This window comes from Pseudophryne corroboree, chromosome 5 (assembly GCF_028390025.1).
Source record: "Pseudophryne corroboree isolate aPseCor3 chromosome 5, aPseCor3.hap2, whole genome shotgun sequence".
Classification (NCBI taxonomy): domain Eukaryota; kingdom Metazoa; phylum Chordata; class Amphibia; order Anura; family Myobatrachidae; genus Pseudophryne; species Pseudophryne corroboree.
Window position 1 is genome coordinate 380,236,247 of NC_086448.1, and position 72,089 is coordinate 380,308,335.

Consider the following 72,089-nt stretch of genomic DNA (forward strand, 5'->3'; position numbering starts at 1 on the left):
CCCAAGCATTTTGGATAAGGGATACTCAACCTGTATATACAAATGTGTGCATGTGTGTGTATAGAAACCCCCCCAAAGTAAATCCTTCGTTTTCCCCTGGCATTCAGTCAAGGTAGCTTTTTATAGCATCAGAGACATGCCAAATGTCCTGGGTGCTATTGACTGCACACACATTGGACTGAGACCACTTAGGGCTAGGACTCATGTTTATTTAAATTGTCACCATGCCAATTATACCAATGTACAGTTGGTTTGTGATGCAAAACTTAAAATCATAAGTGTTGCGGTTGGCCACCCTGGCTTATGTGACAATGCTTTTACCCTCAGTCAGTTATCCTTTCAGGTCAAATTTGAGGCTGGATTAATGCCAGAGGGATGGCTGCTGGGTAAGTACACATTTCAATGTGCCTTCAAAGTAACATCTCTACATGCTACTTGTTTGACCATAATCTACGTTATATATACCATTCTAGGTGATTATGGCTATGGCTGTTACTTCTGGCTTCTGACTCTGTTGTCACTTTCGGATTCCTCTGCTAAGCATAAGTATAATATTGCATATAAGAGCACAGTAATAGAACGTTGTTTTGAGCTATTAAAAACTAGTAGACTGGTAGAATTTTGTTGCACTCACCAAGTAAGATCTCAGACATTGTGCTCAGCTGCTGCTTATTACATCAATTTTGTTTGCAGCAGCCACTCCCAGCTGATTATGAAGTTAACAGTGAGCAGGTAGTGGAGTTTGTTAGTTTGGGTGACAGTCTGAGCACAGAAAGTGGGAGGCAGGTCAGAGATGACTTAATCAGATAGCATTTCTCAAGTAAGTATAATTTACAACATACAGTATTGCTTTGTCAAAAATTACACATTTTTCATTTTGTCACACCTTTTTTAAGTTAATAAAATGATTCTAGTTGTCTTTAATAAAATGATTCTAGTTGTCTTTCATAAAGTTTATAGTTCATATAGTGCATAATAGCTTATTTGTGCCCTACCAAACTGGGCCATAAAATGTAAAAAATGCCAATAGCACTGCACCAATTGATTCAAAATAACCAATTATATTTTCACAATATAAAATCAACCATTAATCGATATAATTTTGCATAGTAAATATGTTATAAAGTTTTTTTTTTTTTTGCTAATGTAAAAGCTCCTATTAATTTTGAATTAAACAACCATATATGTAAATATTAGATATAACTTTTTTAACTGTATATTCAAAGGCCCATTTTTTTGGGAGGTGTAGAGAAATGTAAAGGTGTTTTGACATGATCGTAATTTTGAGATTGAAACACAAATATATTGTTCATGTATACTTTCATTGTTAATTTTCTAAACTGGTTTTATATTCAAGAACACAAATTTCTTCAAATTACAAATTTATTTTAACGTAAACCTTACCTTTATAAGAGTCAAACTTGCATGAAAAGGTTGCACTTTGCAAAAAACAATGTTATTGCACTTTAGTAACAAAGTAAATAATGGTGTACGAAAATTGACAATCACAATAAACCATTTGAAGAGAAATATATAACTGACAAAAGTAACTTTGTTGTTTTATCAATAGATTAAGCATGTCACTGTGGGCTTGATTCAGGTTTGTAAGCAAAGCAAAAAAGCACACAACTGGGCAAAAATAAGATTTTACTCACCGGTAAATCTATTTCTCGTAGTCCGTAGTGGATGCTGGGACTCCGTAAGGACCATGGGGAATAGCGGCTCCGCAGGAGACTGGGCACAACTAAGAAAGCTTTAGGACTAACTGGTGTGCACTGGCTCCTCCCACTATGACCCTCCTCCAGACCTCAGTTAGGATACTGTGCCCGGAAGAGCTGACACAATAAGGAAGGATTTTGAATCCCGGGTAAGACTCATACCAGCCACACCAATCACACCGTATAACTCGTGATATTATACCCAGTTAACAGTATGAACATAACAGAGCCTCTCAACAGATGGCTCAACAATAACCCTTTAGTTAACAATAACTATATACAAGCATTGCAGACAGTCCGCACTTGGGACGGGCGCCCAGCATCCACTACGGACTACGAGAAATAGATTTACCGGTGAGTAAAATCTTATTTTCTCTAACGTCCTAAGTGGATGCTGGGACTCCGTAAGGACCATGGGGATTATACCAAAGCTCCCAAACGGGCGGGAGAGTGCGGATGAATCTGCAGCACCGAATGAGAGAACTCAAGGTCCTCCTCAGCCAGGGTATCAAATTTGTAGAATTTTGCAAACGTGTTTGCCCCTGACCAAGTAGCTGCTCGGCAAAGTTGTAAAGCCGAGACCCCTCGGGCAGCTGCCCAAGAAGAGCCCACCTTCCTCGTGGAATGGGCTTTTACAGATTTAGGCTGCGGCAGTCCTGCCGCAGAATGCGCAAGCTGAATTGAGCAACAAATCCAGCGAGCAATAGTCTGCTTCGAAGCAGGAGCACCCAGTTTGTTGGGTGCATACAGGATAAATAGCGAGTCAGTCTTCCTGACTCCAGCCGTCCTGGAAACATAAATTTTCAAGGCCCTGACTACGTCCAGTAACTTGGAGTCCTCCAAGTCCCTAGTAGCCGCAGGCACAACAATAGGTTGGTTCAAGTGAAAAGCTGATACCACCTAAGGGAGAAACTGGGGACGAGTCCTCAATTCTGCCCTATTCATATGGAAAATCAGATAAGGGCTTTTACATGACAAAGCCGCCAATTCTGATACACGCCTGGCCGAAGCCAAGGCCAACAACATGACCACTTTCCACGTGAGATATTTCAAATCCACGGTCTTGAGTGGCTCAAACCAATGTGACTTTAGGAAATTCAACACCACGTTGAGATCCCAAGGTGCCACTGGAGGCACAAAAGGGGGCTGGATATGCAGCACTCCCTAAACAAACGTTTGAACTTCAGGTAGGGAAGCCAGTTCTCTCTGGAAGAAAATCGATAGAGCCGAAATCTGGACCTTAATGGAACCCAATTTTAGGCCCATAGTCACCCCTGACTGTAGAAAGTGCAGGAAACGACCCAGCTGAAATTCTTCCGTTGGGGCCTTCCTGGCCTCACACCATGCAACATATTTCCGCCATATGCGGTGATAATGGTTTGCGGTTACTTCTTTCCTAGCTTTAATCAGCGTAGGAATGACTTCCTCCGGAATGCCCTTTTCCTTCAGGATCCGGTGTTCAACCGCCATGCCATCAAACGCAGCCGCGGTAAGTCTTGGAACAGACAGGGCCCCTGCTGTAGCAGGTCCTGTCTGAGCGGCAGAGGCCATGGGTCCTCTAAGATCATTTCTTGAAGTTCCGGGTACCAAGCCCTTCTTGGCCAATCCGGAACAATGAGTATGGTTCTTACTCCTCTTCTCCTTATTATCCTCAGTACCTTTGGTATGAGAGGAAGAGGAGGGAACACATAAACCGACCGGTACACCCACGGTGTCACTAGAGCGTCCACAGCTATCGCCTGCGGGTCTCTTGACCTGGCGCAATACTTTTCTAGCTTTTTGTTTAGGTGGGACGCCATCATGTCCACCTGTGGCCTTTCCCAACGGTTTACAATCATTTGGAAGACTTCTGGATGAAGTCCCCACTCTCCCGGGTGGAGGTCGTGCCTGCTGAGGAAGTCTGCTTCCCAGTTGTCCACTCCCGGAATGAACACTGCTGACAGTGCTAACACGTGATTTTCCGCCCATCGGAGAATCCTTGTGGCTTCCGCCATCGCCGTCCTGCTTCTCGTGCCGCCCTGTTGGTTTACATGGGCGACCGCCGTGATGTTGTCTGACTGGATCAGTACCGGCTGGTTTTGAAGCAGGGGTTTTGCCTGACTTATTGCATTGTAAATTGCCCTTAGTTCCAGAACATTTATGTGTAGGGAAGTCTCCTGACTTGACCATAGTCCTTGGAAGTTTCTTCCCTGTGTGACTGCCCCCCAGCCTCGAAGGATGGCATCCGTGGTCACCAGGTCCCAGTCCTGTATGCCGAATCTGCGGCCCTCTCTGAGATGAGCACTCTGCAGCCACCACAGCAGAGACACCCTGGTCCGTGGAGACAGGGTTATCAGCCGATGCATTTGAAGATGCGATCCGGACCATTGGTCCAACAGGTCCCACTGAAAGGTTCTGGCATGGAACCTGCCGAATGGAATTGCTTCGTAGGAAGCTACCATCTTTCCCAGGACTCGCGTGCAGTGATGCACCGACACCTGTTTTGGTTTCAGGAGGCCTCTGACTAGAGATGACAGCTCCTTGGCTTTTTCCTCTGGGAGAAACACTTTTTTCTGGACTGTGTCCAGAATCATCCCCAGGAACAGTAAACGTGTCGCAGGAACCAGCTGTGACTTTGGAATGTTTAGAATCCAGCCGTGCTGTTGTAGCACTTCCCGAGATAGTGCTACCCCGACCAACAACTGCTCTCTGGACCTCGCCTTTATCAGGAGATCGTCCAAGTATGGGATAATTAAAACTCCCTTTTTTCGAAGGAGTATCATCATTTCGGCCATTACCTTGGTAAATACCCTTGGTGCCGTGGACAGGCCGAACGGCAGCGTCTGGAATTGGTAATGACAATCCTGTACCACAAATCTGAGGTACTCCTGGTGAGGATGGTAAATGGGGACATGCAGATAAGCATCCTTGATGTCCAGTGATACCATGTAATCCCCCTCTTCCAGGCTTGCAATAACCACCCTGAGCGATTCCATCTTGAACTTGAATTTTTTTATATATGTGTTCAAGGATTTCAAATTTAAAATGGGTCTCACCGAACCGTCCGGTTTCGGTACCACAAACATTGTGGAATAGTAACCCCGTCCTTGTTGAAGTAGGGGCACCTTGACTATCACCTGCTGGGAATACAGCTTGTGAATTGCCTCTAACCCTGCCTGAGGGAGTTGTTGGCAAGGCAGATTTGAGGAAATGGCGGGGGGGTAAATGTCTCGAATTCCAGCCTGTACCCCTGAGATACCACTTGAAGGATCCAGGGATCTACTTGTGAGCGAGCCCACTGATTGCTGAATTTTTTGAGACGGGCCCCCACCGTACCTGGCTCCGCCTGTTGAGCCCCAGCGTCATGCGGCGGACTTAGAAGAAGAAGCGGGGGAGGACTTTTGTTCCTGGGAACTGGCTGTATGCTGCAGCTTTTTTCCCCTACCTCTGCCTCTGGGCAGAAAGGATGCGCCTCTACCCAGCCTGCTCTTTTGGGGACGAAAGGACTGTACCTGATAATACGGTACTTTCTTTGGTTGTGAGAGGACATGTGGTAAAAATGCTGACTTCCCAGCCGTTGCTGTGGACACTAGGTCTGAAAGACCATCCCCGAACAACTCCTCACCCTTATAAGGCAAAACTTCCATGTGCCTTTTAGAATCTGCATCACCTGTCCACTGCCGAGTCCATAACCCTCTCCTGGCAGAAATGGACAGTGCACTTATTTTAGATGCCAGCCGGCAAATATCCCTCTGTGCATCTCTCATGTATAAGACAGCGTCTTTAATATGCTCTACGTTCAGCAATAAGTCCATCCACTCAGGTGTCTGCCCCGCAGGGGTTGACAACACATTTACAGGCATTTGCTCCGCCTCCACATAAGTCTCCTCATCAAACATGTCGACACAGCCGTACCGACACACCGCACACACACAGGGAATGCTCTGACAGGAGACAGGACCCCACAAAGCCCTTTGGGGAGACAGAGAGAGAGTATGCCAGCACACACCAGAGCGCTATATAATACAGGGATTAACTAAATTATATCCCCTTATAGCTGCTATATGTATATTGCGCCTAAATTTAGTGCCCCCCCTCTCTTTTTTTACCCTTTCTGTAGTGTAGACTGCAGGGGAGAGCCAGGGAGCTTCCTTCCAGAGGAGCTGTGAGGGAGAAATGGCGCCAGTGTGCTGAGGGAGATAGCTCCGCCCCTTTTTTGGCTGACTTTTCTCCCGCTTTTTAATGAATTCTGGCAGGGGTATTTATCACATATATAGCCTCTGGGGCTATAAATTGTGATATATTTGCCAGCCAAGGTGTTTTTATTGCTGCTCAGGGCGCCCCCCCCCCCCCCCAGCGCCCTGCACCCTCAGTGACCGGAGTGTGAAGTGTGTATGAGGAGCAATGGCGCACAGCTGCAGTGCTGTGCGCTACCTTGGTGAAGACTGATGTCTTCTGCCGCCGATTTTCCGGACTCTTCTTGCTTCTGGCTCTGTAAGGGGGCCGGCGGCGCGGCTCCGGGACCGAACATCAATGGCCGGTTCCATGCGGTCGATCCCTCTGGAGCTAATGGTGTCCAGTAGCCTAAGAAGCCCAAGCTACCACCAGTTAGGTAGGTTCGCTTCTTCTCCCCTTAGTCCCTCGCTGCAGTGAGTCTGTTGCCAGCAGATCTCACTGTAAAATAAAAAACCTAAAATATACTTTCTCTCTAGGAGCTCAGGAGAGCCCCTAGTGTGCATCTAGCTCAGCCGGGCACAAGATTCTAACTGAGGTCTGGAGGAGGGTCATAGTGGGAGGAGCCAGTGCACACCAGTTAGTCCTAAAGCTTTCTTAGTTGTGCCCAGTCTCCTGCGGAGCCGCTATTCCCCATGGTCCTTACGGAGTCCCAGCATCCACTTAGGACGTTAGAGAAACCATGATGCGCTGCAGGTGGGGCAAATGTAACATGTGCAGAGAGATTTAGATATGGGTGTGGTGTGTTCAAACTGAAATCTAAATTGCAGTGTAAAAATAAAGCTGTGTAACATGTGGGCTATATGCAAAAGCAGCTAGTATTTACCCTGCACAGAAACAATTTAACCCACCCAAATATATTTTTCGGTCATTCGCTCATGCACAATAGAGATCCCTCCGGGAATGCACCATGGGAGCCATGTTCCCGGAGATCTGCACATACACAATAGACTCTATCACAATGCCAGAGTCTGCTGCACCGTGGGAGAGGAAGGGGTCCAATCTAAGGATGCACACGGGCCCCCTCCTCTCTTAGAGCACCGCTGATCAGAACCTACAGTATGATAGACGTGTGTACAGTATGCCTTCTTTTCACAGACTCGGCTTCAAGAGGTGGGGAGCATGGCCCAGTAGTCTCCTCCTGTGAGGGCAAACAGATGCATCTTGGAGGCTGCCTATGTGTCTTGATTTTGGAACAGTGGATGGACGTGAAAGCATTAAAATGTTTTAATTTTGATGTCACTATATTACTGCTTTTTTTTTTTTTATTACACATCAAATTAAATTTGAAATTGTTGAGCTTACACTGTAACCAACACTGTACTCTCACCTGCATTTCAGCAAATATACTCCCCTTATAGCCACCACTCCTATTCCCAGTTTTACACCTCTTATTTACTCCACGCTATGTCCTGTTTTTTTTTCCAACTCCTCCATCACTCATTGTCTACCTAATACTGTATCTTGCCCCCTGTTCCCACCTCTATCCTTACCCCTAGTCTCCCACACCTCCTTCTCTCTCCCTTTCTCTGTCTCCATCCACTCCTCTGCTTTCCTTCCTCTCCTCTCCTGTTACCTCAGTTTCATTCTCCTCTGCCTCGTCATGGTCCTACTATCCCACCACTTAGCCCTGCTCCCTCCATCCTCTCACAACACCTCCATCTACAGTACATCACACTAAACCCCCCTCCCCTGCCCACCTCCTGCAGTATCCCTTTCCGAGCTCAGATGCCTGCACCACTTCTAGTCTCTCATCATTTCTGCTCTTAAACTCAATGCGTTAAACTCCTCAATACTACAGCAACACTGAATTTATCATTCACCTCTCTCCACAAACTCTTTTACTCTCTCCTATGCCCTCCGGAATACCAGATTGGTCTGTAACAAATTCGTCCCCACCCATAACCTCTTCATCTCCAACTCCCTGAATATCCTAGCCAATACAGAAACCTGGGTTTCAACTCTGAAACCACTTCTCCCGCTGCTCACTCTGCTGGAGGCCTCACATTAACACACATACCGGCCCAGGGGTTGAAGTGGTGGTTGAGTTGAGGTCCTTCTATCCTCCGGTTACTCAAACAAAATCATAACCCCAGAACCTTCCCTCACATTCTCTACATTTGAGGTCCATGCCGTACGCCTCTTCCAACCTGTTCACCTTTAAGGAGTTGTCATTTACTGTCCCTCTGGCATTCCAATCAAATTCCTCAATAACTTTGCTTCCTGGCTCACTCACTTCCTCTATTCAGATATTCCCTCCATTATCTTAGGTGACTTCAACATCCCAATTGACATCCCTACAGAATCCTCTTCCTCTAAACTTCTTAAGCTCACATCATCGCTTGGTCTCTCCCAGTGGACCTCCTCACCCTCCCATGTAAATGGGCACTCACTTGATCTGGTCTTCACTCACCATTATGACATTTCTGACTTCTCCAACTCTCCATTTCTCCTATCAGACCATCATCTTTTCTCTTTTAACTTATCCTTCTCTGCTTCTCCATCTCTGGGGTAAATTTACTAAGATGGGAGTTCTATTTAAGATGGGATGTTGCCCATAGCAACCAATCAGATTCTACTTCTCATTTAGCTAGCACCTTCAAGAAGGTAATACCTGGAATCTGGTTGCTATGGGCAACATCCCATCCTAAATAGAACTCCCATCTTGGTAAATTGACCCTTCTGCCTCCTAAGGCTACTATCACAAAATGTGACATTAAGGCCATCGACACAGTTTCCTTATCCTCCCTGCTTGACTAACTTCTCTCTCCTATTCTCTCTCTCTCCTGAACAAGGCCTTCCTTTCTTCTGCTCTTGATTCTATTGCTCCAGTGACAACTATTCACTCATTGTGATCAATACTTCAACCATGGCATTTGAAATTCAGCAGATATCTTAAAAAAATGTTCACATACTGCTGAGCGACAGTGGAGGAAATAACGCACTAAAGCAGACTTCCTCCATTTTAAATGTATGTTCTCATCCTACAGTGCTATCCTTTCCATCTATAAACAGTCATACTTCAGGACCCTCATTTCAATTTTTGAACCCCTGGTGTCTATTTGACACTGTCAAGTCCCTCCTCTACCCACCTTCACCTCAACTCCTTTCTCTGCCCTTGACTTTGCCCTCTACTTCAAATCCAAAAATGACTCCATACATCAGGACATCACATCCCAACAGACCCTCAACAACCTGCCCCTCCTTTCCCTGCAACTACGCTCTGCTTACTCTCCTTGATCTCTCTGCTGCTTTTGACACTGTGGTGCTCCCTCTCTCCAACAAATCCTTCACTCCATTGTGTGACAGGGTCTGATACTGCCCTGTCCTGGCTGTCCTCCTACCTCTCTGACTGCACCTTCTCTGTCTCCTCTCATGACTGCACCTACCCCCACTTCCACTAACAGTAGGTGTCCCCCAAGATTCTGTTTTGGGACCCCTACTTTTCTCTCTCTATGTCCTCTTTAGGTGAGCTCATGCGCTCTTTCGACTTACAATATCATCTCTATGCTGATGATACTCCAGTCTACCTTTTCTCCCCTAAATTCTTCCCACTCATATTTCCATCTGTCTCTCTGCTATCTCTTCTTGGATATCCCAGCATTTTCTTAAACAGTGTGAGCATACCTCATTAAACTTAACCAGCTTAACATATATATTTTGATACAAGCTGGGATAATTTTGCTTAGTAAATGCTCACAGCGGTTAATTTAATACTTGTTCAATAGTTAAAGCTCACATGGTAGAGCTCTATACCTTTTGGGGTGTAAACGTGAGCATCCCATGCAGATCACTTTATGTAATAAACAGACGTAGGAATCAATCCATGCCTGTTTAATATAGAAACAGTTCTTTACAACTCCAGGTTTAATTGTTGCAATTTTTGGGACAGCGTTCCAATAGCTACATTAGAGAGGCTGAACATTGTAATGTAACAGCTACCTTGGCATGTAGCAAATAATTTTAAAAACACCAATATGGCAGAGCTGCATTTCCGTTGTGTTAATACGGGCATTTCCAGCAGGATCGTAATCAGTGTATTATATTGATTTATTTTCACGCCTGCTCAATTTACATCTAGTAACAAAGGGATATAGGGGCCACTTATTGATATCTGATAGAGGTTATAAACATCTGTAACCCATTTATCACGGATGCACCCCTCATGATGGTACCATAATAGCCATACTGGCAAGGATTAACATAAGCCGCAATTGTCACGTCACATGAGATAGCATTTGGGTGCCTAGACGTGTAAACAGCAAATCTACGGCAGGTCCAGTATTGGCATGCTTTTAGTATGCCCTCACCGTGAGTGCTAAGATTTATGAACAATGCAGCATTAGTGTATCCTCACACATTCTTCATAACATTTTGCATGTCTTGTAGGCCGCATTAGAAGTGGAAATAGATACAATTATCCATTTGCCTGGGGCATTTCAGGCAATCAATAACTAGTGTAAAGCCTATGACTGTCAAATAAGAAACTTGCAACATTTGTTGTGACTGCTGCCACTTTTGTGGCAGCAACAGAATGACCACATGAGAGATAGACAAGTGAACCACAACTGTCAAACTGTAATAAACAGGAACGGGATAGTGTTACTGTGTATTAGAATTGATACGATCAGATCTATGTATATATGTATAATTAAAAATACAATATAATGGTTCAACTGCACATTCCCAGCATTTGATAGATAACTGTGTTGTACCCCTCTACGACTTGGAATCAATAAGAGTCTTTTAGTAAATAAGGAGACAATCATAGTAGTAAACAACTTATGGTTGGTTTCGTGAAAAACCTTTGCACACACTCAAGAATTGAAAACTATATGAATACAATAAAGACACATAGGAGAACTTGATTTAATTTATTTTTATTTAGTGTACTGTTTGCAATTGGTGTCCTGTAATATTTCACATCTCAGGCATTTTTAATATATGAAATGAAAAGTTATATTTTAATAAACTTACCTCTTTCTTTCAAGTGCGCCAACAAAGAGACAATCCTTTCCTTTCCAGTACTTGTCTTCTACCTTTTTGTCTATGGCAGCACCCCCAGATAATATTATGAATTGATTTGTAATAGTAAAATTGGGGAATTATATCAGTTTAATATAAGTTAAAATAAATTAATGAAAGTCTAGTGCAGAAAATCTCCCTCTCCCCTTTTCCTTAATCTAGAATCACGGTTACAGAGTTACAATTACATAAGAAGCAGATAGTTACATAAGGATCAGTTACAACCAGCATACTTCACACTGTCCCTCAATGCACAGTCCTCTCCATCTTTGAATCTGCACCAACAGCAACTAACAGAGCTTCCTGGGTGAGAGGAAATACCTATATACTGTGTATTGGGGGAGGTACATGTCTGTGACTGAGTCTTCTGTTATTGGTCCAGGGGAGGGAGGTCTCTCATTCATGATGTGTTATTGGTCAGTTCATATGCAAGCAATGTCTAGTTTGGTGATGCAATTATAGGGGTTAGCCACTGGTTTCTTTCTGCACACATGCTGTCTTTCAGGAAATCCTTTAGAATGTGGCTTCATATTCATACATTTAATCATAACTAATCGTTGCAATGTGCTACAATCTACCCATAGCTATCAAATTAACACACACATTCTCCTGATCATTTTGACACTAAGCATGATATGTTTATCTTGTTCCATTCTAATAATACATATATATCTGATGTTCAACTCTATTATATAATTTAATACAAAATGATACTAAACATATTTTGTGTATGTGTTGTATGAATATGTTGTATATGTCTTTGTGGCTTCTCTGTGCGAATGCATATACTACCGTATATGCGCAAAATGCACGAACAGAGACCCATCTGTTTGGAGTTTGCATGTGGTGTGTATGTAATATTATTTACTTTGACGGTGTCCACTTCCCCTCTCTTATAAGCCCTTCACTGGCTTCCCTTCCCCTTCAGAATCTAATTCAAGCTTCTCACATTCACTTATTGAGCCCTCACCTATTCTTCTCCCATTTACATACTGTATCTGACCTTATTACCCTTTACACACCTACTGCCTTCTTTGCTCCACAAATACATGCCACTTCTCCTGCCAACTGATTACTTCCTCCCATTTCTGCCTCCAACATTTTGCCCATGGTACTCCCTGCCTTTAGAATTCTCTACCTCTCCCTATCAGACTCTCCACCTCTCTTTCTAGGAAAACACTGTAGTGTAGCATTTCGTATTCAGATACAGACATGTTTACACACAGAATATACAGTACGCATGCCGCATATTTTAATCGAGAAAAGGTGCTTGTGCATCCTATTCACATAGTTTTGCGCATAAGATGTGTTTTATTGGAAAAAGTCATATGAATATATGCTCTGCACTACCAAGTCACGCCACGGCATGGCATAACTAGAGAGGCTGTTTAATGTGCAGTGAGGCTAGATGTAAGGGGACACATCTGTAAGGTATTTGGGAGGAAATTGGTATACTTGATATCATTTTTGTGTACCAATGTCTAATTACCATGTAGAAGGAATCAATCCCATTTGCAGGAAGCTGTTACTTTTCTATTAGTAAACTCAGTCTCTGAGGAATCTGTGTATAAAATGTGGATGTAGTGCACTTAAGCTGGGTATACACACAATGTGTGTACCTAGCTGACGGCACAGTGGATAGAATGATATATTGCGCAATATATTGTTCACAGCTGCATTCACCTGTATCCTGTCATTTGCTGGGTTGTCCTGTCAGGCGTGTGACCTGGCAAATGACCTGCGGGAAGGCGCAGTAGTGGACATATTGGATGATCTGTCCAATATGTCGGTCTGATCCGCTGGATCCAATGATATGTACCTAGTGTGTACCCAGTTTAGACTTTAATACAAATATGAATCCCAGAATATAACCAGATATAAATAAAATTTAGAGATTGACAATTGAATGATATACAGTCAGGTCAATAAATATTGGGACATCGACACAATCCTAATTTTTTGAGCTCTATACACCACCACAGTGGATTTGAAATGAAACAAACAAGATGTGCTTTAACTGCAGACTTTCCGCTTTAATTTGAGGGTATTTACATCCAAATCAGGTGAATGGTGTAAGAATTACAACGGTCAATATGTGCCTCCCACTTTTTAAGGGACCAAAAGTAATGGGACAATCAACTTAAAAGCTATTTCATGGACAGGAGTGGGCTATTCCCTCGTAATTTCATCATCAATTAAGCAGGGGGTATATTTACTAAGCTCCCGATTTTGGCCGATTTTGTGTTTTTTGTTCAAAGTGTCATCTCAGCAATTTAAGAAACTCAAATCTCGGCAGTGATGAGGGCATTCGTATTTTTTTTGATGGCAGAGACAAAAATACGAATGAATACACCATCGGTCAAACACGCCTGTTATTTTATACAACTCGGTAATTTACTAACAATTCGTATTCACAATCACTGCAGGCAATAGCCAAACACTGCCGGTAAATGTTACAAATCTTTAAAAAAAAAAAGCAGTTTTCAAATAGACCTGCTTTTTTTTATCCGTATTCTGATAGGCATGCACGGATCAGTGAGATCCATGCATGCTTATCAGTGGAAAGGGGTGTGAATGGGTTAAAATTCCAAGAGTGACCCCAATTAACTTTGCGGTTAACCGCAGACCGCAAAGTTCCCATCATTGGCTACAATGGAGCGTTGCTACGCTACATTGTAACCAGTGCGCATCTCTGATTGACAGTGCAGGAGCGCACAGCCAATCAGGAGAGTGCCATGATGTGGCGCTCCCTGATTGGCTGGAGGGACCTTCACTTACAGGAGTCACGGGGGTCCCACCAGTGAGGGAAAGGGGTTCCATGTGTAAACATGGGACTCCTTTCAGTTCATGGTTCGGGTTGTTCGTTTTTTTATTTTAACAAGTCCCTGGAATACAAACTTAAAGAAGAGGACCGATCTACACAGGATTGTTTGTAAGTATATTTTTTATTTACAGGTACCCCGTGGATTCTACTAGAGATGAGGACCGAGGGGCTCTGTGTCAACATATGTAAGTATGTGTGTGTGTAAGTGTGCATGTATGTAAATTAAAGTTGTACTATCACGGTTTGTGTCTTGTGTTTTTTTGGGGGTATTTTTTTGTAGTAGAACTACAGGTACCAGCGGGCCCGTTATTCTCCCTCATGCTGGTACTTGTGGTTCTCCAAGTACCAGCTTGCGGGGGAGGCTTGCTGGGACTTGTAGTTCTACTACAAAAAACAATATTCATTATTTTTACACTATGGCTATCAGCCTCCCATCCACCGTCCACGGATGGGGCGGACAGCCTCGGGCTTCACCCCTGGCCCTTGGGTGGCTGGAGGGGGGACCCCTTGATTTAAGGGGTCCCCACTCCTCCATGGTACCCCAGCCAGGGATGACTAGTTGGGGGGGTAATGCCACGGCCGCAGGGACCTATTTAAAAGTGTCCCCCGGCTGTGGCATTATCTCTCTGACTAGTGGAGCCCGGTGCTGGTGTTAAAAATATGGGGGACCCCTACATTTTTGTCCCCCGTATTTTTTGCACCAGGACCAGGCGCAGAGCCTAGTACTGGTTGATGAAATATGGGGGGCCCTATTCATTTTTTCCCCTGTATTTTTTCAACCAGGACCGGCTCAAAGAGCAATTTTTTTTTAAAGATTTTTAACACTTCATATAATGTACACAAAGAAGCCCTGCACGGATCTCACTGATCCGGCCAGGATTCATTGTGTTAAGTACGGCAGTGTTTTACTAATCACTCCCGTAAAACACTGCCCGACAATACGAATCACATCGACATCGGAAAATACAAATGAAGACAACTCTGCAGCTTAGTAAATTACATGCACTTTATTCAAAAAGTTGCAAATTCACACAACCGATGTCATTCGTGTTTAATCTACCACCAAATCCCTACAAATACGAATCTTAGTAAATATACCCCCAGGTGTGACATTTGCATTTGGAATCTGTTGCTGTCGACTCTCAATATGAGATCCAAAGAGCTGCCACTATCAGTGAAGCAAGCCATCATTAGGCTGAAACATCAAAACAAACCCATCAGAGAGATAGCAAAAACATTAGGTGTGGCCAAATCAACTGTTTGGAACATTCTTAAAAAGAGAGAACGCACCGAAGAGCTCAGCAATACCAAAAGACCTGGGAGACCACGGAAAACAACTGTGGTGGATGACAGAAGAATTATTTCCCTGGTGAAGAAAAACCCCTTTACAACAGTTGCCCAGATCAAGAACACTCTCCAGGTGGTAGGTGTACATGTGTCAAAGTCAACAATCAAGAGAAGATTTCACAAGAGTGACTATAGAGGATTCACCACAAGATGTAAACCATTGGTGAGCCACAAAAACAGGAAGACCAGATTAGAGTTTGCCAAACAACTTCTAAAAAAGCCTTTACAGTTCTGGGACAACATCCTATGGACAGATGAGACAAAGATCAACTTGTACCAGAGTGATGGGAAGAGAAGAGTATGGAGAAGGAAAGGAACTGCTCATGATCCAAAACATAACACCTCATCAGTGAAGCATGGTGGTGGTAGTGTCATGGCGTGGGCACGTGTGGCTGCCAATGGAACTGGTTCCCTTGTATTTATTGATAATGTGACTACTGACAAAAGCAGCAGGATGAATTCTGAAGTATTTCGGGCAATATTATCTGCTCATATTCAGTCAAATGCTTCAGAACTCACTGGACGGAGCTTCACAGTGCAGATGGACAATGACCCGAAGCATACTGCAAAAGCAACCAGAGTTTTTTTAAGGCAAATAAGTGGATTGTTATGCAATGGCCAAGTCAATCACCTGACCTGAATCCGATTGAGCGTGCATTTCACTTGATGAAGACAAAACTGAAGGGAAAATGCCCCAAGAATCAGCAGGAACTGAAGACATTTGCAGTAGAGGCCTGGCAGAGCATCACCAGGGATGAAACCCAGCGTCTGGTGATGTCTATGCATTCCAGACTTCAGGCTGTAATTGACTGCAAAGGATTTGCAACAAAGTATTAAAAAGTGAAAGTTTGATTTAGGATTGTTTAATTTGTCCTATTACTTTTGGTCCCTTAAAAAGTGGGAGGCACATATAGAAACCGTTGTAATTCCTACACCGTTCACCTGATTTAGATGTAAATACCCTCAAATTAAAGTGGAAAGTCTGCAGTTAAAACACATCTTGTTTGTTTCATTTCAAATCCACTGTGGTGGTGTATAGAGCCCAAAATATGAGAATTGTGTCGATGTCCCAATATTTATGGACCTGACTGTATATCTATACCAGTGGGGCCTATTCATTAGACCATGTATCCAGCTCACTGCAAGTAACAGCAGTGGACACAAAATCACCAAAGCAATTCAACATTTCTCCGGTGCAGAGATAGCTGACTGTATTGCCACTGAGGGCGGGGCAAGATCTATTGCCACATGTGGTATATTGAGATGGGGAGTTGTAATGCTTCAATGGGGACCATTGAACACAAAAGGATGATGTCAGTAGGGGGATCTCTTATCACTGGGGGGAGGGTAATGCATCCGGGAGATCTGTTGACACAGGCGATGGGGCGGATCTACAGAGGGAACATATGGATACTAGGGGGGTGGGGTAATGCTACAATGGGACCTATGGACATAACGGTGAGGAGATAAATGCTGTAGGGGCATCAAGAATACAGTATTGAGAAAATGCTACAGGGGGTTAATTGCCCAGGAAGATCTATGGCTACAAGTGTGATGGGGGTATTCTACAGTGGTGAGGATTGATGCTATAGAAGTCTGCAAGACAATCTTCCAGGGTGGTGCTCGACATCCCTCAGGCAATTTTTTTGTCTAACTAAAATAGTTAAATACGTTTTTAAATAATTGTTCTTAACTTAGAGTAAATAAAAAAAAATTGCAGTCCTTTTTGTTAAAAATAATCGGTTGTTTAGTGGTTAAGAAAAAAACATGAGGATGAGGTTTTGTAAGATATTCAAATTAACTTAAAGTAGCAGAGACTGAGGCACTTTTGTCTCAATGGTTGTCTTTTTAGTCTTGTAAAATTCAATTGGCATCACATGTCTGTCCATTGCTTTTAATTTGATGTCTTTTGCATAACCAAGGCATTTGATGTGGGCACATACATTCGTAAAACCAATGCAATTAAAAGCAATTCAAATGAGACATGTGAAATGAACATATTTTTTATCTACTGTATGTTATACTTAAGACATGAATAAGGATCCATAGAGCAGTGCTACTGTATATGTAATAAAATAGAGTCATCATTAAATGGAACATATTCAGTTTGGTCTGCAGTTATTTGGAGGTACAGTAGGATGCCACAGAGGTCATTACTGGACCATTTCCTTTCATTGTATTTATTAATGATATTGTAGGAGGACTAGGAATTAGTGTGTCCAAAATTGGAGATTTTAAGGCTATTAACAGTAACACAGAGCAGGACATTAATAAATACAGAAGAGCTGGGATGAAATGATGAGATACTGGAAATATCTATAGCAATTAGCTTACTATAGAAAAATAATCACCATTGTAATAAGTGTTCTACCCATAAAATCAATGAGATACAATTGTAGAAATATGACATATACAGAAGGAGCCGCATTCATCCAGTGCGGCTTCATCGCAGGCGTGCACTCCCTGCCAGGGCCGTTTCTAGGCCTTGTGGTGCCCAGGGCGAAAATTTCCTGTGGTGCCCTCCCCCCCATGGTAAAATAGAGTTGGTGCATGCCGACTGCGTGCGGTCAAAAATAGGGGCGTGGCTTCTTCATAGGGAAGGGGCATGGCCACAGTTATTACTCTGTACTTGTGCCCCCAGTAGCTGTGCCCCAAGTAGCAGTGTCCCCTGTAGCAGTGTCCCCTGTAGTGGTGCCCCCAGTAGCTGTGCCCCCAGTTGATTTGCCCCCAGAAGCTGTTCCCCCGTAGCAGTGCTCCTATATTAGTGCCCCCGGTATGTGCCCCCTGTAGTTGTGCCCATAGTAGTAGTGCTCCCTGTAGTAGCACCGCTTGCAAACAAGAAAAACAAACAAAAAAACAATACTTACCAGCCCCACTCCTGCTTCCGGACCGCTGCTGCTGTCTCTGGCTCTATGGGAGAGACGTCATGACCTCTAGCATCAGTCAGCGACGCCGGCTGCAGCGGGCGCCCACACAGCCCATGGCGCCTGCTGCAGCCAGGGAGAGGGGGGCAGGAGTAGGCGCTACTGCTCCCAGCGTTACTAGATGATCTGTCCATCTAGCCTCGCCGGGAGTGCACAGAGACGCTCTCTCATTCTAGTGAAAGGGGCACGTCTCCATCACGGACGCGCAGATGGAGATGCTCCGGCGATAGGCATATCCGCGATGGAGCCATGATTAGCGTGGCTCCATCTGTAGTAATACTTTGTGTATTTTAGTAAACAATAGGATGGGCAGGGCTTTAATGAGACTCTCCATTGTGACCCCTTCCATTGGGATAAGGTTAATATCCCAGTTGTCAGGATCCCGGCTGCCAAAATACTGCCTCCGGAATCCCGACACCTGTCAAAATGCCGACATCGGAATTATGACAGGGTCAAGATACCGACGCCAAAACTCCGAAAGCTGGGATCCCGACCCTGCAAGTATTGCTGCCGGAGCTCTTATTCGTGCCGGGAAGGGGGGTGTTTAGGTTTAGCCGACTTTCGGCGGGTTAGGGTTAGGCAACGCTGGGGGAGGTTAGGGTTAGGCACTAAGGGGGGAGGGTTAGGTCTAGGTTGCAGGAAAGGAAGGGTAGGGGATAGGGTACAGGGGTTAGATTACTAAAATCACCCCTGTCGAGATTTCTGAAATCGGGATTCCAGCAGTCAAAATACCAATGTCGGCACCCTGATTTCTGAAATTGAGGTCACTCTTGTTGGTACCCTCAATTAACCTTGCGGTCTGCGGTAGACCACAGGTTCCCACCATAGACTATAATGGGGATTTTTCTCCCCATTATAGTCTATGGGCTCTGTTTGATTGGCAGCTGAGGGCCGCACAGCCAATCAGGAGAGCGCTATGACGTTGTGTCCCTAATTGGCTGGCAGGTCTCTAAGTGACAGAAGTCATGAGGAGACCCGGTGATTCGGGTAAAGGGCATCCATGTGTTTACACATGGATGCCCTTACGTCCGGTGGTTTGGGTTTATGCTGCTGTTATTTTTAACCCTATGGATGCCTACATGGAAAGAAGAGGACCGATATACACTGGAAATAGGTGAGTGAAAGTAACCTATGGATTCTACTTGACAAGGGCACTGAGGGAATCCATGAAACAGTAGGTAAGTAATATTAGAGATGAGCGCCTGAAATTTTTCGGGTTTTGTGTTTTGGTTTTGGGTTCGGTTCCGCGGCCGTGTTTTGGGTTCGAACGCGTTTTGGCAAAACCTCACCGAATTTTTTTTGTCGGATTCGGGTGTGTTTTGGATTCGGGTGTTTTTTTCAAAAAACACTAAAAAACAGCTTAAATCATAGAATTTGGGGGTCATTTTGATCCCAAAGTATTATTAACCTCAAAAACCATAATTTACACTCATTTTCAGTCTATTCTGAATACCTCACACCTCACAATATTATTTTTAGTCCTAAAATTTGCACCGAGGTCGCTGTGTGAGTAAGATAAGCGACCCTAGTGGCCGACACAAACACCGGGCCCATCTAGGAGTGGCACTGCAGTGTCACGCAGGATGTCCCTTCCAAAAAACCCTCCCCAAACAGCACATGACGCAAAGAAAAAAAGAGGCGCAATGAGGTATCTGTGTGAGTAAGATTAGCGACCCTAGTGGCCGACACAAACACCGGGCCCATCTAGGAGTGGCACTGCAGTGTCACGCAGGATGGCCCTTCCAAAAAACCCTCCCCAAACAGCACATGACGCAAAGAAAAAAAGAGGCGCAATGAGGTAGCTGTGTGAGTAAGATTAGCGACCCTAGTGGCCGACACAAACACCGGGCCCATCTAGGAGTGGCACTGCAGTGTCACGCAGGATGTCCCTTCCAAAAAACCCTCCCCAAACAGCACATGACGCAAAGAAAAAAAGAGGCGCAATGAGGTAGCTGACTGTGTGAGTAAGATTAGCGACCCTAGTGGCCGACACAAACACCGGGCCCATTTAGGAGTGGCACTGCAGTGTCACGCAGGATGTCCCTTCCAAAAAACCCTCCCCAATCAGCACATGATGCAAAGAAAAAGAAAAGAAAAAAGAGGTGCAAGATGGAATTGTCCTTGGGCCCTCCCACCCACCCTTATGTTGTATAAACAAAACAGGACATGCACACTTTAACCAACCCATCATTTCAGTGACAGGGTCTGCCACACGACTGTGACTGATATGACGGGTTGGTTTGGACCCCCCCCAAAAAAGAAGCAATTAATCTCTCCTTGCACAAACTGGCTCTACAGAGGCAAGATGTCCACCTCATCATCACCCTCCGATATATCACCGTGTACATCCCCCTCCTCACAGATTATCAATTCGTCCCCACTGGAATCCACCATCTCAGCTCCCTGTGTACTTTGTGGAGGCAATTGCTGCTGGTCAATGTCTCCGCGGAGGAATTGATTATAATTAATTTTAATGAACATCATCTTCTCCACATTTTCTGGATGTAACCTCGTACGCCGATTGCTGACAAGGTGAGCGGCGGCACTAAACACTCTTTCGGAGTACACACTTGTGGGAGGGCAACTTAGGTAGAATAAAGCCAGTTTGTGCAAGGGCCTCCAAATTGCCTCTTTTTCCTGCCAGTATAAGTACGGACTGTGTGACGTGCCTACTTGGATGCGGTCACTCATATAATCCTCCACCATTCTATCAATGTTGAGAGAATCATATGCAGTGACAGTAGACGACATGTCCGTAATCGTTGTCAGGTCCTTCAGTCCGGACCAGATGTCAGCATCAGCAGTCGCTCCAGACTGCCCTGCATCACCGCCAGCGGGTGGGCTCGGAATTCTGAGCCTTTTCCTCGCACACCCAGTTGCGGGAGAATGTGAAGGAGGAGATGTTGACAGGTCGCGTTCCGCTTGACTTGACAATTTTGTCACCAGCAGGTCTTTCAACCCCAGCAGACTTGTGTCTGCCGGAAAGAGAGATCCAAGGTAGGCTTTAAATCTAGGATCGAGCACGGTGGCCAAAATGTAGTGCTCTGATTTCAACAGATTGACCACCCGTGAATCCTTGTTAAGCGAATTAAGGGCTCCATCCACAAGTCCCACATGCCTAGCGGAATCGCTCCGTGTTAGCTCCTCCTTCAATGTCTCCAGCTTCTTCTGCAAAAGCCTGATGAGGGGAATGACCTGACTCAGGCTGGCAGTGTCTGAACTGACTTCACGTGTGGCAAGTTCAAAGGGCATCAGAACCTTGCACAACGTTGAAATCATTCTCCACTGCGCTTGAGACAGGTGCATTCCACCTACTATATCGTGCTCAATTGTATAGGCTTGAATGGCCTTTTGCTGCTCCTCCAACCTCTGAAGCATATAGAGGGTTGAATTCCACCTCGTTACCACTTCTTGCTTCAGATGATGGCAGGGCAGGTTCAGTAGTTTTTGGTGGTGCTCCAGTCTTCTGTACGTGGTGCCTGTACGCCGAAAGTGTCCCGCAATTCTTCTGGCCACCGACAGCATCTCTTGCACGCCCCTGTCGTTTTTTAAAAAATTCTGCACTACCAAATTCAAGGTATGTGCAAAACATGGGACGTGCTGGAATTTGCCCATATTTAATGCACACACAATATTGCTGGCGTTGTCCGATGCCACAAATCCACAGGAGAGTCCAATTGGGGTAAGCCATTCCGCGATGATCTTCCTCAGTTGCCGTAAGAGGTTTTCAGCTGTGTGCGTATTCTGGAAAGCGGTGATACAAAGCGTAGCCTGCCTAGGAAAGAGTTGGCGTTTGCGAGATGCTGCTACTGGGGCCGCCGCTGCTGTTCTTGCGGCGGGAGTCCATACATCTACCCAGTGGGCTGTCACAGTCATATAGTCCTGACCCTGCCCTGCTCCACTTGTCCACATGTCCGTGGTTAAGTGGACATTTGGGTACAACTGCATTTTTTAGGACACTGGTGAGTCTTTTTCTGAGGTCCGTGTACATTTTCGGTATCGCCTGCCTAGAGAAGTGGAACCTAGATGGTATTTGGTAATGGGGGCACACTGCCTCAATAAATTGTCTAGTTCCCTGTGAACTAACGGCGGATACCGGACGCACGTCTAACACCAACATAGTTGTCAAGGCCTCAGTTATCCGCTTTGCAGCAGGATGACTGCTGTGATATTTCATCTTCCTCGCAAAGGACTGTTGAACAGTCAATTGCTTACTGGAAGTAGTACAAGTGGGCTTACGACTTCCCCTCTGGGATGACCATCGACTCCCAGCAGCAACAACAGCAGCGCCAGCAGCAGTAGGCGTTACACGCAAGGATGCATCGGAGGAATCCCAGGCAGGAGAGGAATCGTCAGAATTGCCAGTGACATGGCCTGCAGGACTATTGGCATTCCTGGGGAAGGAGGAAATTGACACTGAGGGAGTTGGTGGGGTGGTTTGCGTGAGCTTGGTTACAAGAGGAAGGGATTTACTGGTCAGTGGACTGCTTCCGCTGTCACCCAAAGTTTTTGAACTTGTCACTGACTTATTATGAATGCGCTGCAGGTGACGTATAAGGGAGGATGTTCCGAGGTGGTTAACGTCCTTACCCCTACTTATTACAGCTTGACAAAGGGAACACACGGCTTGACACCTGTTGTCCGCATTTCTGTTGAAATACCTCCACACCGAAGAGCTGATTTTTTTGGTATTTTCACCTGGCATGTCAACGGCCATATTCCTCCCACGGACAACAGGTGTCTCCCCGGGTGCCTGACTTAAACAAACCACCTCACCATCAGAATCCTCCTGGTCAATTTCCTCCCCAGCGCCAGCAACACCCATATCCTCCTCATCCTGGTGTACTTCAACACTGACATCTTCAATCTGACTATCAGGAACTGGACTGCGGGTGCTCCTTCCAGCACTTGCAGGGGGCGTGCAAATGGTGGAAGGCGCATGCTCTTCACGTCCAGTGTTGGGAAGGTCAGGCATCGCAACCGACACAATTGGACTCTCCTTGTGGATTTGGGATTTCGAAGAATGCACAGTTCTTTGCTGTGCTGCTTTTGCCAGCTTGAGTCTTTTCATTTTTCTAGCGAGAGGCTGAGTGCTTCCATCCTCATGTGAAGCTGAACCACTAGCCATGAACATAGGCCAGGGCCTCAGCCGTTCCTTGCCACTCCGTGTCGTAAATGGCATATTGGCAAGTTTACGCTTCTCCTCCGACAATTTTATTTTAGGTTTTGGAGTCCTTTTTTTTCTGATATTTGGTGTTTTGGATTTGACATGCTCTGTACTATGACATTGGGCATCGGCCTTGGCAGACGACGTTGCTGGCATTTCATCGTCTCGGCCATGACTAGTGGCAGCAGCTTCAGCACGAGGTGGAAGTGGATCTTGATCTTTCCCTAATTTTGGAACCTCAACATTTTTGTTCTCCATATTTTAATAGGCACAACTAAAAGGCACCTCAGGTAAACAATGGAGATGGATACTAGTATACAATTATGGACTGCCTGCCGAGTGCAGACACAGAGGTAGCCACAGCCGTGAACTACCGTACTGTACTGTGTCTGCTGCTAATATAGACTGGTTGATAAAGAGATGTCTATGTAACTATGTATGTATAAAGAAGAAAGAAAAAAAAACCACGGTTAGGTGGTATACAATTATGGACGGACTGCCTGCCGAGTGCAGACACAGAGGTAGCCACAGCCGTGAACTACCGTACTGTACTGTGTCTGCTGCTAATATAGACTGGTTGATAAAGAGATGTCTATGTAACTATGTATGTATAAAGAAGAAAGAAAAAAAAACCACGGTTAGGTGGTATACAATTATGGACGGACTGCCTGCCGAGTGCAGACACAGAGGTAGCCACAGCCGTGAACTACCGTACTGTACTGTGTCTGCTGCTAATATAGACTGGTTGATAAAGAGATGTCTATGTAACTATGTATGTATAAAGAAGAAAGAAAAAAAAACCACGGTTAGGTGGTATACAATTATGGACGGACTGCCTGCCGAGTGCAGACACAGAGGTAGCCACAGCCGTGAACTACCGTACTGTACTGTGTCTGCTGCTAATATAGACTGGTTGATAAAGAGATGTCGTAGTAGTATGTATGTATAAAGAAGATAAAAAAACCACGGTTAGGTGGTATACAATTATGGACGGACTGCCTGCCGAGTGCAGACACAGAGGTAGCCACAGCCGTGAACTACCGTACTGTGTCTGCTGCGACTGGATGATAAATGATATAAAAAATATATATATATCACTACTGCAGCCGGACAGGTATATATTATATATTATATAATGACGGACCTGCTGGACACTGTCTGTCAGCAGAATGAGTTTTATTTTTATAGAATAAAAAAAACAACAACACACAAGTGAAGTCACACGACGAGTGTTTAACTTTTTCAGGCAATCACAATATAAGTATACTACTAACTATACTGGTGGTCAGTGTGGTCAGGTCACTGGTCAGTCACACTGGCAGTGGCACTCCTGCAGCAAAAGTGTGCACTGTTTAATTTTAATATAATATTATGTACTCCTGGCTCCTGCTATAACCTATAACTGGCACTGCAGTGCTCCCCAGTCTCCCCCACAATTATAAGCTGTGTGAGCTGAGCAGTCAGACAGATATATAATATATATAGATGATGCAGCACACTGGGCTGAGCCTGAGCAGTGCACACAGATATGGTATGTGACTGAGTCAGAGTCACTGTGTGTATCGCTTTTTTCAGGCAGAGAACGGATATATTAAATAAACTGCACTGTCTGGTGGTCACTCACTATATAATATTATGTACTCCTGGCTCCTGCTATAACCTATAACTGGCACTGCAGTGCTCCCCAGTCTCCCCCACAATTATAAGCTGTGTGAGCTGAGCAGTCAGACAGATATATAATATATATAGTAGAGATGAGCGGGTTCGGTTTCTCTGAATCCGAACCCGCCCGAACTTCATGGTTTTTTTCACGGGTCCGAGCAGACTCGGATCCTCCCGCCTTGCTCGGTTAACCCGAGCGCGCCCGAACGTCATCATGACGCTGTCGGATTCTCGCGAGACTCGGATTCTATCGCGAGACTCGGATTCTATATAAGGAGCCGCGCGTCGCCGCCATTTTCACACGTGCATTGAGATTGATAGTGAGAGGACGTGGCTGGCGTCCTCTCCATTTAGATTATAAGAGAGAGAGATTTACTGGAGCTTAGGACTAGGAGGAGTACTGTAGAAGTGTAGAGAGTGCAGAGAGTTTACTAGTGAGTGACCACCAGACAGTGCAGTTTATTTAATATATCCGTTCTCTGCCTGAAAAAAGCGATACACACAGTGACTCAGTCACATACCATATCTGTGTGCACTGCTCAGGCTCAGCCCAGTGTGCTGCATCATCTATATATATTATATATCTGTCTGACTGCTCAGCTCACACAGCTTATAATTGTGGGGGAGACTGGGGAGCACTGCAGTGCCAGTTATAGGTTATAGCAGGAGCCAGGAGTACATAATATTATATAGTGAGTGACCACCAGACAGTGCAGTTTATTTAATATATCCGTTCTCTGCCTGAAAAAAGCGATACACACAGTGACTCAGTCACATACCATATCTGTGTGCACTGCTCAGGCTCAGCCCAGTGTGCTGCATCATCTATATATATTATATATCTGTCTGACTGCTCAGCTCACACAGCTTATAATTGTGGGGGAGACTGGGGAGCACTGCAGTGCCAGTTATAGGTTATAGCAGGAGCCAGGAGTACATAATATTATATTAAAATTAAACAGTGCACACTTTTGCTGCAGGAGTGCCACTGCCAGTGTGACTGACCAGTGACCTGACCACACTGACCACCAGTATAGTTAGTAGTATACTTATATTGTGATTGCCTGAAAAAGTTAAACACTCGTCGTGTGACTTCACTTGTGTGTTGTTGTTTTTTTTATTCTATAAAAATAAAACTCATTCTGCTGACAGACAGTGTCCAGCAGGTCCGTCATTATATAATATATAATATATACCTGTCCGGCTGCAGTAGTGATATATATATATTTTTTATATCATTTATCATCCAGTCGCAGCAGACACAGTACGGTAGTTCACGGCTGTGGCTACCTCTGTGTCTGCACTCGGCAGGCAGTCCGTCCATAATTGTATACCACCTAACCGTGGTTTTTTTTTCTTTCTTCTTTATACATACATAGTTACATAGACATCTCTTTATCAACCAGTCTATATTAGCAGCAGACACAGTACAGTACGGTAGTTCACGGCTGTGGCTACCTCTGTGTCTGCACTCGGCAGGCAGTCCGTCCATAATTGTATACCACCTAACCGTGGTTTTGTTTCTTTCTTCTTTATACATACATAGTTACATAGACATCTCTTTATCAACCAGTCTATATTAGCAGCAGACACAGTACAGTACGGTAGTTCACGGCTGTGGCTACCTCTGTGTCTGCACTCGGCAGGCAGTCCGTTCATAATTGTATACCACCTAACCGTGTTTTTTTTTTCTTTCTTCTTTATACATACATAGTTACATAGACATCTCTTTATCAACCAGTCTATATTAGCAGCAGACACAGTACAGTACGGTAGTTCACGGCTGTGGCTACCTCTGTGTCTGCACTCGGCAGGCAGTCCGTCCATAATTGTATACCACCTAACCGTGGTTTTTTTTTCTTTCTTCTTTATACATACATACTACTACGACATCTCTTTATCAACCAGTCTATATTATTAGCAGCAGACACAGTACAGTACGGTAGTTCACGGCTGTGGCTACCTCTGTGTCTGCACTCGGCAGGCAGTCCGTCCATAATTGTATACCACCTAACCGTGTTTTTTTTTTCTTTCTTCTTTATACATACATAGTTACATAGACATCTTTTTATCAACCAGTCTATATTAGCAGCAGACACAGTACAGTACGGTAGTTCACGGCTGTGGCTACCTCTGTGTCTGCACTCGGCAGGCAGTCCATAATTGTATACTAGTATCCATCTCCATTGTTTACCTGAGGTGCCTTTTAGTTGTGCCTATTAAAATATGGAGAACAAAAATGTTGAGGTTCCAAAATTAGGGAAAGATCAAGATCCACTTCCACCTCGTGCTGAAGCTGCTGCCACTAGTCATGGCCGAGACGATGAAATGCCAGCAACGTCGTCTGCCAAGGCCGATGCCCAATGTCATAGTACAGAGCATGTCAAATCCAAAACACCAAATATCAGAAAAAAAAGGACTCCAAAACCTAAAATAAAATTGTCGGAGGAGAAGCGTAAACTTGCCAATATGCCATTTACGACACGGAGTGGCAAGGAACGGCTGAGGCCCTGGCCTATGTTCATGGCTAGTGGTTCAGCTTCACATGAGGATGGAAGCACTCAGCCTCTCGCTAGAAAAATGAAAAGACTCAAGCTAGCAAAAGCAGCACAGCAAAGAACTGTGCATTCTTCGAAATCCCAAATCCACAAGGAGAGTCCAATTGTGTCGGTTGCGATGCCTGACCTTCCCAACACTGGACGTGAAGAGCATGCGCCTTCCACCATTTGCACGCCCCCTGCAAGTGCTGGAAGGAGCACCCGCAGTCCAGTTCCTGATAGTCAGATTGAAGATGTCAGTGTTGAAGTACACCAGGATGAGGAGGATATGGGTGTTGCTGGCGCTGGGGAGGAAATTGACCAGGAGGATTCTGATGGTGAGGTGGTTTGTTTAAGTCAGGCACCCGGGGAGACACCTGTTGTCCGTGGGAGGAATATGGCCGTTGACATGCCAGGTGAAAATACCAAAAAAATCAGCTCTTTGGTGTGGAGGTATTTCACCAGAAATGCGGACAACAGGTGTCAAGCCGTGTGTTCCCTTTGTCAAGCTGTAATAAGTAGGGGTAAGGACGTTAACCACCTCGGAACATCCTCCCTTATACGTCACCTGCAGCGCATTCATAATAAGTCAGTGACAAGTTCAAAAACTTTGGGTGACAGCGGAAGCAGTCCACTGACCAGTAAATCCCTTCCTCTTGTTACCATGCTCACGCAAACCACCCCACCAACTCCCTCAGTGTCAATTTCCTCCTTCCCAGGAATGCCAATAGTCCTGCAGGCCATGTCACTGGCAATTCTGACGATTCCTCTCCTGCCTGGGATTCCTCCGATGCATCCTTGCGTGTAACGCCTACTGCTGCTGGCGCTGCTGTTGTTGCTGCTGGGAGTCGATGGTCATCCCAGAGGGGAAGTCGTAAGCCCACTTGTACTACTTCCAGTAAGCAATTGACTGTTCAACAGTCCTTTGCGAGGAAGATGAAATATCACAGCAGTCATCCTGCTGCAAAGCGGATAACTGAGGCCTTGACAACTATGTTGGTGTTAGACGTGCGTCCGGTATCCGCCGTTAGTTCACAGGGAACTAGACAATTTATTGAGGCAGTGTGCCCCCGTTACCAAATACCATCTAGGTTCCACTTCTCTAGGCAGGCGATACCAAGAATGTACACGGACGTCAGAAAAAGACTCACCAGTGTCCTAAAAAATGCAGTTGTACCCAATGTCCACTTAACCACGGACATGTGGACAAGTGGAGCAGGGCAGGGTCAGGACTATATGACTGTGACAGCCCACTGGGTAGATGTATGGACTCCCGCCGCAAGAACAGCAGCGGCGGCACCAGTAGCAGCATCTCGCAAACGCCAACTCTTTCCTAGGCAGGCTACGCTTTGTATCACCGCTTTCCAGAATACGCACACAGCTGAAAACCTCTTACGGCAACTGAGGAAGATCATCGCGGAATGGCTTACCCCAATTGGACTCTCCTGTGGATTTGTGGCATCGGACAACGCCAGCAATATTGTGTGTGCATTAAATATGGGCAAATTCCAGCACGTCCCATGTTTTGCACATACCTTGAATTTGGTGGTGCAGAATTTTTAAAAAAACGACAGGGGCGTGCAAGAGATGCTGTCGGTGGCCAGAAGAATTGCGGGACACTTTCGGCGTACAGGCACCACGTACAGAAGACTGGAGCACCACCAAAAACTACTGAACCTGCCCTGCCATCATCTGAAGCAAGAAGTGGTAACGAGGTGGAATTCAACCCTCTATATGCTTCAGAGGTTGGAGGAGCAGCAAAAGGCCATTCAAGCCTATACAATTGAGCACGATATAGTAGGTGGAATGCACCTGTCTCAAGCGCAGTGGAGAATGATTTCAACGTTGTGCAAGGTTCTGATGCCCTTTGAACTTGCCACACGTGAAGTCAGTTCAGACACTGCCAGCCTGAGTCAGGTCATTCCCCTCATCAGGCTTTTGCAGAAGAAGCTGGAGACATTGAAGGAGGAGCTAACACGGAGCGATTCCGCTAGGCATGTGGGACTTGTGGATGGAGCCCTTAATTCGCTTAACAAGGATTCACGGGTGGTCAATCTGTTGAAATCAGAGCACTACATTTTGGCCACCGTGCTCGATCCTAGATTTAAAGCCTACCTTGGATCTCTCTTTCCGGCAGACACAAGTCTGCTGGGGTTGAAAGACCTGCTGGTGACAAAATTGTCAAGTCAAGCGGAACGCGACCTGTCAACATCTCCTCCTTCACATTCTCCCGCAACTGGGGGTGCGAGGAAAAGGCTCAGAATTACGAGCCCACCCGCTGGCGGTGATGCAGGGCAGTCTGGAGCGACTGCTGATGCTGACATCTGGTCCGGACTGAAGGACCTGACAACGATTACGGACATGTCGTCTACTGTCACTGCATATGATTCTCTCAACATTGATAGAATGGTGGAGGATTATATGAGTGACCGCATCCAAGTAGGCACGTCACACAGTCCGTACTTATACTGGCAGGAAAAAGAGGCAATTTGGAGGCCCTTGCACAAACTGGCTTTATTCTACCTAAGTTGCCCTCCCACAAGTGTGTACTCCGAAAGAGTGTTTAGTGCCGCCGCTCACCTTGTCAGCAATCGGCGTACGAGGTTACATCCAGAAAATGTGGAGAAGATGATGTTCATTAAAATGAATTATAATCAATTCCTCCGCGGAGACATTGACCAGCAGCAATTGCCTCCACAAAGTACACAGGGAGCTGAGATGGTGGATTCCAGTGGGGACGAATTGATAATCTGTGAGGAGGGGGATGTACACGGTGATATATCGGAGGGTGATGATGAGGTGGACATCTTGCCTCTGTAGAGCCAGTTTGTGCAAGGAGAGATTAATTGCTTCTTTTTTGGGGGGGGTCCAAACCAACCCGTCATATCAGTCACAGTCGTGTGGCAGACCCTGTCACTGAAATGATGGGTTGGTTAAAGTGTGCATGTCCTGTTTTGTTTATACAACATAAGGGTGGGTGGGAGGGCCCAAGGACAATTCCATCTTGCACCTCTTTTTTCTTTTCTTTTTCTTTGCATCATGTGCTGATTGGGGAGGGTTTTTTGGAAGGGACATCCTGCGTGACACTGCAGTGCCACTCCTAAATGGGCCCGGTGTTTGTGTCGGCCACTAGGGTCGCTAATCTTACTCACACAGTCAGCTACCTCATTGCGCCTCTTTTTTTCTTTGCGTCATGTGCTGTTTGGGGAGGGTTTTTTGGAAGGGACATCCTGCGTGACACTGCAGTGCCACTCCTAGATGGGCCCGGTGTTTGTGTCGGCCACTAGGGTCGCTAATCTTACTCACACAGCTACCTCATTGCGCCTCTTTTTTTCTTTGCGTCATGTGCTGTTTGGGGAGGGTTTTTTGGAAGGGACATCCTGCGTGACACTGCAGTGCCACTCCTAGATGGGCCCGGTGTTTGTGTCGGCCACTAGGGTCGCTAATCTTACCCACACAGCTACCTCATTGCGCCTCTTTTTTTCTTTGCATCATGTGCTGTTTGGGGAGGGTTTTTTGGAAGGGCCATCCTGCGTGACACTGCAGTGCCACTCCTAGATGGGCCCGGTGTTTGTGTCGGCCACTAGGGTCGCTTATCTTACTCACACAGCGACCTCGGTGCAAATTTTAGGACTAAAAATAATATTGTGAGGTGTGAGGTATTCAGAATAGACTGAAAATGAGTGTAAATTATGGTTTTTGAGGTTAATAATACTTTGGGATCAAAATGACCCCCAAATTCTATGATTTAAGCTGTTTTTTAGTGTTTTTTGAAAAAAACACCCGAATCCAAAACACACCCGAATCCGACAAAAAAAAATTCGGTGAGGTTTTGCCAAAACGCGTTCGAACCCAAAACACGGCCGCGGAACCGAACCCAAAACCAAAACACAAAACCCGAAAAATTTCAGGCGCTCATCTCTAATATATAGATGATGCAGCACACTGGGCTGAGCCTGAGCAGTGCACACAGATATGGTATGTGACTGAGTCACTGTGTGTATCGCTTTTTTCAGGCAGAGAACGGATATATTAAATAAACTGCACTGTCTGGTGGTCACTCACTAGTAAACTCTCTGCACTCTCTACACTTCTACAGTACTCCTCCTAGTCCTAAGCTCCAGTAAATCTCTCTCTCTTATAATCTAAATGGAGAGGACGCCAGCCACGTCCTCTCCCTATCAATCTCAATGCACGTGTGAAAATGGCGGCGACGCGCGGCTCCTTATATAGAATCCGAGTCTCGCGAGAATCCGACAGCGTCATGATGACGTTCGGGCGCGCTCGGGTTAACCGAGCAAGGCGGGAGGATCCGAGTCTGCTCGGACCCGTGAAAAAAACCATGAAGTTCGGGCGGGTTCGGATTCAGAGAAACCGAACCCGCTCATATGTGAGTGCGTAACTTCTACTATCACAGTGTGTATTGTCTTTATTGTAATATTTATTTTGCTGTAGAACAACAGGTACCAGAAGGCCCTTTAAATGCCCGCATGTTGGTACTTGTGGTTCTCCAAGTACCAGCATGCATTGGGGGGGGGGGTGCTTGCTGGGACCTATAGTTCCACATCAAAAGACAATATTTATTCTTCTTTTTAGCCCATAGATGGTGGAGACAGCTCTGGACTTCATCCCTGGCCATTGGGTGCCTGGCCAGGGCTGACTAGTTGCTGGGGTAATACCACGGCCACAGGGACCTGTATAAATGTGTCCCCCAGCTGTGCATTATCGCCTTGACTAGTGGAGCCCGCTGCTGGATTCAAAAATATGGGGGACTCCTATGTCCTTTTCTCCCCATATTTTCAGAATCAGGACTGATCCAAGAGCCCGGCGTTGGTTGTTAACCACTTAACTGATGATTTTTCCCCCCAAAAAACACTCAGAAATTGTCGGGTTTTTATATGAGTGAATTAGGTGAAGAACATAAATTTAACCCTATCCAAAATGATTTTAGTTAAAAAAGAAAATACATTTTTTATTTTTTTCTCTCTTACGTCCTATAGGATGCTGGGGTCCATTTAGTACCATGGGGTATAGTCGGGTCCTTTGGGAGCCACTGGCACTTTAAGAGTTTAATAGTGTGGGATGGCTCCTCCCATTATGCCCCTCCTACCAGACTCAGTTTAGAAAATGTGCCTGGTCACAGCTAGGGGAGCTCCTAGGAGTTTTTCTAGTTTTGTTGTTTTGTAAGAGTTGTTAGGTACAGGAAAGCTGCTAGCAACAGCCTTCCTGCTTCGTGGGACTTAGGGGAGGAGTAGGAACCAACTCTTGAAGTTAATGGTTCTCTATCTCCGCTGTCAGGACACTGAGCTCCTGAGGGTGCTGATCGCGAGGCGACCTCCACGAGGCGACCGCTCACTCCCGCAGCATGGCCGCCACCCCCTAACAGAGCCTGAAGAAAGAAGAGTGGTGAGTTCAACACCGACAGCCCAGTTAGCGGGTCGCTGGCGGGTATGGCGGCATAAGTGTGGGAGCGCAGCTCTGTCAGGTTGCGCTCCAGGAAGGCTCAGCAACAGATTACTGTAGATGCTGCTGAGGGGCATCCTGGGCAAGCGCGGTCACCCTGACACTGGTAATGTAGCTAACAGGTGCTAATCCCTCTGTTAGCATTAAAACCTCAGGCCATTATAAATATAATGTGCAGGCTTCTCCTCAGAGCGGATCCAGCATTTACCAGCGCCATTTTCTCCTTGCAGTCTGCTGAGACACTCTGACAGGGTGCGCTGACCCTCCAGATAACTCCAGTTACTGCGGTAGCGGTACCAGGGTGTTATAGACAGGGGGGGGGGGGGGCTCCTTAGACTCTGTAATTCTCTAAAGGTACTCTGGGGGAAACTGTCTGACATTTTCCTGTATGTGTGTACAGTGGCGTAAGTTCGTCCCAGTAGCCCGGAGGCGAGATAAATATTGGTGCCCCCCCCTATATTTAGATAAGTGTGTGTATGTGTGTGTGTAGTGTTCTGACAAAAAAATATGTACATACTGTATATATACATTTCATTGTCTTTTATTTTAAATCACACATTTCTTAGCAGTCATACCCAATGACCTGTTACACTGACAGCAGACACTTTACTGATGGAGCTATTTGCTCCTGTACAGGAAGCATGAGAATTCTTACTATACGAGTTACGTGTAATTGTCAGAGAAGTAGCTTCATATAGTTAGAATTCTCATATTTCCTATACAGGAGCAAATATCTTCATCAGTAAGGTGTCTACTTCCAGTGTAATAGGTCATGGTTTCTAATCCCGGGTATGACACTTGTAAAATGTGTATCTAAAGTATAATAAAAAGGGTGTGATTTGTAAGGTACAGGGACCAGTGAGGCAATTGGCTACTGATAAGAGAGTAGCAGCTATCAACTTAATTTAATGGTGTCACAGAATGGGAGGAGAGGTGCCCCCTTCAGAGCAGGAGCCCGGCGGCAGATGACTCCGTTGCCTCCCAGAGTTACGCCTCTGTGTGTGTATGTATGTGTATTTATCCACATTACCATGTCTAAGAGCTCTGTATCCTATGCTGCAGAGTTTGTATCTACTCCTGAAGAGTCTATACCAAGTACTCAGGACTGCAATATGCTTTCCCAACCCTCTGAAGCTGAACCCACATGGGTGGATTCTTTAAGGGGAATGATATCCCAGATTTCATCAAGGATGTCACGTACTGAGAAAGAGACGCATTTTTTGAGAAAGTCTGTAGAGGGTTTGCAGCATTCAGCTCCTACTTCCTCAAATACCCCACATACATATCCTAAAATATTAAGTATACAGATGTGGATAAATCCACAGGGAACCAGCGCTCAAACCCTATTTGTAGTGGTGAATGATACGGTTATAAAGTGAAACTAAAATCAATAATGAAAAAGCAGGTAATATACTTAAGGTTGTTTATTCTAAGATGCTGAGATACTTTCTTTCCCAAAAGGTATAAATTCGGTTTAAAAGTCAATCAGTGATTGGGGCACGCTCCTGGTTTGAGCTTAAATTCTGAAGTGCAAGGTTCAGTTGAAAGAACAAATGCTGTAATCTTTGTAAAGTCGAAAAAAAGAAAAAGAAAAAAAGAAAAAGAAAAATGCCACAAAATAATAATAATGATAATATGCACTAAAGTCCAAACGGTTTACAAGTCTTTACAGACTGCGGCGTCCCGCTAATCTGTGCTCTGAAGTGAAGGATTCTCTTGTGAAGTGATGAACAGTTGACAGCGGTAGTGTATGCTTTGGTTAGAGTGGAGAATAAGGACCCTGGACTGGCGCTATTCCTCCTGCAGCACGTCCCACAGTAGAGCGCCCGAATCAGGCCCGCTCTGCGGGGCCGCTCTGCGGGGCCGCTGACCTGGGGTGTGCGCCTGTCACGGAGGCGAAGTGGACCCGGCCGGAGCTCTCCTAGCGGCTGGCCGCGCCTCTCCTCCTCCTACAGGGACTTACCTTCTCCCTTCCCCTCCGCCATCCACTCTACGCTGTCTCTGGCTTCTTCCGACGCCTGGCAACCGGTTGCTTCTGGAACTCCGGATCACGTGACCGGATGGTTTGCGGAAAGGATTAGCAGGATTAGGAGCTACCCATCTATACTACATTGGACTGAGGACGAATGTTCACTGCAAAGAAGGACAGTACTGCTAATCCTTTCTGCAAACCATCCGGTCACGTGATCCGGAGTTCCGGAAGCAACCGGTTGCCAGGCGACGGAAGAAGCCTGAGACAGCGTAGAGTGGAAGGCGGAGGGGAAGGGAGAAGTTAAGTCCCTGTAGGAGGAGGAGAGGCGCGGCCAGCCGCTCGGAGAGCTCCGGCCGGGTCCACTTCGCCTCAGTGACAGGCGCATACCCCAGGTCAGCGGGCCTGATTCGGGTGCTCTACTGTGGGACGTGCTGCAGGAGGAATAGCGCCAGTCCAGGGTCCTTATTCTCCACTCTAACCAAAGCATACACTACCGCTGTCAACTGTTCATCACTTCACAAGAGAATCCTTCACTTCAGAGCACAGATTAGCGGGACGCCGCAGTCTGTATAGACTTGTAAACCGTTTGGACTTTAGTACATATTATCATTATTATTTTTTTGTGGCATTTTTCTTTTTCTTTTTTTCTTTTGCTTTTTTTCGACTTTACAAAGATTACAGCATTTGTTCTTTCAATTGAACCTTGCACTTCAGAATTTAAGCTCAAACCAGGAGCGTGCCCCAATCACTGATTGACTTTTAAACCGAATTTATACCTTTTGGGAAAGAAAGTATCTCAGCATCTTAGAATAAACAACCTTAAGTATATTACCTGCTTTTTCATTATTGATTTTAGTTTCACTTTATAACCGTCTCATTCACCACTACAAATAGGGTTTGAGCGCTGGTTCCCTGTGGATTTATCCACATCTGTATACTTACCATTTAAGGGGGGGTGGGACACCCCTCATTACCAGCAGCACACCCCGCCTCAGATTAACACCTCAGTGTGTAGAGAACGCATTTCTGTATATCCTAAAATATGTGCACTTCCCCAAATAATGCAAGTTGACATGGATACCGACTCTGATACAGGGGATGGTGATGGGGATATGCATGGGGGCGGGAATGCCTCCCTTGCTAAGGGGGTGCAATTGACGATTGAAGCCATTAGGGATGTTTTGCATATTACTGAGAAGGTACCTGAGCCAGAAAAGGAATCTTATTTTACGGAAAATAAGAAATCCTCCCTCACTTCCCAGCTTCTAAAGAACTAAACGCTTTATTTGAAAAATCCTGGGAAACCCCAGAGTAAAAATTCCAGATCCCTAAAAGAATTCTCATTGCTTTTCCTTTCCCTGAAGAGGATAGAAAGAAATGGGAAAACCCGCCTATAGTAGACGTCTCTGTATCTAGGTTGTCAAAAAAGGCGGTTATACCTGTCCATGGTTCAACCGCACTAAAAGAGCTAGCTGACTGCAAGATTGAGACTACGCCTTAAATCTTTATACGTTGCTACAGGCGTGGCTTTAAGGCCCACTATAGCTTGTGCGTGGATTTATAAAGCCATAGTAAAGTGGTCAGGCACATTACTAGAGGATTTAGATACTATGGATAGGAGTGACATTGATTTGTTTTTGCGTCACATACAGGATTCTGCTGGGTTCATGGCAGAGGCCATGAAAACCTTGGACTGCTGAATGCAAGGGCTACTTTCATGGCGGTTTCGGCATGCAGAGGACTCTGGCTATGGCCGCTATGCCAATGGACTGCGGATGCAGAATCTAAGAAAAGTGTGGAGAACCTACCCTTCACAGGTCAGGCTCTGTTTGGGGATGCATTGGATGCGTGGATTTCCAAGGCAACTGCGGGTAAGTCAACCTTCCTTCCGTCAGCAGCTCCACCGACTAGGAAGTCTTATGCTACATCTACACTGCAGTCCTTTTGGACCGAAAAATTTAAAAAATCCATATCCCCTTCCACCTTCTTAAGGGGTGGTTGGGGAAAATCAAAAAAACCTGCACCAACAGGTTCTCAGGAAAAGAAACCAGATTCTGTTTCCTCAAGATCTTCAGCATGACGGTGGACCTCCCAGCCTGGTGATCGGGCAGGTGGGAGTGAGACTAAAAAATTTCAGTCACATCTGGGCGTCATCAGGCCTAGACCCCTGGGTGACAGACATTGTTACCCAGGGCTACAGACTGGAGTTTCAGGAACTCCCACCTCACAGATTCTTCAAATCAGGCTTACCAGTTTCGCTGACAGAAAGTGCTATCTTACAGGAAGCCATTCAAAAATTGGTCAAAACAGATGTTATTGTCCCAGGTTCACCTCACCTACACCACAGGGGTTATTATTCCAACCTGTTTGTGGTGCCGAAACTGGATGGTTCGGTAAGGCCGATTTTAAACCTAAAGTAATTGAAACCCTACTTAAGGGAATTCAAATTCAAGATGGAATCTCTGAGAGCAGTGATCTCAGATCTGGAGGAAGGGGAATTCCTAGTATCCCTGGATATCAAGGATGCGTACCTTCACATTCCGATCTGGCCGCCTCACCAGGCTTATCTTAGATTTGCGCTGCTGGATTGTCACTATCGGTTCCAAATGCTGCCGTTCGGCCTCTCTACAGCACTGAAAGTGTTCACCAAGGTCATGGCAGAGATGATGCTACTCATCCGCAGGCAAGGATTGGACATAATTCCATATCTGGACGATCTCCTGATAAAAGCGTCTTCCAGGGGGAGGTTGTTGCAGAGTACTGCTCTCTCAACTTGACTACTCCAGGATCATGGGTGGATCCTGAATCTCCCAAAGTCACATATGGAACCGACAAGTAGAGTGCCTTTCCTGGGGTTGATACTCGACACGGAAGTGCAGAGAGTGTTTCTACCGGTAGAGAAAGCATTGGTGATCCAATCAATGGTACGAAATGCCCTGAAGCCAGCCCAGGTATCTGTTCATCAGTGCATTCGCCTTCTGGGGAAGATGGTAGCCTCTTACGAGGCTCTTCAGTATGGAAGATTCCATGTGAAGTCCTTCCAACTGGATCTCTTAGACAAGTGGTCGGGATCACATCTTCACATGCACCAGCAGATATGCCTGTCGCCGAAAACCAGAATTTCACTTCTCTGGTGGCTGCAAACTTCTCTCCTACTGGAGGGCCGCAGGTTCTGGTTTCAGACTTGGATCCTTCTAACCACGGATGCAAGCCTCAGAGGTTAGGAAGCAGTCACCAAAGGGGAACCTTTCCAAGGAATGTGGTCAAGTCTGGAATCCATCCTTCCGATAAATATTCTGGAACTAAGGGCCGTATACAACGGCCTTCTACAAGCGGCACATCTTCTGCAAGATCAGGCCATTCAGGTTCAGTCCGGCAATGTGACGGCAGTGTCCTACATAAACCGACAGGGTGGAACGAAGAGCAAAGCGGCAATGACAGAGGTAACGAATCCTCCTCTGGGCAGAAAAGCACGCGGTGGCGCTATCAGCAGTCTTCATTTTTGGACAACTGGGAAGCGGACTTCCTCAGCAGGCATGATCTCCATCCAGGAGAATGGGGCCTCCACCTGGAGGTGTTTGCAGAGGTGACAAGCCGATGGGGCGTACCTCAGGTAGACATGATGGCTTCTGGCCTCAACAAAAAGCTTTGCAGGTACTGCTCCAGGTCGCGATACAAGAATTCTCAAGCTAATAAAAAGAACAAGAGTTGAGGCAATCCTCATTGCTCCGGACTGGCCAAGGAGGGCTTGGTACACGGATCTTCTGGAGTTACTCCTGGAGGATCCGAGGCCTCTTCCTCTTCGCGAGGACCTTCTTCAACAAGGGCCGTTCGCTTATCAAGACTTACCGTGGCCACGTTTAACGGCATGGAGGTTGAACGCCAGATCTTAGCTCAGAAGGGCATTCCGAAAAAGGGCATTCCTACCCTAATTCAGGCAAGGAAGGGAGTTACGTCTAAACAGTACCATCGAATTTAGAAAGTACTGTATGTGTCTTGGTGTGAATCCAAGAAGTATCCAACGGTGGAGTTTCAATGTAGGACGGTTTCTCCTCTTTCTGCAGGCTGGTGTGGATGTGGGCCTATGCTAGGGCTCCATAAAAGTCCAGATTTCAGCCTGGCCAGGCACTTTCTACGATTTCATGACAGTGATCATAAAAAAATGAGTATTTTTGGTTTAGAGCATGTAGAACTTGGAATCAGGGGTGGTAACATCACCAAGGAGTTGTTAAAAAAGGAATCCAGATATATTTTCTTATTGGATTCCCTGACTCCCTCTGGACTGAATGAGGAGATTCATTACTCGGCATTCATCTGAAGGATGTGCTTTCTGTAGTTCTAATACTTGGCTGACTGCCAGGAGAAAGAGGCAATATCTATCTTCCGCTCTCTATACGGAATGTAACTTGGTTATCCACTCTATAAGTTAAGATTAGTAGGAAAATGAGGCCTCATTCTTCTTTGTTTCCTTCCCCTCATATGAAGGATGACATTGGTTCCTCTTTTACCCCATTCGCATAAGGAGTGGATTTTGTACTCTCATGGGGAGATCTTGGGTACATATATAGGAATTCTATAATCTACCTTGGACTAAGTTATATATGTCCACTAACCTTACACTCCTATGATTGGACACCAAAGTGAGCCAGTCATTATGGAGGCACATTCCTGGTCCAAGGGCTCCCTCTATCCATTGAATGTTAGTGTACTAACAACAGCAAGAAAGATACTCACTAGAGATGATAAGAGTACCCTATTTATCACATCTAAAATTGAATACTTACCTGTGTAAGAGTACCCCATTCATTATATCTAAAAATGAATACTTACCTGTGTTCGGATAGATCATATGGTTCCCTTTTTGGATAGGAGATGTTTCTCATATGGGAAGTATAGAATGGCAAGGCACATTATATGGGGCATGATAGAAAAAATCATTATTGTTATCTCTTTATAATTTTTTATCATTACGGAGGTAATCCACATCTTATTTTGTCTACATTACATTAAACAGTATGCTCATAATCTTTTATTCAATCTTAATAAGGGGCATAGAACACGCGATACCGGGGGAATATCTTGGAAGCTATTCCGTTTAATTAACATATGTATGGATCCTATATCAATGTTATGTACGGATTATAAATGTATATAGGATATTTCTATGGCACAAGATAACCTGTTATTAGAAGTATATATCACCAGTCACTTTCACTAAGTCGCTATTAGAAGTATATATCACTAGTCACCTTCACTATGTTCACATGACTGATTAATAAAGATCATATCTAACATATTCTGCAGCCTGGGGATATATATTTCTCCTCACACTTTATATTAAGTAACATTACACTAATTCCACACATAAAAATCACATGCACTTATTATATGTTGTAATTTTTAATGGGTAGTTTTTTCGTTTTTTTCTTTTTCACTTTGGTGTTTTAATTTAGCATGGAGTGTGTCACAATTTTTTTTTTTTTTTTGGCACATGTATCCACGTGCACGTTACCATTATCCACATCAATTATTCATATTCACATATTTTAATTTATCTTTCTCACATAGGTCAAGTCTTGTATATTTATTTCGTAGTGCAATACATTTTATCCTATTGGGGCTATGTATTGCACCTATTTATTATTTATTTATTTATCTATTTGAAGACACATATTTTTGACAATATGGGCATATACACTTATACATTGATAATGAAAATCTTTACCCGCATTTTTTATTGTCAGTACAGAAGTAATATTTTTTTACCTTTTATCATCACATACATATATATATATTTAAATCGTTTGAGACAGCGTGTCAGAATTTAGATAACAATGGATGAGTGGATTAACTGCAGACTAATAGACAAGTTTAATCATAAATATCTTGCTTCATTATGGCAGAGTACTTAATTTCAACACACAGACACATGTGCTAATCATATACCCATTAACTCCCAAGCAGTGGGAATGTTACTTTCAGCCTGCAATCAATGCCGCGGCTGTGTAATTCAGCTGACGGCATTTACGAGTGTCCGACCTAGCGGCTCAGGAACAGATGAACCGCTAACGGCTCTCTCGTCTTGGTCTGCTTTGAAATGACTGAGATGAGCGGGCATTGGCTGGTTACGTTTCCCACGCCCTATCACTGTTCCCCTTCTCCTATAAAACTTTCAAGTCCGGCGGGCGCCGTTTACTATAGTGCCCTGAGGAAGCTCATTAGGAGTGAAATGCGCATAGGCTTTAGCTATGTGCTCCCGTTTTAGTATTCATGTTTAATGTTGTGCTAATGATATACAGTATACTTATGAGACCTATAGTGTGGTAATAGAAGCCAAACCTGCACATAGTAGAGAGGAGTCTGAAAACATATTTATATACCTAAGCTCCATTTATATGCTGTGGGATAGCTGACACTATTAATAGATAATAGAGATCTTAGGGGCTAGAGATCAGTTTGAAAACATATTCATATACCTGAAATTTGTTTGCTGTGAGAGAGCTGACATCAATAATAAATAAGTGAGACCACAGGTGTCAATGCCAGACACTGGATTGTCCCTGTATATAGTGGATATTTAATGTCATTGTATGTACACTGCAGTCTGCTGGCAAATTGGGGCATGATCCTCTGGGACATGTATAATTTATAACATATCTGATTGTGACTTCTAATACTTAAATGTTATTAACATGCCCCGCATGGACATAATTTAATTTTGCAGAGTACCAGTAATGACCGCTGTTTAAATATATACGTAATACCAACTTACATGAACAGTGTGGAACACTATGGTATTAACATCACATGGGATATAGTGTAATCCATTTACCTTGTACATGTATCTGAGCATCAGTAACAATAGTAACTGATGTCAGAGATTACTATAATTGCAATAGTTAGCTGTGAATAAAGGTCAGTGGAATTACCCATCCTGGTTTATCCCTATTAGTCCCCTCTAACACAATGGCCCTCATTCCGAGTTGATCGGTCGCAAGGCGAATTTAGCAGAGTTACACACGCTAAGCCGCCGCCTACTGGGAGTGAATCTTAGCTTCTTAAAATTGCGACCGAGGTATTCGCAATAATGCGATTACTAACTACTTAGCAGTTTCAGAGTAGCTCCAGACTTACTCTGCCTGTGCGATCATTTCAGTGCTTGTCGTTCCTGGTTGACGTCACAAACACACCCAGCGTTCGCCCAGGCACTCCCACCGTTTCTCCGGCCACTCCTGCGTTTTTTCCGGAAACGGTAGCGTTTTCAGCCACACGCCCCTGAAACGCCGTGTTTCCGCCCAGTAACACCCATTTCCTGTCAATCACATTACGATCGCCGGAGCGAAGAAAAAGCCGTGAGTAAAAATACTTTCTTCATAGTAAAGTTACTTGGCGCAGTCGCAGTGCGAACATTGCGCATGCGTACTAAGCGGATTTTCACTGCGATGCGATGAAAAATACCGAGCGAACAACTCGGAATGAGGGCCAATATTATATCAGCATTTCCTGCACCATATGACATCCTAGAGTTTTAGGCATAAGTTACATATTCAGCAACCTTGTTTCACTCCTTAATTCATAATATTAGAAACAAGTAACCATATTCACAGCCTTAGGGGCAGGAGTGGAGATCTTGTGTTGCATATTCTTACTTAAATAAAACCTGGTTACAATTGATGTAACAGTTTGTAACTGTCTAGCAAGACAGCATATCTCCCTCTATCACAGCATAGTAGGCTCAAATGAATACAAAAACTGCAGGTCTCATATAAGTATAGCACCGTTACAGTGCTGCGCAAATATATGTGTGTAAGTGCACAACTGTAATAAACACAATAAAATATATGAAGGGAGAAACACATTAGCTTTGTTTTTAAATCTTTATTCACATTAGTTTACTTTCTGTCACCCTCTATTTATTCTTTATTCTATGAATTTTAATATTTCGCTCTATTTTCAATAAAGGACAATTGAGTCCCGTATAAATACACAATTAAATAAACCTCTATAGTAATTAATGTTACTGAGCATTTAAGCCCTTACTTGATACTACCATTGGGGATATATATGTGTCATAATAATAATTGTATTAATGATTCAGTAGTTGGATGAGTGCACCTTAAATGTATCTGGTTTCTTTTTCTTTTCCCCCTCCTTTGGGGATTTGACTCCATATCCTCGTTTAAACCAGTTGGTAGCACCTTTATGAGCCTTTGAACCTTGCATGCGTGCATGTGAATCCCTATAGTAGGGTTTAATGAGAAATAATTACAGGCACTCCAACAGATTCACAACATAAAACATAAATCTCGGTGCGAGTTACTCTCCAGACCTGGTTAAAGGCTTTGCCTGACCAGTACTGGAACTTTCAGATTTCAGCCTTGTTCATTTTCTTTCAGAAACAATTTGCTGCCCTCCCTGAGGTTCAGACTTTCTTGAAAGGAATTCTGCACATCCAAACCTTTGTGCCTCGTACGGCACCTTGGGATCTTAATATGCTGCTGCAGTTCCTGCAATCAGATTGGAGGAGGTGGATGTCAAGTTTCTTACTTGGAAGGCGGTCACACTGTTGGCATTTGCATCTGCTAGACGTGTGTCTGAACTGGGGGCCTTGTCTTGAAAGAGCCCCTATTTGATTTTTCATTAAGATAGGGCTGAGCTCAGAACATGTCAGCAGTTTCTTCCTAAGGTTGTGTCAGCTTTTCATATCAACCAACCTATTGTGGTGCCAGTGGCTACTGACTCCTCAATTACTTCAAAGTCCTTGGATGTGGTGAGGGCTTTGAAAATGTATGTGAAGAGAACTTCGCTTCACAGGAAGTCAGACGCTTTATTTGTCCTTTATGATCCCAACAAGGTTGGGTGGCCTGCTTCTAAGCAGACGATTTCTCGTTGGATCAGGTTTACTATCCAGCATGCTTATTCTACGGCAGGCTTGCCATGTCCAAAATCTGTTAATGCTCACTCTACTCGTAAAGTGGGTTCTTCCTGGGCCGCTGCCCTGGGTGTCTCGGCTTTACAGCTTTGCCGAGCTGCTACTTGGTCTGGGTCGAACATGTTTGCTAAGTTCTACAAGTTCGATACTTTGGTCTCTGAGGACCTAAAGTTTGGTCAATCTGTTCTGCAGGAACCTCAGCACTCTCCCTCTCATACTGGGAGCTTTGGTACATCCCCATGGTACTAATTGGACCCCAGAATCCTCTAGGACGTAAGAAAAAATAGGATTTTAATTACCTACCGGTAAATCCTTTTCTCGTAGTCCGTAGGGGATGCTGGGCGCCCGTCCAGTGCTTAGTATTCCTGCATTGTTACTTGGTTCAGTATTGTTGTTTCAGCTGTTGCTAAATTGTTCCAAGTTGGTTTTCTTTCCTTTTTTGTTGTGTGAGCTGGTGTGAATCTTACCACTATCTGTGTATTTCTTTCTCTCGAAGTATGTCCGTCTCACACTATTAAACTCTTAAAGTGCCAGTGGCTCCCAAAGGACCCATCTATACCCCATGGTACTAAATGGACCCCAGCATCCTCTACGGACTACGAGAAAAGTATTTACCAGTAGGTAATTAAAATCCTATTTTACCCCCCCAACATTGGATCATTGATCGGGAACATTGAAACCATTTGAACATCGGTAACATTGCGACCATCATGACTTTAATTTTTAGAGCCCGGACAGCTGCCAGGTACACGGGGGGGGGGGGCGGGGGGGGACTTGGGGGGTGATGATTTACACTTACCAGTGGCTGCTATTGTGAGTGGGGGCTCCTGTCATGCTGACCGATCAGCAATGGTCAGCAGCACGGCAACACTGGTGGCTGGGTGCTGGAAGGCAGACGGACCTTCCGGTCCCTCTGTGAACAGCAGAGGGAAGTTTCCCTTCCCTGCTGCTGCTAACATTGTTTATCGGACTGGTCACATCCTGTGTGACCAGGTCAGATAAAGCACTTGCAGGCCATGCTAGGCAAGTTGTTAAAATATGAGGGACCCCTACACAATTTTTTCACTGTGTTTTAGCAACTAGGACCGAGCCTGCACGTCCTTTTTTTTTTTTTTCTTTTTTACTTTTTTTTTTAACCATTGCACAGATCTCACTGAGTTGTATGTTTGCAATGGTATAACATCTGGATGCGAGTTTAGCCATTGCGAGTTTTGAGATTGCAGGAAACATGCGGGTTTGCATGTTTTCGCACACCATTACATTTGCGAGATGGTCAAAACGTGTGAGTTTAGCGCTAATCTCACACTTTTGACCATATCGCATCCCATTACATTTGGCCCACTATGTGATGTGTGTCCCAGCCAACAGTGCAACGAGATGTAACAATACATCGCACACTCTGTACACACTGCACAATTTGGTGTACAGTGGCGCATTGTATTATTATAGCATGCATGTAACTGCCTTCAGTCATTTATTCCATCGTCACATCTGACATGCTGCACATCAGATGTGAAGATACGATGAACAACCGCAATTGAATGTACACACTGTATTATGCGTACGATATATTGTTCTGATCTGCGTCACAATGATTTATCGTACAATATATCTTATAGTGTGTACGGCGGGATAGCTTCAAGTGATTCAAAATTCAGTCACACAATGGGTGGCGAGTAGTATCTTGAGAAAAGTAATGATCCTGCAGATGGGACACCTGTAGTATAAATGCTTAGGTAGAAGATGCTATTTGAAACAAGTAATATTGAGAATAGTTCTTTACTCTTTGAACTTACACTTTCTTAAAAAGAATCATTTGCATACTTTCAGATAATAATAATAATAATAATAATAATAATAATAATAATAATAAGCTATGTATTATTATCATGAGCTTTATGATGTTAAAGTGAATCATAACCACATCATTTCAATGAAAGTATTAGGTGGCTGTGCATACATGTTAGATGTACTTAATGACATTTTATACTCATGAGACATTCTGAACACAGTAACAGTATGCATAGACTCATGTCCGGTTGCCTGGAAATTACACATCTTAGACATTGCCAGGTTGTGTGAGACCTGGAGGTCAAATATTTGGAATTTGATCGCAAGATGGAGTCACCGATCCATCAATTATCATGGACTTACTGAGATTTTGGGTGCTTAATATTTATTGTGGAATGAACTGTGATTAATACTTACAGTAATAAGTAATGTAAGCTAATTTCTGCTTCATGCTTTTCGTTTAATAAAAAGGTGAAATAAAAAATCTTTTCCTAGAAATGAGCTGAAGCCACACCAAAGTTAGAGCTTGACCCCATTTATTCTTCAAATAGCAGAACACAAATTCCTTCTGAAGAAAAAAAAAAAACCTGTTTAATGTGGTCTGAAAAGCCCTGAGGCACGGAAGTATGCTTTAGACTGTTAATTGGAATAAATTGGAAGCAGCTTATTAAAATGTGCAGTAGAAGGAAGCATGGCTCGTCACACTAGTGGTAACAATTTGCTCTCTATATATAGTTACTTATTAAACAAAGCTTGTAGATATTGGATTGGTTACTTCTTATACGTAAGAGTGCAGGTGCCTGAAGTTACTAGAAATGCAGCTCAGGGTTACGGGATTATATTACTACAACTGCTCTAATACAGACTGCATAAATACAAAATCTCAGATTCTTTATATGTGGCTAAATGGTCATATTTTAACTGGAAGTAACCCATGGCAAAGACTTTTTTTTTTTTACAGCAACTTAGAATTTGTGCATTTCATTGCATCGTGTTTCAATTAGTGTGTTTATATAGTTAGAAAGCTTGTGATGTTTTATGGAAAAGTAGGCATGGCCTTACATGTTTTCTGCTTGTTGCAGTAGTTGAAACAGAGGGGGTAATTCCAAGTTGATCGCAGCAGGAAATTTTTTAGCAGTTGGGCAAAACCATGTGCACTGCAGGGGGGGGGGGGGGGCAGATATAACATGTGCAGAGAGAGTTAGATTTGGGTGGGTTATTTTGTTTCTGTGCAGGGTAAATACTGGCTGCTTTATTTTTACACTGCAATTTAGATTGCAGATTGAACTCACCGCACCCAAATATATCTCTCTCTGCACATGTTATATCTGCCTCCCCTGCAGTGCACATGGTTTTGCCCAACTGCTAACAAAGTTCCTGCTGCAATCAACTCAGAATTACCCCCAGAATGAGCAATGCAATTGCACATGATATTTTTTTTTTTTTTTATATAATTATAATTATAACTATATAAGAGAGCGCAATGTGCTGAATTGATAAATACAATTTATTAAAATGTTTAAAAAATATTAAATACAATCAATAAACAAGAAATTAACTGATTAAGGAGCATAAGATCGACTGACCATCCTAGTAATTAATAGGAATGTCCCATTTTTTGTGAAGCATAGAGTATCCAATTAGTATTAGTGGAACTAATACAGAGTATAAATGAAGAGACGTCTCACTTCAAGCTCTGTTTAGAATACAAAGTCCACCGTGGATTAAATGCCTCCGTATGAGTTATACTGGAAAAGGTATGTACTATAAGGGAATTTGGACGCCACCCTTGATGAGATTGATATTGATATCTCCAAGCCAACGTACTGCTTCACTTTTCAACCCCCACACATAACACTGGAAGCTCACCACAGAAAAGATGAACAGAAGCCGTGTCCTGTAGCAGTCAGGAGGCCAGATAATGCGGGAGCAGCGGTGTGGAGACGATGGCAGGTCTCAGATATCGATAACACCGCAAGAGTAGAGACGATGGCTGGTCTCAGGTGTCTGCAGCACCGCAGGTGTAATGATGGAAACAAGCCGTATCCTGTAGCACTCTGGAGGCCAGGCAATGCGGGAGTAGCAGTGTGGAGACGATGGCAGGTCTCTAGTGTGGTAATGAGCGGACGTTGGCAGGTCCCGGGGGGGGAAGCAGACGCGGCTGTTGGTGGCGGAGATAGTCAGACACCTGAGACCTGCCATCGTCTCTACTCTTGCGGTGTTATCGATATCTGAGACCTGCCATCGTCTCCACACCGCTGCTCCTGCATTATCTGGCCTCCTGACTGCTACAGGACACGGCTTCTGTTCATCTTTTCTGTGGTGAGCTTCCAGTGTTATGTGTGTGGGTTGAAAAGTGAAGCAGTACGTTGGCTTGGAGATATCAATATCAATCTCATCAAGGGTGGCGTCCAAATTCCCTTATAGTACATACCTTTTCCAGTATAACTCATACGGAGGCATTTAATCCACGGTGGACTTTATATTCTAAACAGAGCTTTGAAGTGAGACGTCTCTTCATTTATACTCTGTATTAGTTCCACTAATACTAATTGGATACTCTATGCTTCACAAAAAATGGGACATTCCTATTAATTACTAGGATGGTCAGTCGATCTTATGCTCCTTAATCAGTTAATTTCTTGTTTATTGATTGTATTTAATATTTTTTAAACATTTTAATAAATTGTATTTATCAATTCAGCACATTGCGCTCTCTTATATAGTTATAATTATAATTATATTAAAAAAAAAATATACTGTGTTTTTAGGTGTTACAGACACCTTATATGGGAGCTGCAGTTTATGTACTAATATATTAGTGTGAACACATTTATTTTATTTTATCTTATTATAGCGCCTGTATTGATTTTGCTTTAATAGTAACGTCAATTAGTTGTTACAATTGCACATGAAAATGTAATGTACAAACCAGTGTTAAAGAAAAGTATAAGGAGAAACTATAATAATTAGCAATAAATATCAATATAAACATATGGGGCGGTATGTAATGTGGTGCGATTTTTAGGCACATTCCAACTTGCACTTTGAGAAGGTGCGAGTTGGCGGAGCAACTTGCAAAAGTAATGCAGTGTGAGTTTTTAGTAAAAACAGACCTGAAACCTAGTGGTTAAATTCACACCATGTAATGCAAGTTGCATTACAAGGTGCAAATTTTTACAGAAGCATGCACAGATCAGTGAGATAAGTAAAGAAAGAGTTAAAAATAAAAAAACCTTGCAGGTCCCGTCAAAAGCATAACCAGCCCTGGGCTCTTTGAGCTGGTCCTGGTTGCAAAAATGCGGGGGGGGGGGGGGGGGGAATGACTAGGGTTCCCCTGTATTTTAAAAACCAGCACTGGGCTCATGGACCGGTCCTGGTTCCAAAAATATGGAGGAAAAAAGAAGTAGGGGTCCCCCCGTATTTTTGCAACCAGCACCGGTCTCCACTAGCCATGGAGGTAGTGCCGCAGCGGGGGACACTTTTATATAGGTCCCTGCAGCCACAGCATCACCCCCCAACTAGTCACCACTGAATGGGGTTCCCTGGGGGAGTGGAGACCTCTACAATAAAGGGGTCCCCACTACATGCACCCAAGGGCCAGGGATGAAGCCTGAGGCTGTCCCTGGCACCTGTGGGCGGTTGGTTTCAGGCTGATAGTCATAAAATTTGTAAAATAAGTAAATATTGTCTTTTGCTGTAGAACTACAGGTCCCAGCAAGCCTCCTCCGCATGGAGAACCACAAGTACCAGCATTTGGGGCATTAAAGGGCCCACTGGTAGCTGTAGTTCCACAACAAAATAAATATTCAAATAAACATCACATCCCCTTCTCCAGTAGAATCCAATAGGGTACTTGTAAAAAATAAATAAAATGAATTATACTCCTCTAATATTCGGTGTAGATCGGTCCTCTTCATTCCATGCAGAGGCAGAACTCTGGGAGGCAACGGAGTCATCTGCCGCCGGGCTCCTGCTCTAAAGGGGGGCACCTCTCCTCCCATTCTGTGACACCACTGAATTAAGTTAATTGATAGCTGTCACTGTCTTTTCAGTGGCTGACTTACTCACTGGTCCCTGCACCTTACACCTTTTTTATTATACTGTAGATACACATTTTACAAGTGTCATACCCAGGATTAGAAACCACAACCTATTACACTGGAAGCAGACACCTTACTGATGAAGCCGTTTGCTCATGTATAAGAAATATGAGAATTTTAACTATATGAAGATACTTCCCTGACAATTACACGTAACTTCATATAGTTAAAATTCTCATGCTTTCTCTACAGGAGCAAATAACTCCATCAGTAAAGTGTCTGCTGTTAGTGTAACAGGTCATGGCTTCTAATCCTGAGTATGACTGCTAAGAAATGTGTGATTTAAAATAAAAGACAATTAAATGTATAAATACAGTATATACCTTTTTTTCAGAACACTCCATATACACACACACACAATATATATATATATATATATATATATATATATATAATACATACATATACACATACGTACATACATACGTACATACGTACATACATACATTTAACTTAATATAGGAAATAGGGGGGCACCAATATTTATCTTGCCTCTGGGCAACTGTGACGAACTTACGCCACTGATTCCATGTAAACATCCAAGGGTTAAAACAGAAACAGAAAAAACCTGAACCCGTAACTGAAGGGGATGTTGAAATAAAAATCCTAAACTGAACACAAAATCACTAGTCAAAATCGAACAACATCGAATTTGATTTTGAAATCAATTTCAAAATCAAATCTTTAGTAAATGTGGGTTTTGAGGAGTGAAAAAGAAAGTTGATTTGATTTCAGTTGATTTATATTGAACTTAAAACCAAATACAAAATCATACGTATATCATACCTCTAAATGTTCACAGCCGTGTCACTCACTAACAGAGACCTACTCCCTAGTCACTGGCAAGCTTTTCCGACGTCAGTCATACAGACAAATGGCCCAGACAGACCTTACATACCCTAGACCAGTAATGGCTAACCTTGACACTCCAGCTGTTGTTAAACTAGACATCCCATCATGCCCTGCATCAGTTTTGCTATTTGGCCATGCTAAAACTGATGCAGGGCATGCTGGGATGTGTAGTTCAACAACAGCTGGAGTGTCAAGGTTAGCCATCACTGCCCTAGACTCCTTCTTCCCCTCCCAGACTCACAGGCAAGCAAAACTCCTACTTTGCCTTTTAAAAGGGAGTTCTGCTCTGTTTTGATCAATCACATTCCTTCAGCTGTGTTAGGCTCCAGGGAGAAATACATGTAAATCAACAAACAGGTAAGACAATTTTTTAAACTCACTGCAGCACACTGTTCCTATTGCCACACTAATTATAGACTAATTATAGATGTCCTTTGTTTTTTGGAAGAAACTCTTTACTACTGCCTAGGGAAGTGGTCTGCGATCCGCAAAATGCATTGCTTTCGGACACCATACAGTGAGATTATAATTTTAAATTCTTATATTATTTCTATTTTTTTTGTGTTTTAATTTCTTATTGTTATAAGACTATTGGGTTTATTTATGATGCTGATCGTGTTTATGCCTAAAATTTTAAATGGCAATGACACGACTAGTAAAAGCATTCTCTCTTTTAAACTTCAGACTAAGGGGTCTATTTACTAAGCCTTGAATGGAGATAAAGTAGACAGAGATAAAGTACCAGCCAATCAGCTCCTAAATACCCTGTCACAGGCTGGGTTTGAAAAATGTCGGTTAGGAGCTGGTTGGCTGGTACTTTAGCTACATGCACTTTATGTCCATCTAAGGCTTAGTAAATAGACCCCATGAACACAATCATAAATGCTTAGGAAATAATCCCCTATAGTATGTAATGTATGTTAGTTTGATCTTCTGATCTTATTTTTGCTGTACAATAGTTCATGAGAGTAAAATGATGTTCCAGATCTGGTTTGACATTTGGCATCTATTAAGGTTTTTAGACGGTGACAGGGAAAATGTATTATTTGCATATTTCTTAGGCATTAGTTTAGGAGTGCCTTCTGTCTACCAAGTTTGTAGTGTTATTTACCCACATGTACCCTTAAGGTGCCAACCATATATCCTATTATCGTTTGCAAAATTTCTGACCAAGGTAGGTAGCTTGGGCAACAGTAAGAATGTGACTAAACGTATACCTGCAATAAAAGGAGATGTAAGAGGGATATAAATGCAATAAAGCTATTTTCAGAGAAGGTACAATATCAGTATGAAGAACATTATTAGCCAACGCAAAGCCCCCTAACCAAAGAAGGCGTATTATAGGGCATAGATAGCCATAAAGTATGATTTATGTGACCTTATGCCAATACAAAGGGAACTGAGTGTGCCACATACTGTAGCATGAAGCCAATCAATTTTATAACTATTTAAAATTAAAAACTCGATTAAGATATTTCAACATTTTATACACTGAGGTGTAAATACAGTGCCACTGAAGAGCAGTATAAGTCAGTTGAAGGTCAGTCTCCCATTTGTCCTTTGAAGGGACTTTGACTACTAAAGACCAAAGAAGGAGTTGGTTGTACCAAAAAATTAGATTTATGGTAAGAACTTACCATTGTTAAATCTCTTTCTGCGAGGTACACTGGGCTCCACAAGGATTAACATCGGGGTGTAGAGTAGGATCTTGATCGGAGGCACCAACAGGCTCAAAGCTTTGACTGTTCCCAAGAAGCACAGCGCCGCCTCCTCTATAACGCCGCCTCCGTGCACAGGAGCTCAGTTTTTCGTTAACCAGTCCAATGCAGTAGCAGGTACCAGAGATGACATTTGCTCGTAGCCAAATACACCACACACTCACTACAGGAGAGGGTATCGGCAGCTAATGCCATACCAACCCAAAGAAGCCAAGTGCGTCAGGGTGTGCGCCTTGTGTAGCCCAGTGTAACTCGCAGAAAGAGATTTAACAACGGCCTAAACTTCAGATTACTGAATTCAGCCTCACACAGGAGCTCACCACAGGTGGAGCTAATTAACTATTACCTTTCAGGCAGAGAACTCAGGAAAACTCATAGTGCTGACAAGCTGTTTAACTCAGTGAGAAAAAGACATAGGATCCGGGACAGATGGCAGGGGTAAGTCACCAAATATGAAACCTACAGTCAGGATTGTGACAGTTTAGGCCTAAAAGCCAGCATCCTATGTTTTGCAGAAGTTCAGGCTTCAGTGTTCTCTCGGCCTGCTAGGCCTCACTCCACATCACAGCCTATGCTAGAGTACTCACATGACAGTGACTGTTCACCTGACCCAGAGCAGTCCAATCCTCTGCCAGCCTGAGACTCTTAAAGGCACAGTACAGTATTCCACCATCTCCACTTAAAGGCACAGTTGCAGTGTTTCATCTTAAAGGCACGGTGCAGTGTTCCACAGTCTCAACTGGAAACCACAGCTGCAGTGTTCTACCGTCACAGCCGCAGGGTTCTTCAGCCTCGTATTAGAGTTATAGCCACAGTCATCGTCCTACTTTCAGTTGCATTTCCAGTTATATTCGGTACCAGCACGCATTACAGTTGCATCCCAGTCTCACCAGTAACCAGTCCGTCTTACCATCTTGCCAGTAACCTCGAGTACATAAGCACCTATTCCTGTGACACTATTTCCAGTACAGTCTCACCTATACATTCATCCTGCTCTCAAAGTCCCTGGTGATCCAGTGGTCAGGATACGGCTTCCTCTGCCGAGGCCCGGGTTCGATCCCCGGTCAGGGATTGCTCCTTCTCACCGATTCCTACAGACCAGCCTAATATTCACATAGTTCCCCAGTTGCCCGCACAGACTGCACTAACACCGGGTTCACAAAATCACAGTCATGACAGTAGGAACTGGCCCCATGGACCCGGCCGAAAGTGTTTGTCTGACGCAGGACCTCCTAAGCAATATTGCGGGACGATTGGAGGGTTTGGAGTCGACTCAGTATCAATTGGCACAGTGTCTGCAGCGGAATTCGTTCTCCAGAGACTCTCTGACCTTCTGCACTAAGACTCCTGACCAACTGCAGATTTTCTACCAGATGTTATCACAGTTACAAGAACTTTTGTCTAGTATTCTTTCTGTGATACCTGATCTCTTCAGGAATACTACCAACGTTGTTGATCCTGTTTTGTCCCATCCAGTTAATAGAGTCTCTTCCTCTGTGCAAGGAAAAGTTGTTCATCAGAGCTATCCACGGCCCAAGCTCTCTGAAGCTGAACGTCAGCAGCGTAGGGAGCTACACCTCTGTCTTTACTGTGGAAATTCCGGTCATTTTGTTAAAGACTGCATTCTTTGCAAGCCAGGGAATGGTGACAAATCTCAGTATCATAGTGCTCATGTCTACAAGTCATCCACAATAGCCGATCCTGCTACTGCTGACGGGGGTATCAAGAAGGCTACTTTGAAAGAGACTCAAATTTATGACTGGGGTCCGGTGATTAAAAGACCTTATCCCAAGTTGGGTGTCCAGAGAAGAATGTTCAAGCCATTTAGAGTCACAGAGGAGTTCGTGTCTACAGCCCAAGGAGGGGCGTCCGTGTCTACAGCCCAAGGAGGGGCGTCCGTGTCTACAGCCCAAGGAGGGGCGTCCGTGTCTACAGCCCAAGGAGGGGCGTCCGTGTCTTCAGCCCAAGGAGGGGCGTCCGTGTCTTCAGCCCAAGGAGGGGCGTCCGTGTCTTCAGCCCAAGGAGGGGCGTCCGTGTCTTCAGCCCAAGGAGGGGCGTCCGTATCTTCAGCCCCAGGGAGGGGTTCAGAGCGTCCAGCCCCAGTGAGGGGTTCAGAGCGTCCAGCCCCAGTGAGGGGTTCAGAGCGTCCAGCCCCAGTGAGGGGTTCAGAGGGTCCAGCCCCAGGGAGTCTTCAGAGTGCTGCCCAGCCAGAGAGTCTTTAGGGTGCTGCCCAGCCAGAGAGTCTTTAGGGTGCTGCCCAGCCAGAGAGTCTTTAGATTGCTGCCCAGCCAGAGAGTCTACAGAGTGCTGCCCAGCCAGAGAGTCTACAGAGTGCTGCCCAGCCAGAGAGTCTACAGAGTGCTGCCCAGCCAGAGAGTCTACAGAGTGCTGCCCAGCCAGAGAGTCTACAGAGTGCTGCCCAGCCAGAGAGTCTACAGAGTGCTGCCCAGCCAGAGAGTCTACAGAGTGCTGCCCAGCCCCGTGAAGTGGGGGCTCTTGCCTCAGCCCAGCCCCGTGAAGAGGGGGCTCTTGCCTCAGCCCAGCCCCGTGAAGAGGGGGCTCCTGCCTCAGCCGAGCCCCGTGAAGAGGGAGCTCCTGCCTCAGCCCAGCCCCATGAAGAGGGGGCTCCTGCCTCAGCCCAGCCCCATGAAGAGGGGGCTCCTGCCTCAGCCCAGCCCCGTGAAGAGGGGGCTCCTGCCTCAGCCCAGCCCCGTGAAGAGGGGGCTCCTGCCTCAGTTCAGCCCCGTGAATAAGGGGGCTCCTGCATTAGTTCAGCCCCATGAAGAAAGGGCTCCTGCCGGTCAAGCAATATTCCAGGCTCCACCTGGTCAGTCCTTCCCGGTTCCAGCTGGTCCAGCAATACTCCAGGCCCAGCCTGGTCAGTCCGTCCTGGTTCCAGCCGGTCCAGCAATACTACAGGCCCAGCCTGGTCAGTCCGTCCCGGTTCCATCCGGTCCAGCGATACTCCAGGACCAGCCTGGTCAGTCTCCTTTGGCTCCAGCCAATTCAAGTATCCTCGGATCCAATCCAGTCCTACTCGTCCAGCCAAAGATTTCTCCAGTTTCAGTCTGTTCAAGCTCATCTGGACTCAAACCAATTCCAAACATTGGTCCGAGTAAAGGATTTTCACCATCTAGTTCTAAAATTAGACTTCAGTCTGTCTCTGATTCTGTTTCCTCGTCTTCCAGCATTGAGTCCACAGCTTCTGCAGGGAAATCTAATACCTCTTCTCATCAATGTCAGAATAATTCTGCGTAGCCGCCAAAGTCAAGAAAAATCCCAAGGCTACTCACTTAAAGTCTGAACGTGCTACAGAGCTGGATACCGATCTGAGTACAGTTTTCTCAGCTTTGTCCCTAAGCTTGTCTGAGCAACCTAATGTTCCATCTGCTGATTCGGATAAAGGACTTCAGACTAATATTGCTGAGAAGGATACTGATGTTGCTTTCTCAATCCAGTCATCAGAGTCATTTGCCTCAGTCGCAGTCGCGAGTGTCGCAGCTTCAGGGAAAATTACTAGCATCTCCATCCAGAAGGAGATTTCAAGTGATTTCTCAGTCTTATTTGAGGATTTCAGTCAGACTACTTCAGAAGGGATAGTTTCTCATCAGCCTGACGTTCAACAAACTAACTCCAATCTAGCTTCTGAGAGTGCATCATCGGTTTCAGCCTTTAAGCTTTCGTCTGATGGTTTACCACCTATTTACTTTGATGGAGATTTATTGCAATATGCCGCTCTGGTTGATCAATTTCTCTCTCTGATGGAGTCTGATCCTTCGGGTGCAGTAACTCCTTCCAACATTACTCAATATCTGTTCCTGGCATTAAGAGGAAGAGCTTTGGAGTGGGCCAACATGCTGTTTGAGAGTAATGATCATGTGTTCCATGATTTACAGACTTTTAGTAATGCTGTGGTTAAAGAATTTAGTCCTAAACCTTTGGAATCTGACTCGGTAAAAGAATCATGCTCTAAAGGGAATGCAGAAGGAAGTTTGTGCTGTCCTCCCAGGGATAATCTAAGTATCTCCTTTGGTAAGAATCCGACCATTAAAATTGCTCATGTACGAGTCTCCCCTAGCCCAGAGAATTTAAAACTCCAGTGCACCTCCTTTTCATCTGCAAACTATGTATCTAAGGGAGATTCATATCTTCCATCAGACTTGGACTCAGACTCTGAATTTGATCCAGTTCATGATGCTACTCCTTTCATGGGAGGTCCCATGTTTTCTAAGGAAGTTTTTTCTTTACAGGAGATTCCGCTCTCCCTGGTCAAAACCAAATGTTCCTGTAAGAAGAAGAGGCATCGACGAAGGTCCTAAGTTCTTCTGTATGAATTTCTCAAGTTCCTCTAAGATTCAAGATGGGTGTCCGGAGTCCACCCTTGAAGAGGGGGGTACTGTCACAATCCTGACTGTAGTTTTCATATTTGGTGATTTACCTCTGCCATCTCTGTCTTGGATCCTGCATCTTTCTGCTCACTGGGATAAATAGCTTGCCAATACCATGAGTTTCCTGAGTTCTCTGCCTGGAAGGTAATAGTTAACGAGCTCCACCTGTGGTGATCTCCTGTGTGAGTCTGAATTCAGCAATCTGAAGTTTAGGCCTAAAAGCCAGCATCCTATGTTTTGCAAAAGTTCAGGCTTCAGTGTTCTCTCGGCCTGCTAGGCCTCACTCCACATCACAGCCTATGCTAGAGTACTCACATGACAGTGACTGTTCACCTGACCCAGAGCTGTCCAATCCTCTGCCAGCCAGAGACTCTCTGCATCACCTGACACTGCTCACCAATCACCAAGGACCAGGAAGTATAAGTCGGGAGACTGAGTTGGAAACTGGGCCAGTTCCTCGTGTCACACACAACTCTGTGTGAGCTTTGAAGCTGAGCTCCCTAAAGGTAACCCTTGTACTTTGGTTCCTGTAAAAACTCTGTTTCTTTGTTACCCGGTTTGGATTACATTTGTGTTGCCATTGATATCCAGTATTTCCACGAGTTTCAACTTAAAGGCACAGTACAGTATTCCACCATCTCCACTTAAAGGCACAGTTGCAGTGTTTCATCTTAAAGGCACAGTACAGTATTCCACCATCTCCACTTAAAGGCACAGTTGCAGTGTTTCATCTTAAAGGCACAGTACAGTGTTCCGCAGTCTCCACTTAAAGGCACAGTTGCAGTGTTTCATCTTAAAGGTACGGTGCAGTGTTCCACAGTCTCAACTGGAAACCACAGCTGCAGTGTTCTACCGTCACAGCCGCAGCGTTCTTCAGCCTCGTATTAGAGTTATAGCCACAGTCATCGTCCTACTTTCAGTTGCATTTCCAGTTATATCCGGTACCAGCACGCATTACAGTTGCATCCCAGTCTCACCAGTAACCAGTCTGTCTTACCATCTTGCCAGTAACCTCGAGTACATAAGTACCTACTCCTGTGACACTATTTCCAGTACAGTCTCACCTATACATTCATCCTGCTATCAAAGTCCCTGGTGATCCAGTGGTCAGGATACGGCTTCCTCTGCCGAGGCCCGGGTTCGATCCCCGGTCAGGGATTGCTCCTTCTCACTGATTCCTACAGGCCAGCCTAATATTCACATAGTTCCCCAGTTGCCCGCACAGACTGCACTAACACCGGGTTCACAAAATCACAGTCATGACAGTCGGTAAGTTCTTACCATAAATCTCATTTTCTGCTGCGGGGTACACTGGGCTCCACAAGGATTAACATCGGGGATGTCCTAAAGCTGCTCCTTATGGGAGGGGATGCACTGTAGCTGGCACAAGAACCCGGCGTCCAAAGGAAGCATCCTGGGAGGCGGAAGTATCGAAGACATAGAACCTTATGAACGTGTTCACTGAGGACCACGTAGCCGCCTTGCACAATTGTTCAAGGGTCGCACCACAGCGGGCCGCCCAAGAAGGTCTGACAGACCGAGTAGAATGGGCTTTAATGGTAGCAGGAGCTGGAAGGCCAGCGTGTACATAAGCATGTGCAATCACCATTCTAATCCATCTGGCCAAGGTCTGCTTGTTAGCAGGCCAGCCACGTTTGTGAAAACCAAACAGTACAAAGGGAGAATCAGATTTCTGAATGGAGGAGGTTCTCTTCACACACACACACACACACACACACACACACACACACACACACACACACACACACACACATAGATTCCATACCTTCCCCACCTGTGGCTCAGGTGTATCTGGAAAAGGACGAGAGGCGGCACTCCAAGGACTTGAAAAATAATTTATGTGCAAAGCATGGCAGAACAAAAAAGTGCAAACACTGAAAAAAACATGGAGGTCTTACGACGTTTCAAGGCAGCAAGCCTTTTCCTCAGGTAAGTTAACCCATGTGGAATGTGATGTGCAAAACAGCGAGAACCAAACTCACCAAGAGAAAAACTCACCTTTTAAACCGTGCTGAGACAGGTGTTCCCGGCGTCTGTGTTCAGGACTTCCGGGTGCGGCGCCCAAGCGGCGCATAGCTGACGCGTTCGTTGCCTGGCAACGGGGATGTAAACAGGCGCCGGGGAGACCCGTCATGGCTGAAGAGAAAAGTAAACAAAGAGCGTCATGTGGGTGATGGACTGAATGTATGACACCCGCAGGGGGTGAATGGTGGGTGAAGATGTGATACTTTAAAAACATGTTAAAAGATGAAGCTCAGCTGAAGGTTCTGAGAAGATGTAAAGGCATATAAAAAGAATAAATATAAGAAGAATAAATATAAGAAAAAATATATATAGTGATAACAGCATATATTAACAGAAATTGTAATACGTACAAGGTGGCTAATAATACATTAGGCCAGAATAGGCTAGCAAACGGTAATGTGCAGTCAGGATGGATCCCTGCTAGGTTGCAGCACCCCGTCACCAAAGGGGACCGGGGAAGGAGGAGGATGAATAGGGAATGGTAGGGGGGAGGGGGGGGTGGTTGTGTGGAGAAGAAGGGAGGGGGGGGGGGGAGGAAAGGGGAAAAGGAAGGGGAGGGGTGAGAGGGACGGAGGAAGGAACGTAAGGGGAGGGAGGGGGGGGGAGGGAGGGAAGGGAAATTGGAACCGGGATCGGTGGGTATAATTTACAGGAACACATTCCAAGTGAATTTTTCATTAAGTCCATTTGGTGACAGTGTATCCAAAAGAAAAATCCACTTGGATTCACATCTGGATAATGCTGTATGTCGGTCGCCCCCTCTCACAGGGCTGGGAATGTGGTCGATGATCTTGTATCGCAAACTAGAGAGTGAATGGCCTTTTAATTTAAAGTGGCGTGCAACCGGTTGGTCCACGGGTTTGCCATCAAGCGATGCCTTGATGGCCGATCTATGCAACGCCATCCTGTCCCTAAGGTTTCTGATAGTTTGTCCGACATATAGTAAGCCACATGGGCAGATGATGGTATATACAATAAATGGTGTCGTGCAAGTGACCACATGTCTAATTTTGAATTGCTTGCCTGTATGTGGATTGTTGAAATTATGACCTGTTTCCAAGTATTTGCAGGTGGTGCAAGAAGCACACCGGTAGCATCCTGGTTTCTTTACTTGCGTAGAGGCATCCAGAGTTGGAATGATATTTGTTTTGACTAGAAGGTCCCTAAGGTTAGGTCCCCTCTTGTAGCTAGGCATCAGGGAGGTATTTTTGAAACAGGGTAAGTCTTTGTCACCAGACACTATGGGCCATAAGCCTTTAGTGGCACGTGGAAGGACTTTGCTAGCTGTTGAAAAATGAGTGACGAATGGAATCCGTGATTGTAGTGGCTTTTGAGGGACTTTATAAAGCAATTGTTCTCTAGGGACTTTAAGGACTTCATTCTTAGCCTGCTGAAGCTCCCTAAGTTTGTAACCTCTATGAGCAAATTTTTGGGTCATGTGGTCCAACGTCGTAATTAAAGTGGTGCGATCACTCGAAATTCGTGCTGCCCGAAGCATTTGTGATCTAGGAAGTCCACGTTTAAGTGCAGGGGGGTGACAACTGCTATGGTGTAAAAGTGTGTTGCGGTCCGTGGGTTTTGAAAATAATTTGGTGTGGATGGAATTATCCTTAATCTCAATAGTGACATCCAGGTAATTGATGCTTGTAAAACTAGTCTGGTACGTGAATTTGATTGGTGAGTTAACTGAGTTGATGTGTTCAATGAGGGTAATGAATTCCTGTTCCGTACCGGACCAAAAGATCAGCAGATCGTCTATGTACCGTGTATAAAGTGCTATTTTGTTGGCTATCTCCCTTGATGAAAAAAAGAATTCATCTACTTGTTGGAACATATATACGTTAGCGAACGATGGGGCCACAGAGGACCCCATCGCACACCCAGTTGTTTGGATGAAGTACTGTCCATTGTGCATGAAATAATTTTGTTTTAAAGTTTTTGACAACAGTGTCAGAAACAGAGGGATAGGGATAGCGTCAAAATGGTGTCGAAACAAAAATAGTTCCATAGCAGCTAAGCCACTGTCGTGAGGAATCACCGTGTAAAGGTTTTTGACGTCCAAGGTGCATAACAGCATATCAGTTGGTACTGTTTTCAAATAGTTGAGTTTATTGAGGAGTTGTGTGGTGTCTTTAAGAAACGTGGGCTGATCCATAATGTATGGTTGGATTAGCTGATCTAGAAACTGTGAAATCGGCTGAAGTAATGACCCCCTGGCTGAAATGATCGGTCTGGGAGGCGGATCCACAGGATTTTTGTGGAGTTTAGGGATTGTGTATAGCACTGGGGTAATAGGAAAAGGGGTGAGTAATGAATTATACATTTTTTTGTCAAGGTGTCCAGCTTGGTGAGCTTCCAACAAAACAGAATCCAGATCCCGTTTGAACCCCTCCGTGGGATTCTGGGAAAGCTGGTGATACGTAGATGGGTCTAGTAACAGAAGGTCGATGTTGGCGATGTATTTTGTGGAGTCCTGTATGACGATACCGCCCCCCTTATCGGCGGGGCGGAAGATGACATCCTGATATTTCGACAAATCTTGAAGGGCTTTATGTTCGGCTCTGGTCAAATTTGTGTGGACTGTGGGTTGAGCTGCATGATATTTGGTAACTGCTGTGTCTAGCAGACGGTTGAATGTCTTCAATGAAGCATTTGCCGAAACAGGATCAAACTTCGTTTTTTTGTGCACAACAGGTGTTTGATAAGCTGGCACGTTGTCGCGTTGATGTTGAAAAAATTCCTTGGTTTTCAGGGACCTATGTAGCCCATACAAATCGATCTTCCAATCAAGATCCCGGTGGGGATGGGTAGGGACAAAGGATAAACCTTTGTTTAACACATTTAATTCGGTAGGTGAAAAGGTACGGGATGATAAATTAAACGTTACTTCCTCCCTCTGTTGATGGGAGGCTTGGAAGATCCTTTGATTTTGGCCCCCACGTCGCGTTCTTCCTGGTCGCGCATGTCGACTTTTGAACGTGTGGCCCTGGCTAAAGGGACCGTCCTTGTTGTCTGTGGGTCTTCCGAGTCTGTGACTAGAAAATCACTGTCACTGTTGGATTGTGACCTGTTTCTCCTAGTTGGTGGATTTCTGTCTTTCCAAGAGATCCGGGATCTAGAGCGGGATGGTTGGTCTGTACCATTCAGCCATCGGTACACCCTCTGGTCTTCATAATCGGCTTGGACCGTTGTGAGTTTCTTCTGTTTAAATTTTAACAGATCTTGTCTGTAAGTATTGCACTGTTGTTCCAACCGGTCCCATTGTGCTTGAAGCCTCTTGTCTTCTAGTTGAGGTTTAAATTTCAAGGTGGCTGCCGCAAGTTTGGATCTAGTATCGGTTAGAATGGTACGTGCCTCGTCGATGACCAATAACATCAGGTCTGAGCTGCATTTATTAAGAATGGATATCCATTTACGGCAGAAGTCAGCACTGTTTCGACCAATAGTTGGCATATTTCTTATTCTAAAGCCGCGTGGAATCATTTTAGCTCGAAAATAGTCCGATAATGATGTTCCATGTAGGAGGTAATCGGTCTCTTTATTACGCAATTTAAGAAGTGTCTGGAAGATCTCCTCTGTAGTAGATGGTTCAGGTTGAACGTTGAGGTCGGTGCCAAACAGGATCTGTGAAGCTTGTTCTTCATTGTAACTAAGTGTCTCTGCCAGATGTTGTTTAAGTTCAATGAATGACAGAGATCCCGAAGCAGTGGGGGATGTCATGGCAACCTATGCAAAAATCCAAACTGAGACCCAGAAACCGCTGCTATAACAGCTTCAGCTGGAGCAACAGGGTTGTGAATTCACTGGTGGGTTCAGTAAACGCAGGATAAACTGCAAAAATGATGAAAAAAGCTGAAAGATTCTTTTGTAGTCACCCTGCTGAGGGTATGACTAAGGTGCCTTGATACATAGGGAACAAAGCCAATTCCCAATAGAATATTTCAATGGATACATCCGGCACTCTATATAACGATGCACATGCCTGGGTGCCCTCCTTAGAATAATGCAGATTCCATACCTTCCCCACCTGTGGCTCAGGTGTATCTGGAAAAGGACGAGAGGCGGCACTCCAAGGACTTGAAAAATAATTTATGTGCAAAGCATGGCAGAACAAAAAAGTGCAAACAATGAAAAAAACATGGAGGTCTTACGACGTTTCAAGGCAGCAAGCCTTTTCCTCAGGTAAGTTAACCCATGTGGAATGTGATGTGCAAAACAGCGAGAACCAAACTCACCAAGAGAAAAACTCACCTTTTAAACCGTGCTGAGACAGGTGTTCCCGGCGTCTGTGTTCAGGACTTCCGGGTGCGGCGCCCGATCGGCGCATAGCTGACGCGTTCGTTGCCTGGCAACGGGGATGTAAACAGGCGCCGGGGAGACCCGTCATGGCTGAAGAGAAAAGTAAACAAAGAGCGTCATGTGGGTGATGGACTGAATGTATGACACCCGCAGGGGGTGAATGGTGGGTGAAGATGTGATACTTTAAAAACATGTTAAAAGATGAAGCTCAGCTGAAGGTTCTGAGAAGATGTAAAGGCATATAAAAAGAAGAAATATAAGAAGAATAAATATAAGAAAAAATATATATAGTGATAGCAGCATATATTAACAGAAATTGTAATACGTACAAGGTGGCTAATAATACATTAGGCCAGAATAGGCTAGCAAACGATAATGTGCAGTCAGGATGGATCCCTGCTAGGTTGCAGCACCCCGTCACCAAAGGGGACCGGGGAAGGAGGAGGATGAATAGGGAACGGTAGGGGGGAGGGGGGGGGGGGTTGTGTGGAGAAGAAGGGAGGGGGGGGAGGAAAGGGGAAAAGGAAGGGGGAGGGGTGAGAGGGACGGAGGAAGGAACGTAAGGGGGGGGGGAGGGGATGGGGGGAGGGAGGGGGGGAGGGAGGGAGGGGGGAGGGAGGGAAGGGAAATTGGAACCGGGATCGGTGGGTATAATTTACAGGAACACATTCCAAGTGAATTTTTCATTAAGTCCATTTGGTGACAGTGTATCCAAAAGAAAAATCCACTTGGATTCACATCTGGATAATGCTGTATGTCGGTCGCCCCCTCTCACAGGGCTGGGAATGTGGTCGATGATCTTGTATCGCAAACTAGAGAGTGAATGGCCTTTTAATTTAAAGTGGCGTGCAACCGGTTGGTCCACGGGTTTGCCATCAAGCGATGCCTTGATGGCCGATCTATGCAACGCCATCCTGTCCCTAAGGTTTCTGATAGTTTGTCCGACATATAGTAAGCCACATGGGCAGATGATGGTATATACAATAAATGGTGTCGTGCAAGTGACCACATGTCTAATTTTGAATTGCTTGCCTGTATGTGGATTGTTGAAATTATGACCTGTTTCCAAGTATTTGCAGGTGGTGCAAGAAGCACACCGGTAGCATCCTGGTTTCTTTACTTGCGTAGAGGCATCCAGAGTTGGAGTGATATTTGTTTTGACTAGAAGGTCCCTAAGGTTAGGTCCCCTCTTGTAGCTAGGCAGCAGGGAGGTATTTTTGAAACAGGGTAAGTCTTTGTCACCAGACACCATGGGCCATAAGCCTTTAGTGGCACGTGGAAGGACTTTGCTAGCTGTTGAAAAATGAGTGACGAATGGAATCCGTGATTGTAGTGGCTTTTGAGGGACTTTATAAAGCAATTGTTCTCTAGGGACTTTAAGGACTTCATTCTTAGCCTGCTGAAGCTCCCTAAGTTTGTAACCTCTATGAGCAAATTTTTGGGTCATGTGGTCCAACGTCGTAATTAAAGTGGTGCGATCACTCGAAATTCGTGCTGCCCGAAGCATTTGTGATCTAGGAAGTCCACGTTTAAGTGCAGGGGGGTGACAACTGCTATGGTGTAAAAGTGTGTTGCAGTCCGTGGGTTTTGAAAATAATTTGGTGTGGATGGAATTATCCTTAATCTCAATAGTGACATCCAGGTAATTGATGCTTGTAAAACTAGTCTGGTACGTGAATTTGATTGGTGAGTTAACTGAGTTGATGTGTTCAATGAGGGTAATGAATTCCTGTTCCGTACCGGACCAAAAGATCAGCAGATCGTCTATGTACCGTGTATAAAGTGCTATTTTGTTGGCTATCTCCCTTGATGAAAAAAAGAATTCATCTACTTGTTGGAACATATATACGTTAGCGAACGATGGGGCCACAGAGGACCCCATCGCACACCCAGTTGTTTGGATGAAGTACTGTCCATTGTGCATGAAATAATTTTGTTTTAAAGTTTTTGACAACAGTGTCAGAAACAGAGGGATAGGGATAGCGTCAAAATGGTGTCGAAACAAAAATAGTTCCATAGCAGCTAAGCCACTGTCGTGAGGAATCACCGTGTAAAGGTTTTTGACGTCCAAGGTGCATAACAGCATATCAGTTGGTACTGTTTTCAAATAGTTGAGTTTATTGAGGAGTTGTGTGGTGTCTTTAAGAAACGTGGGCTGATCCATAATGTATGGTTGGATTAGCTGATCTAGAAACTGTGAAATCGGCTGAAGTAATGACCCCCTGGCTGAAATGATCGGTCTGGGAGGCGGATCCACAGGATTTTTGTGGAGTTTAGGGATTGTGTATAGCACTGGGGTAATAGGAAAAGGGGTGAGTAATGAATTATACATTTTTTTGTCAAGGTGTCCAGCTTGGTGAGCTTCCAACAAAACAGAATCCAGATCCCGTTTGAACCCCTCCGTGGGATTCTGGGAAAGCTGGTGATACGTAGATGGGTCTAGTAACAGAAGGTCGATGTTGGCGATGTATTTTGTGGAGTCCTGTATGACGATACCGCCCCCCTTATCGGCGGGGCGGAAGATGACATCCTGATATTTCGACAAATCTTGAAGGGCTTTATGTTCGGCTCTGGTCAAATTTGTGTGGACTGTGGGTTGAGCTGCATGATATTTGGTAACTGCTGTGTCTAGCAGACGGTTGAATGTCTTCAATGAAGCATTTGCCGAAACAGGATCAAACTTCGTTTTTTTGTGCACAACAGGTGTTTGATAAGCTGGCACGTTGTCGCGTTGATGTTGAAAAAATTCCTTGGTTTTCAGGGACCTATGTAGCCCATACAAATCGATCTTCCAATCAAGATCCCGGTGGGGATGGGTAGGGACAAAGGATAAACCTTTGTTTAACACATTTAATTCGGTAGGTGAAAAGGTACGGGATGATAAATTAAACGTTACTTCCTCCCTCTGTTGATGGGAGGCTTGGAAGATCCTTTGATTTTGGCCCCCACGTCGCGTTCTTCCTGGTCGCGCATGTCGACTTTTGAACGTGTGGCCCTGGCTAAAGGGACCGTCCTTGTTGTCTGTGGGTCTTCCGAGTCTGTGACTAGAAAATCACTGTCACTGTTGGATTGTGACCTGTTTCTCCTAGTTGGTGGATTTCTGTCTTTCCAAGAGATCCGGGATCTAGAGCGGGATGGTTGGTCTGTACCATTCAGCCATCGGTACACCCTCTGGTCTTCATAATCGGCTTGGACCGTTGTGAGTTTCTTCTGTTTAAATTTTAACAGATCTTGTCTGTAAGTATTGCACTGTTGTTCCAACCGGTCCCATTGTGCTTGAAGCCTCTTGTCTTCTAGTTGAGGTTTAAATTTCAAGGTGGCTGCCGCAAGTTTGGATCTAGTATCGGTTAGAATGGTACGTGCCTCGTCGATGACCAATAACATCAGGTCTGAGCTGCATTTATTAAGAATGGATATCCATTTACGGCAGAAGTCAGCACTGTTTCGACCAATAGTTGGCATATTTCTTATTCTAAAGCCGCGTGGAATCATTTTAGCTCGAAAATAGTCCGATAATGATGTTCCATGTAGGAGGTAATCGGTCTCTTTATTACGCAATTTAAGAAGTGTCTGGAAGATCTCCTCTGTAGTAGATGGTTCAGGTTGAACGTTGAGGTCGGTGCCAAACAGGATCTGTGAAGCTTGTTCTTCATTGTAACTAAGTGTCTCTGCCAGATGTTGTTTAAGTTCAATGAATGACAGAGATCCCGAAGCAGTGGGGGATGTCATGGCAACCTATGCAAAAATCCAAACTGAGACCCAGAAACCGCTGCTATAACAGCTTCAGCTGGAGCAACAGGGTTGTGAATTCACTGGTGGGTTCAGTAAACGCAGGATAAACTGCAAAAATGATGAAAAAAGCTGAAAGATTCTTTTGTAGTCACCCTGCTGAGGGTATGACTAAGGTGCCTTGATACATAGGGAACAAAGCCAATTCCCAATAGAATATTTCAATGGATACATCCGGCACTCTATATAACGATGCACATGCCTGGGTGCCCTCCTTAGAATAATGCAGATTCCATACCTTCCCCACCTGTGGCTCAGGTGTATCTGGAAAAGGACGAGAGGCGGCACTCCAAGGACTTGAAAAATAATTTATGTGCAAAGCATGGCAGAACAAAAAAGTGCAAACAATGAAAAAAACATGGAGGTCTTACGACGTTTCAAGGCAGCAAGCCTTTTCCTCAGGTAAGTTAACCCATGTGGAATGTGATGTGCAAAACAGCGAGAACCAAACTCACCAAGAGAAAAACTCACCTTTTAAACCGTGCTGAGACAGGTGTTCCCGGCGTCTGTGTTCAGGACTTCCGGGTGCGGCGCCCGATCGGCGCATAGCTGACGCGTTCGTTGCCTGGCAACGGGGATGTAAACAGGCGCCGGGGAGACCCGTCATGGCTGAAGAGAAAAGTAAACAAAGAGCGTCATGTGGGTGATGGACTGAATGTATGACACCCGCAGGGGGTGAATGGTGGGTGAAGATGTGATACTTTAAAAACATGTTAAAAGATGAAGCTCAGCTGAAGGTTCTGAGAAGATGTAAAGGCATATAAAAAGAAGAAATATAAGAAGAATAAATATAAGAAAAAATATATATAGTGATAGCAGCATATATTAACAGAAATTGTAATACGTACAAGGTGGCTAATAATACATTAGGCCAGAATAGGCTAGCAAACGATAATGTGCAGTCAGGATGGATCCCTGCTAGGTTGCAGCACCCCGTCACCAAAGGGGACCGGGGAAGGAGGAGGATGAATAGGGAACGGTAGGGGGGAGGGGGGGGGGGGTTGTGTGGAGAAGAAGGGAGGGGGGGGAGGAAAGGGGAAAAGGAAGGGGGAGGGGTGAGAGGGACGGAGGAAGGAACGTAAGGGGGGGGGGGAGGGGATGGGGGGAGGGAGGGGGGGGAGGGAGGGAGGGGGGGAGGGAGGGAAGGGAAATTGGAACCGGGATCGGTGGGTATAATTTACAGGAACACATTCCAAGTGAATTTTTCATTAAGTCCATTTGGTGACAGTGTATCCAAAAGAAAAATCCACTTGGATTCACATCTGGATAATGCTGTATGTCGGTCGCCCCCTCTCACAGGGCTGGGAATGTGGTCGATGATCTTGTATCGCAAACTAGAGAGTGAATGGCCTTTTAATTTAAAGTGGCGTGCAACCGGTTGGTCCACGGGTTTGCCATCAAGCGATGCCTTGATGGCCGATCTATGCAACGCCATCCTGTCCCTAAGGTTTCTGATAGTTTGTCCGACATATAGTAAGCCACATGGGCAGATGATGGTATATACAATAAATGGTGTCGTGCAAGTGACCACATGTCTAATTTTGAATTGCTTGCCTGTATGTGGATTGTTGAAATTATGACCTGTTTCCAAGTATTTGCAGGTGGTGCAAGAAGCACACCGGTAGCATCCTGGTTTCTTTACTTGCGTAGAGGCATCCAGAGTTGGAGTGATATTTGTTTTGACTAGAAGGTCCCTAAGGTTAGGTCCCCTCTTGTAGCTAGGCATCAGGGAGGTATTTTTGAAACAGGGTAAGTCTTTGTCACCAGACACCATGGGCCATAAGCCTTTAGTGGCACGTGGAAGGACTTTGCTAGCTGTTGAAAAATGAGTGACGAATGGAATCCGTGATTGTAGTGGCTTTTGAGGGACTTTATAAAGCAATTGTTCTCTAGGGACTTTAAGGACTTCATTCTTAGCCTGCTGAAGCTCCCTAAGTTTGTAACCTCTATGAGCAAATTTTTGGGTCATGTGGTCCAACGTCGTAATTAAAGTGGTGCGATCACTCGAAATTCGTGCTGCCCGAAGCATTTGTGATCTAGGAAGTCCACGTTTAAGTGCAGGGGGGTGACAACTGCTATGGTGTAAAAGTGTGTTGCGGTCCGTGGGTTTTGAAAATAATTTGGTGTGGATGGAATTATCCTTAATCTCAATAGTGACATCCAGGTATCATCCAGGTGACATCCCTCTGTTTCTGACACTGTTGTCAAAAACTTTAAAACAAAATTATTTCATGCACAATGGACAGTACTTCATCCAAACAACTGGGTGTGCGATGGGGTCCTTTGTGGCCCCATCGTTCGCTAACGTATATATGTTCCAACAAGAAGATGAATTCTTTTTTTCATCAAGGGAGATAGCCAACAAAATAGCACTTTATACACGGTACATAGACGATCTGCTGATCTTTTGGTCCGGTACGGAACAGGAATTCATTACCCTCATTGAACACATCAACTCAGTTAACTCACCAATCAAATTCACGTACCAGACTAGTTTTACAAGCATCAATTACCTGGATGTCACTATTGAGATTAAGGATAATTCCATCCACACCAAATTATTTTCAAAACCCACGGACCGCAACACACTTTTACACCATAGCAGTTGTCACCCCCCTGCACTTAAACGTGGACTTCCTAGATCACAAATGCTTCGGGCAGCACGAATTTCGAGTGATCGCACCACTTTAATTACGACGTTGGACCACATGACCCAAAAATTTGCTCATAGAGGTTACAAACTTAGGGAGCTTCAGCAGGCTAAGAATGAAGTCCTTAAAGTCCCTAGAGAACAATTGCTTTATAAAGTCCCTCAAAAGCCACTACAATCACGGATTCCATTCGTCACTCATTTTTCAACAGCTAGCAAAGTCCTTCCACGTGCCACTAAAGGCTTATGGCCCATGGTGTCTGGTGACAAAGACTTACCCTGTTTCAAAAATACCTCCCTGCTGCCTAGCTACAAGAGGGGACCTAACCTTAGGGACCTTCTAGTCAAAACAAATATCACTCCAACTCTGGATGCCTCTACGCAAGTAAAGAAACCAGGATGCTACCGGTGTGCTTCTTGCACCACCTGCAAATACTTGGAAACAGGTCATAATTTCAACAATCCACATACAGGCAAGCAATTCAAAATTAGACATGTGGTCACTTGCACGACACCATTTATTGTATATACCATCATCTGCCCATGTGGCTTACTATATGTCGGACAAACTATCAGAAACCTTAGGGACAGGATGGCGTTGCATAGATCGGCCATCAAGGCATCGCTTGATGGCAAACCCGTGGACCAACCGGTTGCACGCCACTTTAAATTAAAAGGCCATTCACTCTCTAGTTTGCGATACAAGATCATCGACCACATTCCCAGCCCTGTGAGAGGGGGCGACCGACATACAGCATTATCCAGATGTGAATCCAAGTGGATTTTTCTTTTGGATACACTGTCACCAAATGGACTTAATGAAAAATTCACTTGGAATGTGTTCCTGTAAATTATACCCACCGATCCCGGTTCCAATTTCCCTTCCCTCCCTCCCCCCTCCCTCCCTCCCTCCCCCCCCTCCCCTCCCCCCCCCCCTTACGTTCCTTCCTCCGTCCCTCTCACCCCTCCCCCTTCCTTTTCCCCTTTCCTCCCCCCCCCCCCCCTCCCTTCTTCTCCACACAACCACCCCCCCTCCCCCCTACCGTTCCCTATTCATCCTCCTCCTTCCCCGGTCCCCTTTGGTGACGGGGTGCTGCAACCTAGCAGGGATCCATCCTGACTGCACATTACCGTTTGCTAGCCTATTCTGGCCTAATGTATTATTAGCCACCTTGTACGTATTACAATTTCTGTTAATATATGCTGCTATCACTATATATATTTTTTCTTATATTTATTCTTCTTATATTTCTTCTTTTTATATGCCTTTACATCTTCTCAGAACCTTCAGCTGAGCTTCATCTTTTAACATGTTTTTAAAGTATCACATCTTCACCCACCATTCACCCCCTGCGGGTGTCATACATTCAGTCCATCACCCACATGACGCTCTTTGTTTACTTTTCTCTTCAGCCATGACGGGTCTCCCCGGCGCCTGTTTACATCCCCGTTGCCAGGCAACGAACGCGTCAGCTATGCGCCGCTCGGGCGCCGCACCCGAAAGTCCTGAACACAGACGCCGGGAACACCTGTCTCAGCACGGTTTAAAAGGTGAGTTTTTCTCTTGGTGAGTTTGGTTCTCGCTGTTTTGCACATCACATTCCACATGGGTTAACTTACCTGAGGAAAAGGCTTGCTGCCTTGAAACGTCGTAAGACCTCCATGTTTTTTTCATTGTTTGCACTTTTTTGTTCTGCCATGCTTTGCACATAAATTATTTTTCAAGTCCTTGGAGTGCCGCCTCTCGTCCTTTTCCAGATACACCTGAGCCACAGGTGGGGAAGGTATGGAATCTGCATTATTCTAAGGAGGGCACCCAGGCATGTGCATCGTTATATAGAGTGCCGGATGTATCCATTGAAATATATATATATATATATATATATACGGAGAGCCCGTACCACATCCAAAGACCGCTCTTTAGATGACACCGCAGGAGAATTAAAGGCCGGATCCACAATCTCCTGATTAAGGTGGAAGGAAGACACCACCTTAGGTAAATAACCCGGACGCGTTCTAAGAACCGCCCGGTCACAATGAAAAATCAGATAGGGGGACTTACAGGATAAGGCACCCAAGTCCGAGACCCTTCTAGCTGAAGCGATAGCCAGCAAAAACAAAACCTTAAGGGAAAGCCACTTAAGGTCTGCAGACGCAAGAGGTTCAAACAAAGACTCTTGCAAGGCCTCCAGAACCACAGACCGATCCCAAGGGGCCACAGGTGGCACATAAGGAGGCTGAATCCGCAACACGCCCTGAGTGAAGGTATGAACATCAGGAAGGGCAGCAATCTTTCTCTAAAACCAAACCGACAAGGCAGAAATGTGAACCTTGAGGGAGGCCAGACGAAGGCCTAAATCCAGGCCCTGTTGTAGGAAGGCCAACAGTTTGGCCATACTAAACTTGAAAACGTCATGATTATGAGACGCGCACCAAGTAAAGTAAGCATTCCAGACCCTATGGTAAATCCGAGCAGAAGCCGACTTACGGGCCTTCAACATAGTTTGAACGACCGCCTCAGAAAAACCCTTGGCCCTCAAGACGGAAGCTTCAAGAGCCACGCCGTCGAAGCCAGACTGGCCAAGTCCTGGTAAACACAAGGGCCCTGAACGAGGAGGTCTGGTCATTGTGGAAGTAGAAGGGGACGATCTTGCGAGAGGCCCTGTAGAG